This window comes from Scyliorhinus torazame, chromosome 24 (genome assembly GCF_047496885.1).
Source record: "Scyliorhinus torazame isolate Kashiwa2021f chromosome 24, sScyTor2.1, whole genome shotgun sequence".
Classification (NCBI taxonomy): Eukaryota; Metazoa; Chordata; class Chondrichthyes; order Carcharhiniformes; family Scyliorhinidae; genus Scyliorhinus; species Scyliorhinus torazame.
This window is the reverse complement of record NC_092730.1, coordinates 50016190-50088278: the sequence shown is the minus strand read 5'-3', so window position 1 is coordinate 50088278 and position 72089 is coordinate 50016190. Positions and strand designations below refer to the sequence as shown.

The 72089-nt window shown below is 47.4% G+C and overlaps 5 non-coding genes across 5 annotated transcripts; 2 read left to right on the top strand and 3 right to left on the bottom strand.

Moving 5' to 3' along the window:
• Positions 1-4795: 4795 nt before the first annotated feature.
• On the top strand, positions 4796-4877 carry trnas-uga (transfer RNA serine (anticodon UGA)). The gene has a single exon. It is a non-coding gene; the product is annotated as a tRNA-Ser (tRNA).
• Positions 4878-12995: 8118 nt separating this feature from the next.
• On the top strand, positions 12996-13087 carry trnar-ucu (transfer RNA arginine (anticodon UCU)). Its single transcript is given in 2 exon segments — positions 12996-13032; positions 13052-13087. It is a non-coding gene; the product is annotated as a tRNA-Arg (tRNA).
• Positions 13088-15450: 2363 nt separating this feature from the next.
• On the bottom strand, positions 15451-15532 carry trnas-cga (transfer RNA serine (anticodon CGA)). The gene has a single exon. It is a non-coding gene; the product is annotated as a tRNA-Ser (tRNA).
• An 18615-nt stretch (positions 15533-34147) lies between these two features.
• Positions 34148-34219, bottom strand: trnag-ucc (transfer RNA glycine (anticodon UCC)). Its single transcript has one exon. It is a non-coding gene; the product is annotated as a tRNA-Gly (tRNA).
• A 2700-nt stretch (positions 34220-36919) lies between these two features.
• Positions 36920-37011, bottom strand: trnar-ucu (transfer RNA arginine (anticodon UCU)). The gene is given in 2 exon segments: positions 36920-36955; positions 36975-37011. It is a non-coding gene; the product is annotated as a tRNA-Arg (tRNA).
• Between the last annotated feature and the right edge of the window lie 35078 nt (positions 37012-72089).

Here is a 72089-nt window from a genome sequence, read left to right as displayed (position 1 = left end):
CCGAAATCGACTGGCCTGCCCCTGCAAAGACAAGTGCTTTTAAAGGTTGACTTACCTCTCAGCAACCTCCTACCGCAATGCTCCCGCTGAAACTGACTCACCAGCTGTTCTCCCGCCGAAATCGACTGGCCTGCCACTGCAAAGACAAGTGCTTTTAAAGGTTGACTTACCTCCCAGCAACCTCCTTCCGCAATGCTCCCGCTGAAACTGACTCACCAGCTGTTCTCCCGCCGAAATCGACTGGCCTGCCCCTGCAAAGACAAGTGCTTTTAAAGGTTGACTTACCTCCCAGCAACCTCCTTCCGCAATGCTCCCGCTGAAACTGACTCACCAGCTGTTCTCCCGCCGAAATCGACTGGCCTGCCCCTGCAAAGACAAGTGCTTTTAAAGGTTGACTTACCTCCCAGCAACCTCCTTCCGCAATGCTCCCGCTGAAACTGACTCACCAGCTGTTCTCCCGCCGAAATCGACTGGCCTGCCCCTGCAAAGACAAGTGCTTTTAAAGGTTGACTTACCTCCCAGCAACCTCCTTCCGCAATGCTCCCGCTGAAACTGACTCACCAGCTGTTCTCCCGCCGAAATCGACTGGCCTGCCCCTGCAAAGACAAGTGCTTTTAAAGGTTGACTTACCTCCCAGCAGCCACTTCCGCAATGCTCCCGCTGAAACTGACTCACCAGCTGTTCTCACGCCGAAATGGACTGGCCTGCCCCTGCAAAGACAAGTGCTTTTAAAGGTTGACTTACCTCCCAGCAACCTCCTTCCGCAATGCTCCCGCTGAAACTGACTCACCAGCTGTTCTCCCGCCGAAATCGACTGGCCTGCCCCTGCAAAGACAAGTGCTTTTAAAGGTTGACTTACCTCCCAGCAACCTCCTTCCGCAATGCTCCCGCTGAAACTGACTCACCAGCTGTTCTCCCGCCGAAATCGACTGGCCTGCCCCTGCAAAGACAAGTGCTTTTAAAGGTTGACTTACCTCCCAGCAACCTCCTTCCGCAATGCTCCCGCTGAAACTGACTCACCAGCTCCACTCCCGCCGAAATCGACTGGCCTGCCCCTGCAAAGACAAGTGCTTTTAAAGGTTGACTTACCTCCCAGCAACCTCCTTCCGCAATGCTCCCGCTGAAACTGACTCACCAGCTGTTCTCCCGCCGAAATCGACTGGCCTGCCCCTGCAAAGACAAGTGCTTTTAAAGGTTGACTTACCTCCCAGCAACCTCCTTCCGCAATGCTCCCGCTGAAACTGACTCACCAGCTGTTCTCCCGCCGAAATCGACTGGCCTGCCCCTGCAAAGACAAGTGCTTTTAAAGGTTGACTTACCTCCCAGCAGCCACTTCCGCAATGCTCCCGCTGAAACTGACTCACCAGCTGTTCTCACGCCGAAATGGACTGGCCTGTCCCTGCAAAGACAAGTGCTTTTAAAGGTTGACTTACCTCCCAGCAACCTCCTTCCGCAATGCTCCCGCTGAAACTGACTCACCAGCTGTTCTCCCGCCGAAATCGACTGGCCTGCCCCTGCAAAGACAAGTGCTTTTAAAGGTTGACTTACCTCCCAGCAACCTCCTTCCGCAATGCTCCCGCTGAAACTGACTCAGCAGCTGTTCTCCCGCCGAAATCGACTGGCATGCCCCTGCAAAGACAAGTGCTTTTAAAGGTTGACTTACCTCCCAGCAACCTCCTTCCGCAATGCTCCCGCTGAAACTGACTCACCAGCTCCACTCCCGCCGAAATCGACTGGCCTGCCCCTGCAAAGACAAGTGCTTTTAAAGGTTGACTTACCTCCCAGCAACCTCCTTCCGCAATGCTCCCGCTGAAACTGACTCACCAGCTGTTCTCCCGCCGAAATCGACTGGCCTGCCCCTGCAAAGACAAGTGCTTTTAAAGGTTGACTTACCTCCCAGCAACCTCCTTCCGCAATGCTCCCGCTGAAACTGACTCACCAGCTGTTCTCCCGCCGAAATCAGATCACCTTTACCTTTACCACTTGAGTATTTCTCATGTCCCCAGTTTCTATCCCTCACCGGCTACAACTCGCTGAGAGGGAGAAATTTCCCCATCTACGTCCGAAAAGGGCGACATCCTTGTTTTTAACTGCCCAGTAGTTCTGCTCTTACCCACAAGCAGAGACATCCTTTCCAAGTCCACCTTGTCAAGACCATTCAAAATCTGATGTTCTTCAATCAAAACAACTGTCACTCTTCACCTCTCCTTTCCTCAATAGAAAACCCGCTCATTCCTGGGACCAATCGAGGAAATCTCCAAATTCACTTTCGGCTAGGTTTATCACCAAACCTGCCTCCTGAAGTCGATCGAAGAACTCCATACGATGCTTTAAATGTTCTTTCCATGTCTGGAAGTTGGAAGTAAAAGCAGATTGTACCACTTTCTCAATGCAATCCCTCAATGGTGGGATAGGATAAGAGTCCATTCTTGTAACTGCATTCACCTTTCTGTAGACCACACGCAACCATTGGGTACCGTCTGGTTTAGGTACCATCACTATGGGTGAGCTCCATTGGCTGCAATCCACTTCAATTATGCCATTCTTCAGTATACCCTCAATCTCTCTGTTAACCTGTGCCAATTTTAAAGGATTAAGTCTATATGGATGTTGTTTGATAGGGACAGCATTTCCCACATCTACATCATGTATAGCCATTTTCGTACTTCCCAATTTATCCCTACAAACGTGCCCATGTGATATCAATAGCTCTTTCAGGTCAGTTCGTTTTTCCTCTGGCAGGTAACTTCACAATTCATCCCAATTTTTAAGAACATCCTCATTTTCCAATTTAATTTGAGGTATGTCAAATTCACAGTCATCTGAATTTGGTTCATCACTTTGAGTTAGAATCATTAAAATCTCCTTTGTCTCTCCTTCCCTTTCAAAGTACCTTTTAAGCATATTCACATGACACACTCGCTGAGTCTTCCTCCTATTTGGTGTTTTGACCACATAATTCACCTCACTTAATTTCCTTTCAATCTGATACGGTCCACAAAACCAAGCTTTTAAAGGCTCCCCTACCACTGGTAACAACACTAAAACTTTATCCCCACTGGCAAAACTACGAACTTTGGTTTCTTGTCTACTACCCGTTTCATCGCATTTTGTGCAACTTTCAAATGTTGTCTAGCCAATTCACCTGCTCTATTTAATCGTTCCCTAAAATTTGACACGTAATCCAATAGTGTAATTTCCGATTTCTCACCCACCAATTTTTCGTTTTGCAATTTAAGTGGTCCTCTTACCTCATGACCAAAAATTAGTTCAAAAGGACTAAATTTGGTAGACTCATTAGGTGCATCCCTAATTGCAAATAATACGAGTGGGATTCAGGCACTAGCTCATATTCACTCAAGGTGGGTTTCTTCACCTCCTCATACGTTGCAGAAACCTCCTCCGGAAGTGATGCAAACACTTCACTAACTCTACCTACCAGCTTTGTTTGAATCAGTAACACGCACATGTCCTGCGGCCATTTCATTTGTTTAATTACCTTCTCAAATGAAATGAAAAAGGCTTCCACTTCCTTCTCGTGAACCCTTGGCAATGCTTGGACATATTTAAATAGATTCCCACCAAGCCTTCGACTATGACGCTCTTTCTCACTATCCTCATCGCTATCACCCAACTGTACGTTTCCCTTTACATCTGCCAATTTTAATTGATTGTCATGTTTCAAGGCCATTTTCTGAAGTTCAAACTCCCTCTCTTTATCTTTTTCACTGATCTGCATCTCCCTTTCTTTTTCATTTTATTCTGCTAGGGCTATTCTTGCTTTTCTCCTTTCTTCTCTCTCCTTTTCATTTTCCTCTCTCTCTCTTTCTCTTTCGACTCTCTCACTCTCGTATTCAAGCCGCTTTAATTCTTTCTCATGTTCCATTTGTTTAATTTGCAACTGAATTTTTGTCATTTGCAATGAGCCAAACTCTATCTCAGGCAACTTTTAATGCTTAACCACCGCCATAATTACCTCATCTTTTCGCATTTGTCAGGTAATGTTAACTGCAATGTTCTTGCAAAATCTAACAGTCTGCTTTTCGTTTCTGTCCGTAAAGTACTACGTGTGACATTCTCCACCCCCAAAAACTTCTGAGCCTCTGAAAGAGACATTGTTCGCAACACTCTCCCCACTTAAACTAAAATACCACACCGGAAAAGCAACAATCGTTCACTGTGTTTAAGTTCACAAAAGCCAATCCAATAGATAGACTATTATCGCGGACGGGCCCCCAATTGTTATGGGCGAGGCGTTTTCCGAACCCCAAAATGTATCATGGAGTTCAACCAATCTCTCCCTTTAATGGATTTGTTGCTTTTCCTAGCACATGGCTTTTTCCCGAGGTGTGGGATTACAATTATGGACACGTGGGTTTTTAAACACAAAACACCGTTTATTCCATGAACTCAACTTAACATCTTAAATAAACATTCGATCTCTTAACACCCCTTACTTAAAAGATAACTCAGAAAATATTGCAACAGTAACTAAATACTTAAAATGTTCCTTCAAACTTCCAAGCGACTTAATGCCTTTGAACAGAATCACATCAGGTTAAAGGGTTTACAATTATGAATTTAAATCACCCAAATGATCCAGAGATGGTATTTTATGTCAGAGATCCAGTTCCCGTCAAACACAGACACTCCCAAGCTCTTTTCAAACTTGCAGCTCTCTGGAAACACACACACACACACAAGCTTGAATGCAATAACTTCCTGGAGTGATTCCAGGCTGGTTTTAGAATATATTCTATCGACCAAGTTACTAATGAATGACGTAGTGAACACCGCTGCGATGGCCGAGTGCTCAAGGCGTTGGACTTGAAATCTAGTGGGGTTTCCCCGCGCAGATTCGAATCCTGCTCACAGCGATTGAGTTTCGAGACGTTTGTTCGACTCCCCGCACAAACTGCTGAATCGGAATGTTTGTAAATGAACGGTTTGAACCTATATCGAGTTCAGTCAGATATTTAACATTTTTTGGGGGAAACTGAGCGAAATAGAAAGAAACTCGCCCTGAAATCAACAAAGGGGTGTTAAGGGGCAGGACGGTAGCCTTGTGGATAGCACAATTGTTTCACAGCTCCAGGGTCCCAGGTTCGATTCCAGCTTGGGTCACTGTCTGTGCGGAGTCTGCACATCCTCCCCGTGTGTGCGTGGGTTTCCTCCGGGTGCTCCGGTTTCCTCCCACAGTCCAAAGATGTGCAGGTTAGGTGGATTGGCCATGATAAATTGCCCTTAGTGTCCAAATTTGCCCTTAGTGTTGGGTGGGGTTACTGGGTTATGGGGATAGGGTGGCGGTGTTGACTTTGGGTAGGGTGCTCTTTCCAAGAGCCGGTGCATACTCGATGGGCCGAATGGCCTCCTTCTGCACTGTAAATTCTATGATTCTATGAATCAATAAATAATAACGTTTCCTGCAACGTTTGGAAGGAGAAGCAGGAACGGCAGCGAATGGAAACGTGGTTTGCTTTCATTCAGGTGAACGGATTTCTGTGTAAAAAGACCGTGCCAGAAATGGAACATATTTGAAAAATATTTTCTTGTTCTCTTTCCTTTGTCTCTCTATCTGTTTCTTTGTTTCTTTTTCTCTCCTCACTCCTTTTTGTGTTCTTCTCCGGGGACTGATTGGATACACAGTGAAACTCAGCCCCATCTCACCCCAACTCTTTTGGACGAATTCGTCCTGGTGATGGACGGTCCTGAATCATTGGAAGAATCGACAAACTATTCCATTCTTGGCTCTGTGAGAAGTTCCATTCCTGGTTGTGAGGTGGCTCTGAGATAAAGGGATCGAGAGAGAATGAGGTGACTGCAGTCTGACTCTTACTCTGAAAACCAGTTAGTGCGCCCTTGTAGAAAGTGGATGTGTCTGAGAACAGGAGGAAAGCAGATCATGGGCCTGTGATTGATTTTATTGAGCCGGACCTTGAAAAGTGAAGCAAACTTCTAACCAGTCGGTGCCTGTGTGAGAACTGCTAAGGAATTACGGCTGATATTGAAACGGTTCATCTTTAATTCGTTTCAGCAAATCGATTCTTTCAGAGGTGTTGGTGTATTGTTTTCAGAGTCACTGTCATAGTTTCTTAAAATATGATTTGTGCTTGTTTTTGTTTTGTTCAGTAATTTGGGGAATCTATTTGGAGCGGGTGCAGTTGGTCAATATCTGTGCCCCTTGCTTGGCAGCTCCCCGCGAAGCAGCAGCTCCATTCCTATCGAGATCTGTGGGCACAAACAGGAGGCCCAAACTATGGAGCACTGCTGCCATCTCCTGGCTGAAAGCAAGTTGTGCAACAAGTTGACGATGTATTCGTGATACGTTTCAGTTGGAGCAAAATAACATTAACATGGTTAAATATTATCATTGTAGTAATCACATTTAAATCCCCAGATATCTGATTTCTGACTGAGCGACCCAGCTCATCCCGATCCATCGGAAAATGAAAGATTCCCATTACAGCCATATTGGTTACAAGAATATCCAAACTCTGATTTAATACATTCCCCCGCTTCATTGTTTGTGTATTCGTTCTATTAATACAGAGGGGGTGACATTGCCCGGGGACAGGTGGTGGTATAGTGGTGACTGTCCCAGCATTTGACCCAGCTTCAGTTCCTGGCCATCACAGTGGTGAATTATTTAATTAAATATCGTAGGTCAGGACAGAAAAGGAGGGGACACTCCTCAAATAAAATTCACCAATTGTTCTCATCACCCATGGGTTTCTTATCTAATAACCAGCATCAATTTGTTTTGCGTGGAAACATGGTTTAAATAAACAACAATCTTCAACATTAATAACTAAGTTCGCAGTCTGAAACAATAGTAAATAGGTGGGTTAAACGGGCCAGAAATACGAGCCACGCAAAGTTCCGTTTACAGAATGAGCTTAAAACACTCCTAGTGGCTGAATAAATTAATCACTAAGTAAGTTACATAATTAATACCAGTAAAATGTTATTACTGAAACAGGATGAAAAGGGCAGCATCAGGACACAAGGAAAAGGTAAGGTCTCAGATCAGAGTAAGAGTCCTATGTAATGACACACAGAACATCAGAAATAAATTGCATAAATGCATTTATTGTGGACTGGTGCAATCTCCTGGCTGATCGGGAGCCGTGTGAGACGGACACTTTCATTCAGGGGCGTTTGAAATTGGAGTGAAATGTACACAAACAACATGAATTTATTTCTGCTCACTGTGCCCAGTTATAGTGATCTGTCTTAAACAGCAGGAGCTGGACCCGCAGTCTTCACCTTGCTTGAAAAGAATTTAGAGTACCCAATTCATTTTTCCCAATTAAGGGGCAATTTAGCGTGGCCAATCCACCTAGCTTGCACATCTTTGGATTCTGGGGGCGAAACTCACGCAAACACGGGAGGAGGTGCATACTTCACACGGACAGTAACCCAGAGCCGGTATCGAATCTGGGGCCTCGGAGACGTGAGGCAGTAGTGTTAACCACTGTGCTGCCATGCCGCCCTCGCAGTCTTCACCTTCACGGTGAGTCTGAATTTCAGTTTGGGGGTTTCCGAGAGAGCGGATGATATTGTGGAAACTGAAGTCACTTTTCCTGTGAATGGTGCCGGTTAAAGAGCCCTGGCCGGCCTGAGAGTCCCCGAGGCAGGGGTCAGTGGGAGCCTGGAGACAAGGCAGAACCCAGAGAAAGGGAAATAGATTAGAGATAGAGGGCGGATAGGAAAAGCGAGGACTAGCGAGAGGGGGGAAAAGAGGTGAGTGACACAATGGGTGATATTGTGACAGGAACAGTTGGAGGGAGCTGGAGGTGGGGAGGCAGTTGGAGGCAGGATTCCCCTTTATTTATCCTGATCATTACCACTTCAAATAATTCGAACAGATTGTCATGCATAATGTGCCCTTCTTGAAGCCATGCTGAATCTGTTTCATTATGTTATATATTGCTAAATGTTCTGCTATTATATCCTTTAGAATGTACTCTAACAGTTTCCACATGACAAATATTATGCTAACTAGCATTTAGTTATCTGTTTCTGTCTCCCTCCCTTTTCGAATAAGGGTGTTATGTTGGCAGTTTTCCATAAAGAACAGTACAGCACAGGAACAGGCTCTCCGGCACTACCAGCCTGCGCTCATTATGATGCCTGTCTGAAGTAAACACGCTGCGATTTTCCAGAATTTAAGGATTCATGGAAGATTTTCACCAGTGCATCCTTTTCATCGATGAGAAGTTGGTAAGAAGGTTGTGAATCTGCAGCCTGGTTTGCAATATTGGACATACATCTTCCGGAAGCACACTCTTCACCACTGATACCACTCCAGTCAATCTCCACTGCACAATCTCCTCGGTCTTGGCGGTTTTCCGAAGGGTTTGTTTGAATGCTCGCAAGGATCTAACAATCCACAGGAATGCCATATGACTCCAATTCTTTGAATCCCATCTATCAGAGCAATTTTGATAAAAGGAGGTAATCACACCTTATAGACAACGACATGCTTCCTTCAATGTAAATCTCCTTAATGACATCAAATACAATTGGCCTGAAATCTCTATTGAATAAATAAACATCAAATTCTGCAGTCAGTCCATGAACAACCCGCGCCTTCATTCCACTTATTTTTACTTTCATTTCCCTAATCCCACTTCTTTATCACAAAGGTTTCTTTAAACTCCCTTCAATAAAAGTGCTCACTTTCCTCATCGACCATTCGTAATTGTTTTCTTTTGTATAAAACTTACGTCAAAGAGGAATGAGAAAGACTGGCTGTAGGTAACGGTGACATGTCATGTGGACCAGATGTGATGCAGCTGAGGATGCCGAGTGATGTAATAGTGGACATTGTGAAGTTACTGGCCAGAAACTTCCGAATTCAATTTGCGTTTTTAATGGACAGCTACAATCCACTTGTTTATTCCAGGACACAACAATGAATAAAGTGAATCAGTGCTGAACAGTTTCTATCATCCCAATCCTCCAGCTTGTTCTTATTGACAAACCGGTCCTGGATTGAAGTTTTTTGCTTTAGGAATGAGACCACCACCTCCTGGGAATACAGCAGCCATTCCTCGAGGACCTGAGCTGTAAACGTGAAATTCAGTGAAAGGATTTCACCCTCCGCACGGAATCTGATCACCACCTCAACCCCAACATTCAGCTTGGGTGGGCAGGCAAGACAATTTCCTTCGCCCAGCCCCCCACACAGACTGGGTAATATCCCAAACTCGTATCCTGCTCTTATCACAATGCTCCACAACATCGCTCTCTTCCCAAATCTCCAGGAATCTCACCCCAAATCCTCAAACATTTTATTCTGTATTCAACTAACATTTTGTCCCCTGACTAAGTTCTCCCTGGGAAGAGAGGTTTGGTATTCCGAGTTCCTCTGCAGATATCCGGTTTTTGATTAATGACCAAAAGAGGCCTAAAACCTGAAAGAAAGCCTCTCTCACAGCCCTGTGAGCATGTCTCAAAGAGACGGTGCAGTCAATACCTGCCGAGTAGATAACAATGGAGAGAACTGTGAGGAATTTCACAGAGCAGAGTCGCAGCTGGACTGGGTGGTGAAGAAGCCATTCAGCATGCTCGGTTTTATTGGTCAGGATATTGAATATCGGAGTCGGGACGTCTAATTGAAGTTGTACAATACATTGGTAAGAGCACACATGAAATACTATGTTCAGTTCTAGTCACCCTATTATGGGAAGTATATTGGTAAACTAGAAAGAGTGCCGAAGAGATTTACGAGGATGCTACCAGGACTTGGTCCTCTGGGTTATAAGGAGAGACTGGACAGGCTTGGATTTTTTCCCTGGAGCGTCGGAGGCTTCGAGGTGAACTGATAGAGGTCTATAAAATAATGAGGAGCATAGATCAGGCAGATAGTCAACATATGTTCCCAAAGGTAGAGGAGCCTAAAGGGCATAGGTTTAAGGTGAGAGGGGAGAGATGCAAAAGAGACCAGAGAGGATTTGCTTTCACGCGGAGGGTGGTGAGCATCCGAAATGGGCTGCCAGAGGCAGTGTAGAATCGGTACAATGTTTTCCTTTAAAATACAGTGAGATACTTACATAGAACATAGAACATACAGCACAGAACAGGCCCTTCGGCCCACGATGTTGTGCCGAACCTTTGTCCTAGATTAATCATAGATTATCATTGAATTTACAGTGCAGAAGGAGGCCATTCGGCACTTTGAGTCTGCACCGGCTCCTGGAAAGAGCACCATACCCAAACTCAACACCTCCACCCAACACCAAGGGCAATTTTGGACATTAAGGGCAATTTATCATTGGCCAATTCACCTAACCTGCACATCTTTGGACTGTGGGAGGAAACCGGAGCACCCGGAGGAAATCCACGCAGACACGGGGAGGACGTGCAGACTCCGCACAGACAGTGACCCAAGCCGGAATCGAACCTGGGACCCTGGAGCTGTGAAGCAATTGTGCTATCCACAATGCTACCATGCTGCCCTTAAGAACAAATAAATCTACACTATATAATTTTACCGTAATCCATGTACCTATCCAATAGCTGCTTGAAGGTCCCTAATGTTTATGACTCAACTACTTCCACAGGCAGTGATTCCATGCCCCCACTACTCTCTGGGTAAAGAACCTACCTCTGATATCCCTCCTATATCTTCCACCTTTCACCTTAAATTTATGTCCCCTTGTAATGGTTTGTTCCACCCGGGGAAAATGTCTCTGACTGTCTACTCTATGTGTTCCCCTGATGATCCTACAAACCTCTATCAAGTCGCCCCTCATCCTTCTCCGTTCTAATGAGAAAAGGCCTAGCACCCTCAACCTTTCCTCGTAAGACCTACTCTCCATTCCAGGCAACATCCTGGTAAATCTTCTTTGCACCTTTTCCAAAGCTTCCACATTCTTCCTAAAATGAGGCGACCAGAACTGTACACAGTACTCCAAATGTGGCCTTACCATGCTTTGTACAGCTGCATCATCACCTCACGGCTCTTAAATTCAATCCCTCTGTTAATGAACGCGAGCACACCATAGGCCTTCTTCACAGCTCTATCCACTTGAGTGGCAACTTTCAAAGATGTATAAACATAGACCCCAAGATCTCTCTGCTCCTCCACATTGCCAAGAACTCTACCGTTAACCCTGTATTCCACATTCATATTTGTCCTTCCAAAATGGACAACCTCACATTTTTCAGGGTTAAACTCCATCTGCCACTTCTCAGCCCAGCTCTGCATCCTATCTATGTCTCTTTGCAGCCGACAACAGCCCTCCTCACTATCCACAACTCCACCAATCTTCGTATCGTCTGCAAATTTACTGACCCGCCCTTCAACTCCCTCATCCAAGTCATTAATGAAAATCACAAACAGCAGAGGACCCAGCGGTACGCCACTGGTAACTGGGATCCAGGCTGAATATTTGCCATCCACCAGCACTCTCTGACTTCTATCAGTTAGCCAGTTCGTTATCTAACTGGCCAAATTTCCCACTACCCCATGCCTCCTTACTTTCTGCATAAGCCTACCATGGGGAACCTTATCAAATGCTAATTTGATCAAATCAAATTTACCTGGGCAGGGTGAATATAGAGGGACATGGATCAAATGTGGGCAAGTGGGACTAACTTGGTGATAGAAACTGGGCAACATGGACAAGCTGGGCCGAAGGACCTGTTTCCATGCTGTAAACATCTATGACTCTGTGACTTTATGGAGGAAGTTTTCAATCACACAGATCAGGTCAAACGCAGTGACACCCTGCTGAGATTGATCTAAGCTACAGAGTGTGAGGATGTTTAGCTGAACAAACCAGAATGCTTGAAATATTTTACGAATCTGTGGTATCACTGACAAGAGAAATAGTTAACATTTCAGATCCTGACCCTTCATTGGAACGACCTGATTCTCTCTCCACAGAAGCTGCCGGATCAGCTGAATATTTGCAGCATTCTCTGTCTTTGTCTCGGGTTTGCAGCATCCGCAGTATTTTGCTGCTGGGCCAAAGGACAATGAGTTGCCTTTCCTGCTCTGAGGGTTATTGCAGGTCTCTCTGGCTGTGGGTGTCGCTGATTATCCATCTCTGGGATCTGTATTATTCAATAAGACTGCCGTTTGTGGAGGGTTTCTGAAATCCAGTCAGGGAGCTGGAGTTAAAATACACGGAGCCCTTACTCAATCTAAATGTAGGGCAGAACAGTCTCGAGGTGCTCAACGACCAGCCCAGTTTGTTTTTTTCCTGTGAATACAACAGGATATAAACAGAGACAGCTGCAAACACATGTTGCATTTCATTCATAAAGTCATCGAATCAGACAGCAGAGAAATGGCCCTTCAGCGCATCGCATCTGTGCCGGTCAGAAACAACCACCGAACCATTCTCATCCCATTTCCCAGCACTTGGATCATCGCCTCGTGTACCCTGGGATCGCAAATGCCCATCTAAACACATCTTAGATATTATGAGGGGCTCTGCTCCACCGACCTTTCAGGCAGCGAGTTCCAAACTCCCGCCTCCCCCCAGGGAAAGAGGTTTTCCAATAAACGGTTTCACAAAAAAAGCCTCTGCAGTCAGGAGCTGAAAAGGGAGAGATGACCCCTCTGTCATCTTGTACTCTGTGCCGCTATTAATAAAGTCATGACACTGTTTGCTTTATAAACGTCTCTTAGAGCCTGCCGTGTCACCTTCAATGATTTGGACACATGTCCCGCTGTTCTGCACTCTTTTTTGTAAATAGACAGTTTATTTTATATTGTCTACTTCTGTTCTTCCTACAAAAATAAATCGCCTCATTCCTTGTCTGCTACATGTCCTCCCTTTGCACCAACCTGGCTGTGTCCTTTCGGAGTTTTACTAGAATTTCTGTAGCGCTTTTCACAACCACAGGGCGGCCCAAAACATTCCCAGACAATGAAGTAGTTTTGAAATGTCGTCACTGTGCGAATGACTGAACTTTTGAACTGCCTGTTGGACAACTACAGAAATCCTCATATGGGGATGGGAGAGCGCTGCAGGTGTGGCTCTGTGGCGCAACGGATAGCGCGTTGGACTTCTAGTCGCTGTCGTGATGAGACATTCAAAGGTTGTGGGTTCGAGTCCCACCAGAGTCGGTTTTTAGGCAAGGTTTGAATAAATCAGCAACAGGTTTATCAATGTCTCCAGGTAAGTGAAACTGCCGTCCCGAACTTACTTCTGAAAGGCGATTCCAGTCACTCTCCCCTTTCCCATCAGAGCAACGTCACAGAAGAAAACCCATTCTGGACTCAAATAAAATCTTTGAAAGCTGCTGACCAGAGTCAGTCTGTTCCCTCCTCATACAGATTGCAAACTGGGCAGATATATCAGCGGGCAGTTTGTTCCTCACAGGCAGCTCCAAACAAGGATGATGTGAATCGACACCACTGAATGCTAACACCAACACGTTTATCACAGCTGTGATGAACAGCTCATGTTGCAGCTTTAGATCAGACAGTGGAGGATTATCACAGGCGCTCTGTCAGACTGCATGGTCCTTCAGACAGGTTTCCGACTGGACACGTGGAATGAGCGGCCGTGTGAACATTAGTGGTTCGGGGGAGATTTCTCACTGGAGTTCCGGTTCCATTCCCAGACCTTTCTCTTTCCTTGTCCTCTTGTCATTTGCACTTTTCATTGTTCCATCAATGGCGGCCGCGTCTTCAGCTGTCTGAGCCTTGAGCTCTACAATTCATTCTAGAAAAATCTCCAGCTGTCTCTCCGCCGTCCAAGTGCAAAATGAATGAATGCAATTAGAAGCAACAAAAAAAAGGGACGGTGAATCGAAAGAAACCTGTTGGACTTAAACCTGGTGCTGTAAGACTTCTTACTGAGCCCACCCAAGTCCAACACCGGCATCCCCACATCATGGCTTACATTATGACGACTAATACAAAAACATGCAATTCGTGGCCATGAGGCGGTAGGTTCAAATCCCACCAGAGTCGGCTTTTGGGTGTCACCGTCGTTAACACTCAGGGACCCGGGGTCAATTCCAGCCTTGGGTTACAGTCTTGCACGTTCTTCCCGTGTCTGCGTGAGTTTCCTCCACTGTCCGAAGATGTCCAGTTTAGATGGATTGGCCATGTTAAATTGGCCCTTAGTGTCCAAACGTTTACGTGGGTATGGGCCGTAGGTTGGGTGCTCCTTGGGGTGATCAGTGCAGACTCGATGGGCCGAATGTCCTCTTTCTGCACAAGAAGTATTCTATGATTGCTTAAACAGGGTGAAGATGGCAGCCTCAGGACACAGAGACAAGGTAATCTCTCAGGCCAGAGTAAGAGCCCTATGTAATGATTCATAACATTGGAAATAAACTGCATAAATACATTTATTGTGGACTGGTGCCATCTCCTGGCTGAACGGGAGGCGTTCGGCAAAGACACTTTCATTCATGAGCATTTTAAATTTGGACACTCCTCAAATACAATACACAAAATAATCTTCATTCGTGCGCTTCTTTCTTAAAATCGAGCTTCATTCTTTTTCAGTACAAATGTTTTTAGAACACATGAGTTCTCAGTTAGAAACAATAGTAAACAGCTGGGTTATCCGGGCCAGAAAAATGAGACAAGTACATTTCAGTTTACAAACTGTGTTATGGACACTCCTGGTACCTGGTGAAATTAGCACCTAGGTTACTTACAAAATGATGACTAATTAATAAAAGTGATGATTTAAGCAGGTTACAAACGGCAGCATCGGGACACAAGAACGTGTTGAGGTCTCAGGCCGCAGTAAGAGTCCTATGTAATGGTTCCGTACGGCCTGCCGAAACAGGCGCCGGAAAGTGGCTTTTCACAGTAACTTCACTGAAGCCGACTTGAGACAATAAGCGATTGTTGTTACACACAGAACATCAGAAATAAATAGCATCAATAAATGTATTGTGGACTGGTGCCATCTCCTGGCTGAACGGGAGCCGTGTGACACGGACACTTTCGGAACATTCTTAAATTGGAGTGAAATAACATAAACATTGTAAGAATGATTAAAAACAGTTTCTCAAGCAAATGCAAAGTGAAGATAAACAATAGTTGGGCCATGGTGAGTCAGCAGTGACGGTATATGGGGAGCATTGCTCCCTTCCCGGCTGTTGACCAGCCTTCAATTTGTTGCGCTGCTTTATTTAGAACTTTCAGTTCGGCTGGTCAGTTTCACAATAAGAGACATTAAAAATTCTGACATATGATAAATTCTGGCAAAAGATGTGACAAAAATAAATTTCACATTGCTTTGTGAATTTTCACAATTCTGGTTCCTGATGAAGTTAATATGAACGTTACTGAAGTGGTGATATTGTCCTGACAAATCAGAAAATTCAGAGCGAAAGCAGAATGACAAACACAGCTTCAGGGCACAAGAAGATTCTTATGTAATGACATTTCAACAGAAAACATTGAATGATGAAAACAACACCGCATTTTTCGAACAAATGGCTCCAATATGGCCATTATTTCGCTGCGAGTAGGGTTCGAACCTACGCGGGGAAACCCCATTGGATTTCGAGTCCAACGCCTTAACCACTCGGCCATCGCAGCTTATATCTGTACTGCCAATTCGTTCTATAGAAAGCATTGTAAAACCAGACACGCGGGATTGCAGTAATGCGATGAACGGTGTCCCAGTATTTCGATGAGTAGGGATTGAATCTGCGTGGGAAAAAAAACATTAGATTTGGCGCCACGACTTCTCAGTATTGAGAATGTTGAGATGAACGAACTGTTTTGATACCAGGAACAGAAGGTTATGTCGCTGGACTGGGAATCCAGAGGCCTGAACTCACCTTTCGTGACAAGATTTAATAAATCTAGAATTGAAATTTAGAACATAGAACATAGAACAATACAGCGCAGTACAGGCCCTTCGGCCCACGATGTTGCACCGAAACAAAAGCCATCTAACTTACACTATACCATTATCATCCATATGTTTATCCAATAAACTTTTAAATGCCCTTAATGTTGGCGAGTTCACTACTGTAGCAGGTAGGGCATTCCACGGCCTCACTACTCTTTGCGTAAAGAACCTACCCCTGACCTCTGTCCTATATCTATTACCCCTCAGTTTAAGGCTATGTCCCCTCGTGCTAGCCATTTCCATCCGCGGGAGAAGGCTCTCACTGTCCACCCTATCTAACCCTCTGATCATTTTGTATGCCTCTATTAAGTCTCCTCTTAACCTTCTTCTCTCTAACGAAAACAACCTCAAGTCCATCAGCCTTTCCTCATAAGATTTTCCCTCCATACCAGGCAACATCCTGGTAAATCTCCTCTGCACCCGTTCCAAAGCCTCCACGTCCTTCCTATAATGCGGTGACCAGAACTGTACGCAATACTCCAAATGCGGCCGTACCAGAGTTCTGTACAGCTGCAACATGACCTCCTGACTCCGGAACTCAATCCCTCTACCAATAAAGGCCAACACTCCATAGGCCTTCTTCACCACCCTATCAACCTGGGTGGCAACGTTCAGGGATCTATGTACATGGACACCTAGATCCCTCTGCTCATCCACACTTTCAAGAACTTTTCCATTAGCCACATATTCCACATTCTTGTTTTTCCTTCCAAAGTGAATCACCTCACACTTCTCTACATTAAACTCCATTTGCCACCTCTCAGCCCAGCACTGCAGCTTATCTATATCCCTCTGTAACCTGCTACTTCCTTCCTCACTATCGACAACACCACCGACTTTAGTATCGTCTGCAAATTTACTCACCCACCCTTCTGCGCCTTCCTCTAGGTCATTGATAAAAATGACAAACAGCAACGGCCCCAGAACAGATCCTTGTGGTACTCCACTTGTGACAGAACTCCATTCTGAACATTTCCCATCAACCACCACCCTCTGTCTTCTTTCAGCTAGCCAATTTCTGATCCACATCTCTAAATCACCCTCAATCCCCAGCCTCCGTATTTTCTGCAATAGCCTACCGTGGGGAACCTTATCAAACGCAAGTTCAAACCTTTGATAAGGTTTAGTCTCAGTAATGGCGGAGAAAGGTTCTGCTTCAGACGGATCATATTTCCACAACTGGGAACACATTTACACAACAGGGAATGGTTTGACACAACCACAGTGAAGATCTGTCCCCGGCAGAGTCACGGTTCCAGGACGGAGAGAGAACAGTTAAAGAGCAGAGAGCACGGTTACACAGCAGGATGCACAGTTACACAGCAGAGAGCTCAGTTAGACAGCAGAGAGCACGGTTACACAGCAGAGAGCTCAGTTACACAGCAGAGAGCACAGTTACACAGCAGAGAGCTCAGTTACACAGCAGAGAGCTCAGTTACACAGCAGAGAGCTCAGTTACACAGCAGAGAGCAAGGTTACACAGCAGAGAGCACAGTTACACAGCAGAGAGCTCAGTTACACAGCAGAGAGCTCAGTTACACAGCCGGGAGCACAATTACACAGCAGAGAGCACAGTTACACAGCAGAGAGCACAGTTACACAGCAGAGAGCTCAGTTACACAGCAGAGAGCTCAGTTACACAGCAGAGAGCTAAGTTAAACAGCCGGGAGCACAATTACACAGCAGAGAGCACAGTTACACAGCAGAGAGCACAGTTACACAGCAGGATGCTCAGTTACACAGCAGAGAGCACGGTTACACAGCAGAGAGCTCAGTTACACAGCAGAGAGCTCAGTTACACAGCACAGAGCTCAGTTACACAGCCGGGAGCACAATTACACAGCAGAGAGCACAGTTACACAGCAGAGAGCACAGTTACACAGCAGAAAGCACAGTTACACAGCAGACAGCACGGTTACACAGCAGGATGCACAGTTACACAGCAGAGAGCACAGTTACACAGCAGAGAGCTCAGTTAGACAGCAGAGAGCTCAGTTAAACAGCCGGGAGCACAATTACACAGCAGAGAGCACAGTTACACAGCAGAGAGCACAGTTACACAGCAGAAAGCACAGTTACACAGCAGAGAGCACGGTTTCATAGCAGGGAGCACAGTTACACAGCAGGGAGCACGGTTTCACAGCAGGGAGCACAGTTACACAGCAGGGAGCACGGTTACACAGCAGGGAGCACAAAAACAGAAAACACATTTTACTAAATAGTTAGTTTTTCTATCTCAATATCTTGCTGGTTTGCTCGGCACCTATTCTGTGTGTCATTGTGTGTTTGTGTCATTGTGTGTTTATATATTAACGATCTAGATAACGGGACTGAGGAGAGAGCACGGTTACACATCAGAGGGCACAGTTACACAGCAGGGAGCACAGTTACACAGCAGAGAGCACAGTTACACAGCAGAGAGCACAGTTACACAGCAGAGTGTGCAGTTACACATCAGGGTGCACAGTTACACAGCAGAGGGCAGTTACACATCAGGTAGCTCAATTGCACAGCAGAAAGCACGGTTAAACAGCAGAGAGCGCAGTTACACAGCAGAGAGCACGGTTACACAGCAGAGAGCACAGTTACACAGCAGAGAGCACAGTTACACAGCAGAGAGCACAGTTACACAGCAGAGAGCACAGTTACACAGCAGAGTGTGCATTACACAGCAGAGAGCACAGTTACAAAGCAGAGAGCACAGTTACACAGCAGAGAGCACAGTTACACTGCATAGAGCGCAGTTACACAGCAGAGAGCACGGTTACACAGCAGAGAACACAGTTACACAGCAGAGAGCACAGTTACACAGCAGAGAGCACAGTTACAAAGCAGAGAGCACAGTTACACAGCAGAGTGTGCAGTTACACAGCAGAGAGCACAGTTACACAGCAGAGAGCACAGTTACACAGCAGAGTGTGCATTTACACATCAGGGTACACAGTTACACAGCAGAGAGTGCAGTTACACATCAGATAGCTCAATTGCACAGCAGAGAGCACAGTTACACAGCAGAGAGCACAGTTACACAGCAGAGAGTGCAGTTACACATCAGACAGCTCAATTGCACAGCAGAGAGCATAGTTACACAGCAGGGTGTGCAGTTCCACAGCAGAGTGTGCAGTTCCACAGCAGAGTGTGCAGTTACACAGCAGAGAGCACAGTTACACAGCAGAGAGCACAGTTACACAGCAGAGTGTGCAGTTACACAGCAAGGTGCATAGTTACAGAGCAGAGAGCACAGTTACACAGCTGAGAGCACAGTTACACAGCAGAGTGTGCAGTTACACAGCAGGGTGCTCAATTACACAGCAGAGAGCACAGTTACACAGCAGGGAGCACAGTTACACAGCAGGGAGCACAGTTACACAGCAGAGTGTGCAGTTACACAGCAGAGTGTGCAGTTACACAGCAGAGAGCACAGTTACACAGCAGAAAGCACAGTTACACAGCAGAGAGCACGGTTTCACAGCAAGGAGCACAGTTACACAGCAGAGAGCTCAGTTACACAGCAGAAAGCTCAGTTACACAGCTGAAAGCACAGTTACACAGCAGAGAGCTCAGTTACACAGCAGAAAGCACTGTTACACAGCAGAGAGCTCAGTTACACAGCAGAGTGTGCAGTTACGCAGCAGAGAGTGCAGTTACACATCAGACAGCTCAATTGCACAGCAGAGAGCACAGTTACACAGCAGGGTGTGCAGTTCCACAGCAGAGTGTGCAGTTACACAGCAGAGAGCACAGTTACACAGCAGAGTGTGCAGTTACACAGCAAGGTGCATAGTTACACAGCAGAGAGCACAGTTACACAGCTGAGAGCACAGTTACACAGCAGAGTGTGCAGTTACACAGCAGGGTGCTCAATTACACAGCAGAGAGCACAGTTACACAACAGGGAGCACAGTTACACAGCAGGGAGCACAGTTACACAGCAGAGTGTGCAGTTACACAGCAGAGTGTGAAGTTACACAGCAGAGATCACAGTTACACAGCAGGGAGCACAGTTACACAGCAGAGAGCACAGTTACACAGCAGAGTGTGCAGTTACACAGCAGAGAGCACGGTTACACAGCAGAGAGCACAGTTACACAGCCGGGAGCACAATTATACAGCAGAGAGCATAGTTACACAGCAGAGTGTGCACTTGCAGAGTGTGCACTTACACAGCAGGGATCACAGTAACACAGGAGAGAGCACGGTTACACATCAGAGGGCACAGTTACACAGCAGGGAGCACAGTTACACAGCAGAGAGCACAGTTACACAGCAGAGAGCACAGTTAAACAGCAGAGTGTGCAGTTACACATCAGGGTGCACAGTTACACAACAGAGAGTGCAGTTACACATCAGGTAGCTCAATTGCACAGCAGAAAGCACGGTTAAACAGCAGAGAGCGCAGTTACACAGCAGAGAACACGGTTACACAGCAGAGAGCACAGTTACACAGCAGAGAGCACAGTTACACAGCAGAGAGCACAGTTACACAGCAGAGAGCACAGTTACACAGCAGAGTGTGCAGTTACACAGCAGAGAGCACAGTTACACAGCAGAGAGCACAGTTACACAACAGAGAGCACAGTTACACTGCATAGAGCGCAGTTACACAGCAGAGAGCACGGTTACACAGCAGAGAGCACAGTTACACAGCAGAGAGCACAGTTACACAGCAGAGAGCACAGTTACAAAGCAGAGAGCACAGTTACACAGCAGAGTGTGCAGTTACACAGCAGAGAGCACAGTTACACAGCAGAGAGCACAGTTACACAGCAGAGTGTGCATTTACACATCAGGGTGCACAGTTACACAGCAGAGAGTGCAGTTACACATCAGATAGCTCAATTGCACAGCAGAGAGCACAGTTACACAGCAGAGAGCACAGTTACACAGCAGAGAGTGCAGTTACACATCAGACAGCTCAATTGCACAGCAGAGAGCACAGTTACACAGCAGGGTGTGCAGTTCCACAGCAGAGTGTGCAGTTCCACAGCAGAGTGTGCAGTTACACAGCAGAGAGCACAGTTACACAGCAGAGAGCACAGTTACACAGCAGAGTGTGCAGTTACACAGCAAGGTGCATAGTTACAGAGCAGAGAGCACAGTTACACAGCTGAGAGCACAGTTACACAGCAGAGTGTGCAGTTACACAGCAGGGTGCTCAATTACACAGCAGAGAGCACAGTTACACAGCAGGGAGCACAGTTACACAGCAGGGAGCACAGTTACACAGCAGAGTGTGCAGTTACACAGCAGAGTGTGCAGTTACACAGCAGAGAGCACAGTTACACAGCAGAAAGCACAGTTACACAGCAGAGAGCACGGTTTCACAGCAGGGAGCACAGTTACACAGCAGAGAGCTCAGTTACACAGCAGAAAGCTCAGTTACACAGCAGAAAGCACAGTTACACAGCAGAGAGCTCAGTTACACAGCAGAAAGCACAGTTCCACAGCAGAGAGCTCAGTTACACAGCAGAGTGTGCAGTTACGCAGCAGAGAGTTCAGTTACACATCAGACAGCTCAATTGCACAGCAGAGAGCACAGTTACACAGCAGGGTGTGCAGTTCCACAGCAGAGTGTGCAGTTACACAGCAGAGAGCACAGTTACACAGCAGAGTGTGCAGTTACACAGCAAGGTGCATAGTTACACAGCAGAGAGCACAGTTACACAGCTGAGAGCACAGTTACACAGCAGAGTGTGCAGTTACACAGCAGGGTGCTCAATTACACAGCAGAGAGCACAGTTACACAACAGGGAGCACAGTTACACAGCAGGGAGCACAGTTACACAGCAGAGTGTGCAGTTACACAGCAGAGTGTGAAGTTACACAGCAGAGATCACAGTTACTCAGCAGGGAGCACAGTTACACAGCAGAGAGCACAGTTACACAGCAGAGTGTGCAGTTACACAGCAGAGAGCACGGTTACACAGCAGAGAGCACAGTTACACAGCCGGGAGCACAATTATACAGCAGAGAGCATAGTTACACAGCAGAGTGTGCACTTGCAGAGTGTGCACTTACACAGCAGGGATCACAGTAACACAGGAGAGAGCACGGTTACACATCAGAGGGCACAGTTACACAGCAGGGAGCACAGTTACACAGCAGAGAGCACAGTTACACAGCAGAGAGCACAGTTACACAGCAGAGTGTGCAGTTACACATCAGGGTGCGCATATACACAGCAGAGAGTGCAGTTACACATCAGGTAGCTCAATTGCACAGCAGAAAGCACGGTTAAACAGCAAAGACCTCAGTTACACAGCAGAGAGCTCAGTTACACAGCAGAGAGCTCAGTTACACAGCAGAGAGCACAGTTACACAGCAGAGAGCACAGTTACACAGCATAAAGCACAGTTACACAGCAGAGAGCTCAGTTACACAGCAGAGAGCTCTGTTACACTGCGTAGAGCACAGTTACACAGCAGAGAGCACAGTTACACAGCAGAGAGCTCAGTTACACAGCAGAAAGCTCAGTTACACAGCAGAAAGCACAGTTACACAGCAGAGAGCTCAGTTACACAGCAGAAAGCACAGTTACACAGCAGAGAGCAGAGTTACACAGCAGAGTGTGCAGTTACACAGCAGAGAGCACAGTTAAACAGTAGAGAGCAGAGTTACACAGCCGGGAGCACTGTTACACATCAGAGTTTGCAGTTACACATCAGAGAGCACGGTTACACAACGGAGAGCACAATTGCACAGCAGGATATATATTTACAAACGGGGCCTATCATTGTAAAACAGAAAACACATTTTACTAAATAGTTAGTTGTTCTATCTCAATATCTTGCTGGTTTGCTCGGCACCTATTCTGTGTGTCATTGTGTGTTTGTCCTGATAGTCTCTTCCTGCTTTTCGGTGTGTCTTTCTCTGTCCTCTGTCTGTTACAGACGTGCTGATGTTCCGTGTTATTGTCCTGCCAGAGTGAGCTTCACAGCACGTGGGTTCTTGATTGAAGGAAAAAATGGAGGCAGTGAATAGTTATCTGGCTGGCACAGAACAGCAATTGTGGACACGGTGGAACTAAAGAGCAGAGTGGCGCAGCGGAAGCGTGCTGGGCCCATAACCCAGAAGTCGATGTGTCGAAACCATCCTCTGCTATTTTTATTCTCACTCACACCAAAAGTAAACAAGTCGCTCTTCCCCAGCACATCCGCATTTTCTTTTCAGTAAATTAGAATCAAAGTGTTGCTTCCAGTGTGATCCGGAAAATTGTCCCGGGAATGAAGCAGACAGCATTACATCACTGTGAATTTCAAAGTAACGAAATTGGAAGCTCTTCAATCGACTCTCTCGGCGGGAAACAGAGTCCTGTTGCTGTGGTGCGTGAGTTTTATTGGTGCCAACATCACATCTCCACTGATTGGAATGGGTTATGTTTTATTAACACAGTCATGGCATTTGGTAAAGATAGAACCAGGAGTGTTTCAATGTTTGAAAATCCTTTAACAGCGAGAAGAGGAAAAGTTTATATAATAACTTCCAAGAATATAACTTCAGTGTTGGGACCACAGCTGTTCTCTTTATATATTAACGATCTAGATAACGGGACTGAGGGCATTCTGGCTAAGTTTGCCGATGATACGAAGATAGGTGGAGGGGCAGGTAGTATGGAGGAGGTGGGGAGGCTGCAGAAAGTTCTAGACAGTTTAGCAGAGTGGTCCAAGAAATGGCTGATGAAATTCAACGTGGGCAAGTGCGAGGTCTTGCACTTTGGAAAAAAGAATAGAGGCGTGGACTGTTTTCTAAACGGTGACAAAATTCATAATTCTGAAGTGCCAAGGGACTTGGGAGTCCTAGTCCAGGATTCTCTAAAGGTAAACTTGCAAGTTGAGTCCGTAATTAAGAAAGCAAATGCAATGTTGTCATTCATCTCAAGAGGCTTGGAATATAAAAACAGGGATGTACTTCTGAAGCTTTATAAAGCATTAGTTAGGCCCCATTTAGAATACTGTGAGCAATATTGGGCCCCACACCTCAGGAAGGACATACTGGCACTGGAGCGGTTCCAGCGGAGATTCACACGGATGATCCCAGGAATGGTAGGCCTAACATACGATGAACGTCTGAGAATCCTGGGATTATATTCATTGGAGTTTAGGAGGTTGAGGGGAGATCTAACAGAAACTTACAAGATAATAAATGGCTTAGATAGGGTGGATGAAGGGAGTTGTTTCCATTAGCAGGGGAGACTAGGACCCGGGGGCACAGCCTCAGAATTAAAGGGAGTCACTATAGAACAGAGATGAGGAGAAATTTCTTCAGCCAGAGAGTGGTGGGTCTGTGGAATTCATTGCCACAGAGGGCGGTGGAGGCCGGGATGTTGAGTGTCTTTAAGACAGAAGTTGATAAATTCTTGATTTCTCGAGGAATTAAGTGCTATGGAGAGAGAGCGGGTAAATGGAGTTGAAATCAGCCATGATTGAATGGCGGAGTGGACTCGATGAGCCGAATGGCCTTACTTCCACTCCTATGTCTTATGGTCTTATGGTCTTATGGAATATCCCACAGAGGGGCAATAAGGATATTTAACAATATCCAATAATAAACCAGAATAAGAGCGGAGATCCCAGTTTCCACTCTCGGACGGATGTGAACAATCCATCCAGACTATTTACTACAAGAGAAGAGGAATTTTACCCGGAGTCCTCCCTCCAGCCTCTTCTTCCAGCTCTGTTTCCTCAGTGTGAAACCCACGAAATCACGCAAACGCTTCCGATCAAACCATTATTGCGATGGCCGGGAATCGAAACCGTGTTAATTGCTTGTTATTCGCTGCCCAGTAGTTCTGCTCTCACCCACAAGCAGTGACATCCTTTCCACGTCCACTTTGTCAAGACCATTCAAAATCTGTTGTACTTCAATCTGATCAACTGTCACACTTCACATCTCCACTGGAAACAAGTGCAGTCTGTCTCACCTTTCCTCAATAGCAAACCCGCTCAAAGACCAACAAAGAACAAAGAAAAGTACAGCACAGGAAGAGGCCCTTCGGCCCTCCAAGCGTGTGCCGACCATGCTGCCCGACTAAATTAAAATCTTCTACACTTCCTGGGTCCGTATCCCTCGATTCTCATCCTATTCATGTATTTGTCAAGATGCCCCTTAAATATCACTATCGTCCCTGCTTCCACCACCTCCTCCGGTAGCGAGTTCCAGGCACCCACTACCCTCTGTGTTAAAAATTTGCCTCGTACATCTACTCCAAACCTTGCCCCTCGCACCTTAAACCTATGCCCCCTAGTAATTGACCCCTCTACCCTGGGGAAAAGCCTCTGACTATCCACTCTGTCTATGCCCCTCATAGTTTTGTAGACCTCTATCAGGTCGCCCCTCAACGTCCGTCGTTCCAGTGAGAACAAACCGAGTTTATTCAAACGCTCCTCATAGCTAATGCCCTCCATAACAGGCAACATCCTGGTAAATCTCTTCTGCACCCTCTCGAAAGCCTCCACATCCTTCTGGTAGTGCGGCGACCAGAATTGAACACGATATGCCAAGTGTGGCCTAACTAAGGTTCTACACAGCTGCAACATGACTTGCCAATTCTTGTACTAAATGCCCCGGTCAATGAAGGCAAGCATGCCGTATGCCGTTCTGACTACCTTCTCCACCTGTGTTGCCCATTTCAGTGACCTCTGGACCTGTAGACATACATCGCTCTGACTTTCAATACTGTATATTCCCTACCTGCATTAGACCTTCCAAAATGCATTACCTCACATTTGTCCGTATTAAACTCCATCTGCCATCTCTCCGCCCAAGTCGGCAAACGGGCTAAATCCTACTGTATCCTCTGACAGACCTCGTCGCTATCTGCAATTCCCCCAACCTTTGTGGCATCTGCAAACTTGCTAATCAGACCAGTTACATTTCCCTCCAAATCATTTATACACACTACAAACAGCAAAGGTCCCAGCACTGATCCCTGCAGAACAACACTAGTCCCAGCCCTCCAATTAGAAAAGCACCCTTCCATTGCTACTCTCTGCCTTCTATGACCTAGCCAGTTCTGTATCCACCTTGCCAGCTCACCCCTGATCCGGTGGGACTTCACCTTTTATACTACTCTACCATAAGGGACCTTGTCAAAGGCCTTACTGAAGTCCATATAGACAACATCCACTGCCCTACCTGCATCAATCATCTTTGTGACCTCTTCGAAAAACTCTATCAAGTTAGTGAGACACAAAACCATGCTGCCTCTCACTAATACGTCCATTTGCTTCCATATGGGAGTATATCCTGTCTCGAAGGATTCTCTCCACCAATCGAGGAAACCTTCCGGAACCGTTTCCAACGTATTTACATCTTTCCCGAAATAAGGAAACCAAAACTGCACAGAATTCGCGAAATGTGTAGCTCCTGGAATAAAAGGGACAGTAGCAATATGGATATAAATGTGGTTGAATAATCAGAAACAGAATATAATGGTCAATAGAGACTTTTCGGACTGGAAGAAGGTTTGTAGTGTTTCACATGGCTCCCTACTGGAACATTTGCTTTCCCTGATATAGAACAATGTGCTAGATCATGGTGTACAGGGAACAGTTTCAAATTTGGGGATGGTACAGACTTGGAAATTTTGAAAACTGAGACGCGGACAGTCTAGAACTTCAAACAACAAAAGATGATTTTCAATCTGGAGACGTGTGAGGTGATGCATTTCGGTACGGAAGTATAGAATCACACAATTTACAGTGCAGAAGGTGGCCATTCGGACGATAGAATCTGCACCGGTTTTTCAAAGAGCACCCCCATGAAGCCCACACCTCCACCCTATCCCCACATCCCAGCAACCCCATCTAACCTTTTGTCTTTCCAGAACCGGCCGCCCAGCCGTGAAATCAAGTTCATCAGAAGATCTCATTACACTGTAAGACGGAGGAGCAGAAGTGGCCCAATAGGCCAATCGTGTCTGCTCCACCATTCAAAGAGGTTATGTCTGAACTGATATAATCCTCAAACCCAGTATCCCGCCTTATCCCCATAATCCTTGCTTTCCTTTACTGATTAAAAATCTGTCTCAAGGGCAGCACGGTGGTTCAGTAGTTTATACAGCTGCCTCACGGCACCGAAGGGCCATGTTCGATCCCAGCTCTGGGTCACTATCTGCGTCGAGTTTGCATATTCTCCCTGTGTTTGGGTGCGTTTCGCTCCCACAACCAAAAGATGTGCAGGGTCGGTGGATTGGTTGCAAAATTGCCCCTTAGTTGGAAAAAATGTTTGGGTACTCTAAATTTAAAAAAAATCTGTCTGTGGCAGCCTTCAACAAATTAACTGACCCACTGCTTAACCACTTCCTTACCTTGCAGGTCAGCTGTTCGGGAGAGAGAGGGAGCCGGGACCTTGGAAACAGCGCGGGAGTTTCAAAAAGCGCGGGAGCTGCGAGGCAGAGGGGATAGTTTAAAAGGGCGTGCCGTGGGTGAGGTAAGTACTGCTTAACCACTTCCTTATCTTGCAGGTCAGCTGTTCGGGAGGGAGAGGGAGCCGGGACCTTGGAAACAGCGCGGGAGTTTCAAAAAGCGCGGGAGCTGCGAGGCAGAGGGGACAGTTTAAAAGAGCGCGCCGTGGGTGAGGTAAGTACTGCTTAACCACTTCCTTACCTTGCAGGTCAGCTGTTCGGGAGAGAGAGGGAGCCGGGACCTTGGAAACAGCGCGGGAGTTTCAAAAAGCGCGGGAGCTGCGAGGCAGAGGGGACAGTTTAAAAGGGCGCGCCGTGGGTGAGGTAAGTACTGCTTAACCACTTCCTTACCTTGCAGGTCAGCTGTTCGGGAGAGCGAGGGAGCCGGGACCTTGGAAACAGCGCGGGAGTTTCAAAAAGCGCGGGAGCTGCGAGGCAGAGGGGACAGTTTAAAAGGGCGCGCCGTGGGTGAGGTAAGTACTGCTTAACCACTTCCTTACCTTGCAGGTCAGCTGTTCGGGAGAGAGAGGGAGCCGGGACCTTGGAAACAGCGCGGGAGTTTCAAAAAGCGCGGGAGCTGCGAGGCAGAGGGGACAGTTTAAAAGGGCGCGCCGTGGGTGAGGTAAGTACTGATTAACCACTTCCTTACCTTGCAGGTCAGCTGTTCGGGAGAGAGATCAGTTTTGGGAGCAGGCCTATTGGCTGACTGTAAATCAGGAAGGATACAAAGGGTGTGGCTGAAGTGCCTATAGAAACGGAGTGCTGAAGGCAAACAGAGTGTATCTGAGTTTGGGTAAGGCTGAGTTCGGGTAAGAGGGGAGTGACAAAAAAAAAACAAAAAAAAATTAATTAAGTAAATTAATTAACTAGTTAAGGGAATTTGGTGCTCACCTGAAGGAGGTGCAGAGAAGCAGAGCTGTGAGGGAGTCTCTGGAGCAATTACATCACAGCCAGCAGGTAAGTGATTGGCTTGTAACTGGTAAGTGATTTCTCTCTCTTTGACTTTCTCTTAGCTGTGGAGTGTAGTTGAAATTTAACTTCAGGTTTAAGTCATGGCAGGAGAGCTCAGACCCGTGTCATGCTCCTCTTGTGAGATGTGGCAAGTCAGGGACCCTTCTGGTGTCCCTGACTCCTTCATCTGCAAGAAGTGTGTCCAACTGCAGCTCCTGTTTGACCGCTTGACGGCTCTGGAGCTGCGGATGGACTCACTTTGGAGCATCGCGATGCTGAGGAAGTTGTGGAAAGCACATTCAGTGAGTTGGTCACACCGCAGATTAAAATTACTGAGGCAGATAGGGAAAGGGTGACCTACAGACAGAGGGAGAGTAGGAAGGCAGTGCAGGGATGCCCTGCGGTCATCTCCCTCCAAAACAGATTTACCGTTTTGGAAACTGTTGGGGGAGATGGCTCACCAGGGGAAGGTGGCAGCAGCCAGGTTCATGGCACCGTGGCTGGCTCTGCTGCACAGAAGGGCGGGAAAAAGAGTGGCAGAGCTATAGTGATAGGGGATTCAATTGTAAGGGGAATAGGCAGGCGTTTCTGCGGACGCAAACGAGAATCCAGGTTGGTATGTTGCCTCCCTGGTGCAAAGGTCAAGGATGTCTCGGAGCGGCTGCAGGGCATTCTGGAGGGGGAGGGTGAACAGCCAGCTGTCGTGGTGCATATAGGCACCAACGATATAGGTAAAAAACGGGATGAGGTCCTACAAGCTGAATTTAGGGAGTTAGGAGTTAAACTAAAACGTAGGACCTCAAAGGTAGTAATCTCAGGATTGCTACCAGTGCCACGTGATAGTCAGAGTAGGAATGACAGGATAGCTAGGATGAATACGTGGCTTGAGAGATGGTGCAAGAGGGAGGGTTTCAAATTCCTGGGACATTGGGACCGATTCTGGGGGAGGTGGGACCTGTACAAATCGGACGGTCTGCATCTGGGTGGGACTGGAACCAATGTTTTCGGGGGGGTGTTTGCTAGTGCAGTTGGGGAGGGTTTAAACTAATGTGCCAGGGGGATGGGAACCGATGTAAGAAGTCAGTGGGGACAGAAACAAAAGGCAGGAAGGGAGAGTGTGTAAAGCATGACCAGAGAAAGCAGGGCAGAGAGCAAGGAAGGTCTACATTAAACTGCATTTATTTCAATGCAAGGGGCCTGACGGGCAAAGCGGATGAACTCAGGGCATGGACGGGCACATGGGACTGGGATATTATAGCTATGACTGAAACATGGCTAAGGGAGGGGCAGGACTGGCAGCTCAATGTTCCGGGGTACAGATGCTATAGAAAGGATAGAACAGGAGGTAAGAGAGGAGGGGGAGTGACGTTTTTGATTAGGGAGAACATCACGGCAGTACTTAGAGGGGATATATCCGAGGGTTCGCCCACTGAGTCTATATGGGTGGAACTGAAAAATAAGAAGGGAGAGATCACCTTGGTAGGACTGTACTACAGGCCCCCAAATAGTCAGCGGGAAATTGAGGAGCAAATATGTAAGGAGATTACAGATAGCTGCAAGAATAATAGGGTGGTAGTAGTAGGGGACTTTAACTTTCCCAACATTGACTGGGACAGCCATAGCATTAGGGGCTTGGATGGAGGGAAATTTGTTGAGTGTATTCAGGAGGAATTTCTCATTCAGTATGTGGATGGACCGACTAGAGAGGGGGCAAAACTTGACCTCGTCTTGGGAAATAAGGAAGGGCAAGTGACAGAAGTGCTAGTGAGGGATCACTTTGGGACAAGTGACCATAATTCCATTAGTTTTAAGATAGCTATGGAGAATGATAGGTCTGGCCCAAGAGTTAAAATTCTTAATTGGGGCAAGGCCAATTTTGATGGTATCAGACAGGAACTTGCAGACGTAGATTGGGGGAGACTATTGGCAGACAAAGGGACGGCTGGTAAATGGGAGGCTTTTAAAAATGTGTTAACCAGGGTGCAGGGTAAGCACATTCCCTTTAGAGTGAAGGGCAAGGCTGGTAGAAGTAGGGAACCCTGGATGACTCGAGATATTGAGACTCTGGTCAAAAAGAAGAAGGAGGCATATGACGTACATAAGCAACTGGGATCAAGTAGATCCCTTGAAGAGTATAGAGATTGTCGAAATAGAGTTAAGAGGGAAATCAGGAGGGCAAAAAGGGGACATGAAATTGCTTTGGCAAATAATGCAAGGGAGAATCCAAAGAGATTCTACAGATACATAAAGGGGAAAAGAGTAACTCGGGACAGAGTCGGGCCTCTTAAGGATCAACAAGGACATCTATGTGCAGAGCCACAAGAGTTGGGTGAGATCCTGAATGAATATTTCTCATCGGTATTCACGGTGGAGAAAGGCATGGATGTTAGGAAACTAAGGGAAATAAATAGTGATGTCTTGAGAAGTGTGCATATTACTGAGAAGGAGGTGCTGGAAGTCTTAAAGCGCATCAAGGTAGATAAATCCCCGGGACCTGATGAAATGTATCCCAGGATGTTTTGGGAGGCTAGGGAGGAAATTGCGGGTCCCCTAACCGAGATATTTGAATCATCGGCAGCCACAGGTGAGGTGCCTGAAGATTGGAGAGTGGCGAATGTTGTGCCCTTGATTAAGAAGGGCAGCAGGGAAAAGCCTGGGAACTACAGACCGGTGAGCCTAACATCTGTAGTAGGTAAGTTGCTAGAAGGTATTCTGAGAGACAGGATCTACAAGCATTTAGAGAGGCAAGGACTGATTCGTGGCAGTCAGCATGGCTTTGTGCGTGGAAAATCATGTCTCACAAATTTGATTGAGTTTTTTGAGGGGGTGACCAAGAAGGTAGATGAGGGCAGTGCAGTAGACGTTGTCTCCATGGACTTTAGCAAAGCCTTTGACAAGGTACCGCATGGTAGGTTGTTGCAGAAGGTTAAAGCTCACGGGATCCAGGGTGAGGTTGCCAATTGGATTCAAAATTGGCTGGACGACAGAAGGCAGAGGGTTGTAGAGGGTTGTTTTTCAAACTGGAGGCCTGTGACCAGTGGTGTGCCTCAGGGATCGGTGCTGGGTCCACTGTTATTTGTGATTTATATTAATGATTTGGATGAGAATTTAGGAGGCATGGTTAGTAAGTTTGCAGATGACAGCAAGATTGGTGGCACAGTGGATAGTGAAGAAGGTTATCTAGGATTGCAACGGGATTTTGATCAATTAGGCCAGTGGGCCGACGAATGGCAGATGGAGTTTAATTTAGATAAATGTGAGGTGATGCATTTTGGCAGATCGAATCAGGCCAGGGCCTACTCAGTTAATGGTATGGCGTTGGGGAGAGTTATAGAACAAAGAGATCTAGGAGTACAGGTTCATAGCTCCTTGAAGGTGGAGTCGCAGGTGGACAGGGTGGTGAAGAAGGCATTCGGCATGCTTGGTTTCATTGGTCAGAACATTGAATATAGGAGTTGGGACGTCTTGTTGAAGATGTACAAGACATTGGTACGGCCACACTTGGAATACTGTGTGCAGTTCTGGTCACCCTATTATAGAAAGGATATTATTAAACTAGAAAGAGTGCAGAAAAGATTTACTAGGATGTTGCCGGGACTTGATGGTTTGAGTTATAAGGAGAGGCTGGATAGACTGGGACTTTTTTCCCTGGAGCGTAGGAGGCTTAGGGGTGATCTTATAGAGGTCTATAAAATAATGAGGGGCATAGATAAGGTAGATAGTCAACATCTTTTCCCAAAGGTAGGGGAGTCTAAAACTAGAGGGCATAGGTTTAAGGTGAGAGGGGAGAGATTCAGAAGGGCCCAGAGGGGCAATTTCTTCACTCAGAGGGTAGTGAGTGTCTGGAATGGGCTGCCAGAGGTAGTAGTAGAGGCGGGTACAATTGTGTCTTTCAAAAAGCATTTAGATAGTTACATGGGTAAGATGGGTATAGAGGGTTATGGGCCAAGTGCGGGCAACTGGGACTAGCTTAATGGTAAAAACTGGGCGGCATGGACTGGTTGGGCCGAAGGGCCTGTTTCCATGCTGTAAACGTCTATGATTCTATGATTCACTCTCTACAGCCATATTCGGTTCATACAAACATTTCTACAGATGCTCTATACTCCTAGAGAAGAAACTACTCCTCATTTCTGGTTGAAATGGGCGGCCAGTTACTCTGAGATTATTCCTTCTGGTCCTAGACCCTCCCACATGGTGAACCAGCTTCTCAGCATTTATCCTGTCAAGACCCTCCCCCCCGGGTGGATATAGAGGGATGTGGGCTAAATGCGGGCAAGTGGGACTAGCTTCGTGATAGAAACTGGGCGGCATGGTCAAGCTGGGCCGAAGGGCCAGTGTGCATGCTGAAACATCTATGGCTGTAACCATCTTCCTGAGGACATTAGAATTCCCTCCACAGAATTGTATTGAACCGATTGATACATAATATTTTATTCAATTCTTTATCCAAATCAATCAGATATTGTAGATTCATTCGGGGGTAAACGAAAGACTAAGATGAGAGAGGAGGGAAAACTGGATTGTCAGCACAAGTTCCACCGGATTTCTGTATAAAACGACCGCGGAAGGACTCGAACCTGCAATCGTCTGATATCATCAATAGATGATAGTATGTTTCTGGAACAAACCTCTTCATTCACCTGAGGAAGGAGCAGCGCTCCGAAAGCTAGTGACATCGAAACAAACCTGTTCGACTTTAACCTGGTGTTGTAAGACTTCTTACTGTGCTCACCCCAGTCCAACGCCGGCATCTCCACATCATCAATAGAACCACCGAAGTCAGACGCCTTATCCATTAGGCCACGCGGCCACCGGCTGTAACATCTGAGCTGATGTTTAGCCCACGTGAAAAAATACTGCGATTATTTGTGTTTCATTTCTGTCTTTTGATGATCCGCTCTTTCCCAGATCCCAGAAAATACAAGGGAAAGCTCCAGCTGCCGGACATGGTCATTTTCAAAGTGGAAAAGCCCTTCACCCTGTGAGGTGTGAAGATTCATGGCGGCTCGGGGACTCTCAGGTCGGCCAGGGCTCTTTATCCGCCTCCATTCACAGGAAAAGTGACTTCAGTTTCCGGAATGACATCCACTCTCTCTGAAACCCCCAAACGGAAATTCAGACTCACCGTGAAGGTGAAGACTGCGGACTGCGGTTCCCGCTCCTGCTGTTTAATACAGATCACTATAACTGTGTAGTGAGCAGAAAGAAATTGCTGTTGTTTGTAAACATTTCTTACTGAACTCACTGTCATTCTGCTTCAACAGGACGACTTTGAATCTCCTGATATTTGAGAAATTTGCTCAAGCGGGTAAATATGAAATATATTACCTGCATCGTGCTTTTGAATGGAGTCATTTCGAGAACATTCCCACACAGAGAGAAATTCCTGGAACCGGCTGCAGAAAAGCTCCGTGCGCCTGATGTGATTTCAACGCAACCTTCTGATCTGGAGTCAGGCGCGCTCCCGTTGCGCCACAAGCGCAAATTAACTCAGAGATTATTTTTATTTATTTACACTTTGACTGTGTTCTGTACATCAGCAACTGTGCGAAACAAACTCAAGGAAGTTAGATTGAGGGTTATTAAAGGGCCCTGAAGTAAAGCAGCTGTACCACGTGGTTAAGGTGATGCACAATAATCCATTGTGCTCTGTACACGTGGCTTCAAATCCCATCCTCGTCTGTAACGTGTCTGTTGTGTCTCTGTTTGGTCCACTTCATGAGGGTGAAGTGAAAAAGCTGCGGCTTTTAGCTGTTGTTTGACGGCTTGTGGGTGAATAGTGGAACACTGTCCATATTGAAACCATATTAAAAATGATGAGAAAGTTACTTATTTCACTCCCCACCCTAATTGCGCCCAAATTCTGAGTTAGAAACTGTTTCTCTTTCTCGGTTTGAAACACACGAAGTCGCGCAAAAGTTCGCTTCCAAATTACTACTGCAATGGCCGGGAATCGAGCCCGGGTCAACTGCTTGGAAGGCAGCTATGCTCACCACTATACCACCAACGCTCACTGACGAAATCTCTGCGAAGCTTATTTCCCTCCAATTTAAAATGCTCCTGAATGAATGTATCCGTGTCGCACTGCTACCGTTCAGCCGCCAGATGGCACGAGTCCACCATAAATGTATTTCTCCAATTTAATTCTGATGTTCTGTGTGTCATCACATAGGACACTTACTCTGGCCTGAGACCTTACCTTGTCCTTGTGTCCGGATGCTGCCGCTTTCACCATGTTTAAGTTATCACATAGCCCCTCCAGTGCAAGAGGAGGCTCATCGAGTCGGCTTGGCCCAATCCCCACTTCACCGGTTGATCACATCAGTGTGTCAGCGTGGCCGGAAGAGAAAATGCTGGAAAATCTCAGTAGGTCCGGCAGCATCTGTAGGGAGAGAAAAGACCTAACCTTTCGAGTCCAATGACCCTTTGTCAAAGCCGAGTCATTGGTCTCGAAACGTTAACTCTTTTCTCTCCCTGCAGATGCTGCTCGACTTGCTGAGATTTTCCAGCACTTTCTCTTTCGTTTCAGATTCCAGCATCCGCAGGAATTTGCTGTTAACCATGTTTTTCCCAGTGTGGCCGAGTGTTCAGGTCGCAGACTTTTCTGAAGGCGTGTGTTCGAATCCCACCCCTAATATTGACTTTTCCTCCGTGAGGCTCCATCCAAACCCGCGGGACCTCTCACCTGGAAACACAAGGGGAGCAGATACAGAGAAACAGCGACCACCTGCAAGTTCCACTCCGAGACACATACCATCCTGGGAAATATATCACCCTTTCTGTGGCTGGTTCACAATCCCGGAACTCCCTCCCTAACAGCACTGTGTGTGTACATACACCACATGGACTTGCAGTGGCGCAAGATTCACGTCACCGCCAAATTCTTAAGGGTAATTAATTTTGGACAATAAATGTTGACGGATTCAGCGACACCCACATCCCGTCAAATAACTTTTAAAATATTTTGGAAACCGAGTCCCCTGAACTCAGCTCAGAATGTTCACAAATCACAAAGCAAATTACTTCAAATGCTGAAAATCATAAATAATAAACACAGGAAATGCTGGAAATGCTCAGAATTAAACATCATCTGTGGGGAGAAAACTGGAAGCAGCGTTCCAGCTCTGTGATTGGATCATTTCCTTCTCTCTCAATGTGAAATCCTGGACTCAGCTGATAAACAGCAAGATGCCAATCACCAGTCACCAGTATCAGAAACAATGAACCTTTAGGATAGCGAGGCCGAGCGGTCTGAGGAGATGGGTTTAGGTTTCAGTCTCTTCGAGGATGCGGGTGGAAATCCAACCGCTGCCAACATTTTTAGGAAAAGCGGCTAAGGTGGGAAATGGAAATAAAAGTGAACGATATTGCAAAACTCTTGCTCTTATCCCAAAAGATCTTTCCGTTACTGACATTGTTGTGTCCTGTGTAAGTCGAGCTGAACTGATTTGGTGCCGCTTGTTCTCACCTTGCAGCCCGTCAGTCTCTGTATCCCAGGGACCATTTATGACATCATCAAAAACACCCTCCCCTGCTCTCCCCATTCACCAGACTGAAGGGACAATCCCCTCCGCACCGCTGCTCCACCGCCAATATCCGCTCACTTTCTATCTGCAACTTTCTTTGCAAGTGCAGGAGATGCAACTCCTGCCTTTTTACCTCCTGCCTCCTCATTATCCAAGGGCCCAAAACACTCATCCCAAGTGAACCAGTGAGACACTTGTGCTTTTCAGTTTAAGCTCCTGTATTTGCTGCCACAATTTGGTCTCATCGACTTCAACAGGTCAAATAACAGTCTGTGACCGCTTTGAGAAATCTCTGTCAATCCACAATCCTGACTCTGAGTTTCCTGCCACTTGTCATTTCAATTCTCCACCTGCCCACTCTCACCTTTCTGTCCTTGGTCATCCGTGTTCCAATATAGATTAACGGAAACTCGAGTAAAACCACCTCAACATTTAAGTAGCCTCCCACAGAATTCCGTCCTCAACATCGAGCTCAGTAATTTTAGATTATAAAATCTCTCTCCATTTTGTTTGGAGTGTGTCTTGCCCGTCCGTTTGTTTGTCTTTTGCTTCTAATTGCATTCATTCATTTTGCACTTGGACGGCGGAGAGACAGCTGGAGATTTTTCTAGAATGAATTGTAGAGCTCAAGGCTCAGACAGCTGAAGACGCGGCCACCATTGATGGAACAACGAAAAGTGCAAATGAGCAAGAGGACAAGGAAAGAGAAAGGTCTGGGAATGGAATCGAAACTCCAGTCTGGTAAGTGAGAAATCTCCCCCTGAACCACTAATGTTCACACGGCCGCTCATTCCATGTGTCCAGTCGGAAACCTGTCTGAAGGAACATGCAGTCTGACAGAGCGCCTGTGATAATCCTCCACTGTTGATCTAAAGCTGCAACATGAGCTGTTCATTACAGCTGAGATAAACGTGTTGGTGTGAGCATTCAGTGGTGTCGATTCACATTATCCTTGTTTGGAGCTGCCTCTGAGGAACAAACTGCCCGCTGATATATCTGCCCAGTTTGCAATCTGTCTGAGGAGGGAACAGAGTGACTCTGGTCAGCAGCTTACAAATATTTTTTGCTCAGATGGGAAAGCGGAGAGTGACTGGAGTCACTTTTCAGAAGGAAGTTCGGGACGGCAGTTACACTTATCTCGGAACATTGATAAACCTGTTACTGATTTCTTCAAACAGAAAATCCGACTCTGATGGGATTCGAACCCACAACCTTTGAATGTCTCATCACGTCAGCGACTAGAAGTCCAACGCGCTATCCGTTGCGCCACAGAGCCACACCTGCAGCGCTTTCCCCTCCACATATGAGGATTTCTGTAGTTGTCCAACAGGCAGTTCGAAAGTTCAGTAATTCGCACAGTGACGACATTTCAAAACTACTTCATTGCCTGGAAATGTTTTGGGCCGCCCTATGGTTGTAAAAAAGCGCTACAGAAATTCTACTAAAACTCCGGAAGGACACAGCCAGGTTGGTGCAATGGGAGGACATGTAGCAGACAAGGAATGAAGTGATTTATTTTTGTAGGAAGAACAGAAGAGAACAATATAAAATAAAGTGTCTATTTACAAGAAAGAGTGCAGGAACAGCGGGACATGTGTACAAATCATTGAAGGTGACAGGGCAGGCTGTAAGAGTCGTTTATAAATCAAACAGTGTCATGACTTTATTAATAGCGGCACAGAGTACAAGATGACAGAGGGGTCATCTCTCCCTTTTCAGCTCCTGAGTGCAGAGGCTTTTCTTGTGAAACCGTTTATTGGAAAACTTCTTTCCCTGGAGGGAGGCGGGAGTTTGGAACTCGCTGCCTGAAAGGCTCGTGGAGCAGAGACCCTCATAATATCTAAGAAGTGTTTAGATGGGCAATTGCGATCCCAGGGTACACGAGGCGATGTTCCAAGTGCTGGGGAATGGGATGAGAATGGTTCGGTGGTTGTTTTTGACCGGCACAGATGCGATGGGCTGAAGGGCCATTTCTCTGCTGTCTGATTCGATGACTTTATGAATGAAATGCAACATGTGTTTGCAGCTGTCTATGTTTATATCCTGTTGTATTCACAGGAACAAACAAACTGGGCTGGTCGTTGAGCACCTCGAGACTGTTCTGCCCTACATTTAGATTGAGTAAGGGCTCCGTGTATTTTAACTCCAGCTCCCTGACAGGATTTCAGAAACCCTCCACAAACGGCAGTCTTATTGATTAATAAAGGTCCCAGAGATGGATAATCAGTGATAATCACAGCCAGAGAGACCTGCAATAACCCTCAGTGCAGGAAAGGCAACTCATTGTCCTTTGACCCTAACGCAAAATACTGTGGATGCTGCAAATCTGGAACAAAGACAGAAAATGCTGCAAATATTCAGCTGATCCGGCAGCTTCTGTGGACGGTGGAATAGGTCGTTCCAATGAAAGGTCAGGATCTGAAATGTTAACTATTTCTCTTGTCAGTGATACCACGGAACCGTAAAATATTTCAAGCATTCCGGTTTGATCAGCTAAACATCCTCACACTCTGTAGCTTAGATCAATCCCAGCAGAGTGTCACTGCGTTTGACCTGATCTGTGTGATTGAACACTTCCTCCATAAAGTCACAGAGTCATAGATGTTTACAGCATGGAAACAGGTCCTTCGGCCCAGCTTGTCCATGGTGCCCAGTTTCTATCACCATGTTAGTCCCACTTGCCCATATTTGATCCATGTCCCTCTATATCCACCCTGCCCAGGTAAATATCTCATTGTATTTTACAGGAAAACATTGTACCGATTCTACACTGCCTCTGGCAGCCCATTTCGGATGCTCACCACCATCCGCGTGAAAGCACATCCTCTCTGGTCTCTTTGGCATCTCTCCCCTCTCACCTTAAACCTATGCCCTTTAGGCTCCTCTACCTTTGGGAAAATATGTTGACTATCTGCCTGATCTATGCTCCTCATTGTTTTATAGACCTCTATCAGTTCACCTCGAAGCCTCCGACGCTCCAGGGGAAAAATCCAAGCCTGTCCAGTCTCTCCTTATAACCCAGGGGACCAAGTCCTGGTAGCATCCTCGTAAATCTCTTCGGGACTCTTTCTAGTTTACCAATATACTTCCCATAATAGGGTGACTAGAACTGAACATAGTACTTCGTGCGTGCCCTTACCAATGTCTTATAAAGCGTCAATATTCAATATCCTGACCAATAAAACCGAGCATGCTGAATGGCTTCTTCACCACCCTGTCCACCTGCGACTTTACCTACAAGGCGCTCCGAACTTGTACCCCGAGATCTCGTTGTTCTGTAATTCTCCACAAAGAATACAACAGCGCAAAATCTGTCTTTCTTCCAGAATTGCCGGTTTAAATTGTCCTTCACTTTCCAGTGGATAATTTACAGACATTTTAACACAAGGACTGAATTCAGTCCAATGGTAAATGCTTTCGACTAGAAATCAGCTGGATTTTTCCCTTTGACTTCAGTCCTGCTCCCAGAGAATCTGTTCAGTAGTTAAAATAATGTTTTCTTTTGAATCCTTTATTTCCACCGAATGTTGACACTGAAATTCCTCACAGTTCTCTCCATTGTTATCTACTCTGCGGGTATTGGCTGCACCGTCTATTTGAGACATGCTCACAGGGCTATGATAGAGGCTTTCTTTCAGGTTTTAGGCCTCTTTTGGTCATTAATCAAAAACCGGATATCTGCAGAGGAACTCGGAATACCAAACCTCTCTTCCCAGGATGAACTTAGTCAGGGGACAAAATGTTGTTTGAATACAGAATAATAGGTTTGTGGATTTGGGGTGAGATTCCTGGAGTTTTGGGAAGAGAGCGATGTTGTGGAGCAATGTGATAATAGCAGGATACGAGTTTGGGATATTACCCAGTCTGTGTGGGTGGCTGGGGGAAGGAAATTGTCTTGCCTGCCCACTCAAGCTGAATGTTGGGGTTGAGGTGGTGATCAGATTCCGTACGGAGGATGAAATCCTTTCACTGAATTTCACATTTACAGCTCAGGTCCTCGAGGGATCGCTGCTGTATTCCCAGGAGGCGGTGGTCTCATTCTTTAAGCAAAAAACTTCAATCCAGGACCGGTTTGTCAATAAGAACACGCTGGAGGATTGGGATGTTAGAAACTGTTCAGCACTGATTCACTTTATTCATTGTTGTGTCCTGGAATAAACAAGTGGATTGTAGCTGTCCATTAAAAACACAAATAGAATTCGGACGTTTCTGGCCAGTAACTTCACAATGTCCACTATTACATCACTCAGCATCCTCAGCTGCATCAGATCTCGTCCACATGACATGTGAACATTACCTACAGCCAGTCGTTCTCGTTCCTCTTTGACATAAGTTTGAGACAAAAGAAAACAATTACGAATGGTCGATGAGGACAGTGAGCACTTTTATTGAAGGGAGTTTAAAGAAACCTTTGTGATAAAGAAGTAGGATTAGGGAAATGAAAGTAACAATATGTGGAATGAAGGCGCGGGTTGTTCCTGGACTGACTGCAGAATTTGCTGATTATTTATTCAATAGAGATTTCAGGCCAATTGTATTTGATGTCATTAAGGAGATTAACATTGAAGGAAGCATGTCGTTGTCTATAATGTGTCATTACCTCCTTTTATCAAAATTGCTTTGATAGATGGGATTCAAAGAATTGGAGTCATATGGCATTCCTGTGGATTGTTAGATCCTTGCGAGGGTTCAAACAAATCCTTTGGAAAACCGCCAAGACCGAGGAGATTGTGCAGTGGAGATTGACTGGAGTGGTATCAGTGGTGAAGAGTGTCCTTCCGGAAGATGTATTTCCAATATTGCAAACCAGGCTGCACATTCAGAACCTTCTTACCAACTTCTCATCGATGAAAAGGATGCACTGGTGAAAATCTTCCATGAATCCTTAAATTCTGGAAAATCGCAGCGTGTTTACTTCAGACAGGCATCATAATGAGCGAAGGCTTGGAGTGCCGGAGAGCCTGTTCCTGTGCTGTACTGTTCTTTTTGGAAACTGCCAACATAACACCCTTATTCGAAAAGGGAGGGAGACAGAAACAGATAACTAAATGCTAGTTAGCATAATATCTGTCATGTGGAAACTGTTAGAGTACATTATTTTTGCAGAATAAAGGGATTAAGGGTTATGGTGTTCGGGCCGGAAAGTGGAGCTGAGTCCACAAAAGATCAGCCATGATCTCATTGAATGGTGGAGCAGGCTCGAGGGGCCAGATGGCCTACTCCTGCGCCTAGTTCTTATGTTCTTATTATAAAGGATATAATAGCAGAACATTTAGCAATATATAACATAATGAAACAGATTCAGCATGGCTTCAAGAAGGGCACATCATGCATGACAATCTTTTCGAATTATTTGAAGTGGTAATGATCAGGATAAATAAAGGGGAATCCTGCCTCCAGCTGCCTCCCTACCTCCAGTTCCCTCCATCTGTTCCTCTCACAATATCACCCAATGTGTCACTCACCTCCTTTCCCCCCTCTCACTCTTCCTCGCTTTTCCTATCCGCCCTCTATCTCTAATCTATTTCCCTTTCTCTGGGACCTGCCTTGTCTCCAGGATCCCACTGACCCAGGGTTCGGGGACTCTCAGGCCGGCCACGGCTCTCTAACCGGCTCCATTCACAGGAAAAGTGACTTCAGTTTGCACAATATCATCCGCTCTCTCTGAAACCCCCAAACTGAAATTCAGACTCACCGGGAAGGTGAAGACTGTGAGGGCAGCACGGTGGTACAGTGGTTAGCACTACTGCCTCGCGGCGACGAGGTCCCAGATTCGATCCCAGCTCTGGGTCACTGTCCGTGAGGAGTTTGCACATTCTCCCGTGTTTGCGTGGGTTCCGTCCGCAGAATCCAAAGATGTGCAAACCAGGTGGATTGGCCACGCTAAATTGCCACTTAATTGGGAAAAATGATTTGGTTACTCTAAATTCTTTTAAAAGAAGGTGAAGACTGCGGGTCCCGCTCCTGCTGTTTAATACAGATCACTATAACTGGACACAGTGAGCAGAAAGAAATTCATGTTGTTTGCGTGCATTTCACTCCAATTTAAAACGCCCCTGAATGAAAGTGTCTGTGTCACACGGCTCCCGTTCAGTCAGGAGATGGCACCAGTCCGCAATAAATGTATTTATGCAATTTATTTCTGATGTTCTGTGTGTCATTACATAGGACTCTTACTCTGATCTGAGACCTTACCTTGTCCTTGTGTCCTGGTGCTGCTCTTTTCATCCTGTTTCAGTAATAACTATTTACTGGTATTAATTATGTAAATTACTTAGTGATTTATTTATTCAGCCACTAGGAGCGTTTTAAGCTCATTCTGTAAACGGAACTTTGCGTGGCTCGTATTTCTGGCCCGTTTAACCCATCTATTTACTATTGTTTCAGAACGAGAACTTAGTTATTAATGTTGAAGATTGTTGTTTATTTAAACCATGTTTCCACGCAAAACAAATTGATGCTGGTTATTAGATAAGAAACCCATGGGTGATGAGAACAGTTGGTGAATTTTATATGAGGAGTGTCCCCTCCTTTTCCGTCCTGACCTGCGATATTTAATTAAATAATTCACCACTGTGATGGCCAGGAACTGAAGCTGGGTCAAATGCTGGGACAGTCCCCACTATACCACCACCAGTCCCCGGGTAATGTCACCCCCTCTGTATTTACAGAACGAATACACAAACAATGAAGCGGGGGAATGTTTGAAATCAGAGATTGGATATTCTTGTAACCAATAGGGCTGTAATGGGAATCTTTCATTTTCCGATAGATCGGGATGAGCTGGGTCGCTCAGTCAGAAATCAGATATCTGGGGATTTAAATGTGATACTACAATGATAATATTTAACCATGTTAATGTTATTTTGCTCCAATTGAAACGTGTCACGAATACATCGTTACCTTGTTGCACAACTTGCTTTCAGCCAGGAGATGGCAGCAGTGCGCAATAGTTTGGGTCTCCTGATTGTGTCCACAGATCTCGATAGGAATGGAGCTGCTGCTTCCCGGGAGCTGCCAAGCAAGAGGCACAGATATTGACCAACTGCACCCGCTCCAAATAGATTCCCCTAATTACTGAACAAAACAAAAACAAGCAGAAGTCATATTTTCAGAAACTATGACAGTGTCTCTAAAAACAACACACCAACACCTCTGAAAGAATCGATTTGCTGAAACTAATTCAAGATGAACCGTTTCAATGTCAGCCGTAATTCCTTACCAGTTCTCAGACAGGCACCGACTGGTTAGAAGTCTGCTTCACTTTTCAAGGCCCGGCTCAATAAAATCAATCACAGGCCCATGATCTGCTTTCCTCCTGTTCTCAGACACATCCACTTTGTACAAGGGCGCACTAACTGGTTTTACAGAGTAAGAGTCAGACTGCAGTCACCTCGTTCTCTCTCGATCCCTTTATCCCAGAACCACCTCACAACCAGGAATGGAACTTCTCACAGAGCCAAGAATGGAATAGTTTGTCGATTCTTCCACTGATTCAGGACCGTCCATCACCAGGACGTATTCGTCCAAAAGAGTTGGGATGAGATGGGGCTGAGTTTCACTGTGTATCCAATCAGTCCCCGGAGAAGCACAAAAACAGTGAGTGAGGGAGAGAGAAAGAAATAAAGAAACAGATAGAGAGATAAAATATGTTCCATTTCTACCACGATCTTTTTACCCAGAAATACATTCACCTGAATGAAACCGAACCACGTTTCCATTCGCTGCCGTTGCTGCTTCTCCTTCCAAACGTTGCAGGAAACGTTATTATTTATTGATTGTTGTTTTGAGTGCGAGATTCTTTATATTTCGTTCAGTTTCCCAAAAAATATTAAATATCTGACTAAACTCGATAGAGGTTCAAACCGTTCATTTACAAACAATCCGATTCATTCCCGACTCAACGGCTGGCGCGGGGAATTCAACAAACATCTCGAATCACAGTCGCTGCGAGCAGAGCTCGAATCTGCGCGGGGAAACCCAAATGGATTTCAATCCCAACGCCTTAACCACTCGGCCATCGCAGCTGGGTCCAGTGAGTCATTCATTAATAATTTGGTCGATGGAATTCATTCTAAAACCAGCCTGGAATCACTCCAGGAAGTTGTTGTATTCAAACGATCAACGGGGCCCCGTGGTTTACGTGAGGAGGGGTTGAATCTTCGTGGAAAATGGCCATTGGATTTGGAGAGAAGCCTTGAGAGAATCGAAAACCTCAGCTCCCTAAACGCACAATTCCACTGATTGGAAATCTATTAGAAATTCAAATGGAACAGGACCACACTTTCCATTCTGGAATTGTGCAGGCCGAATGGTCACATGATGACCTGATGACGCATCTAACATGATCACGTGTCGGGATTCCGGCAGTTCCCCGGATCGCGGTCAGAGCACAAGCCAGGAGGACCTGCTCAATTATTAAATCAGTTATTTTTTATTACAGCTCCTTGGTCGCCAGTCATTGAGAGACCAGCATTTCTACATGGTGTCAGGAGTGGGCAGTATGGCAGAAGGACACCACCGCATCAACCTCCTTGTATCATAGAATCGTAGAATATCCAGCTCAGAAGTAGGCCATTCGGCCCAACCAGTCAGCACTGACACTCCGAATGAGCACCGCAGCAACTCTCTTCCAGAAGAGGTTTAAGAGATAGTGCAGCACCAGCCCGGCTAGCTCAGTCGGTGGAGCATGGGATCCTTAATCCTAGGGTCGTGGGCGCTTCCATGAAAATATTGACGCTGAATGAATTGTATTCATAACAGGAACACAAGGTTATGTCGCTGGACTGGGAATCCAGAGGCCTGAACTCACCTTTCGTGACAACATTTAATAACTCTGGAAATGAAATTTCGTCTCAGTAATGGCCGAGAAAGGTTCTGCTTCAGACGGATCATATTTCCACAACTGGGAACACATTTACACAACAGGTAATGATTTGTCACAACCACAGTGAAGATCTGTCACCGGCAGAGTCACGGTTCCACGACAGAGAGAGCAGTTACACAGCAGGGAGCTCCGTTACACAGCAGAGAGCACAGTTACACATCAGAAAGCTCAGTTACACAGCAGAGAGCACAGTTACACATCAGAAAGCTCAGTTACACAGCAGAGAGCACAGTTACACAGCAGAGAGCACGGTTACACATCAGAAAGCTCAGTTACACATCAGAAAGCTCAGTTACACAGCAGAGAGCACAGTTACACATCAGAAAGCTCAGTTACACAGCAGAAAGCACGGTTACACAGCAGAGAGCTCAATTACACAGCAGAGAGTTCAGTTACACAGCAGAGAGCTCAGTTACACAGCAGAGAGTTCAGTTACACAGCAGAGAGTTCAGTTACACAGCAGAGAGCTCAGTTACACAGCAGAGAGCTCAGTTACATAGCAGAGAGAACAGTTACACAGCAGAGAGCACAGTTACACAGCAGAGAGCTCAGTTACATAGCAGAGAGCACAGTTACACAGCAGAGAGCACGGTTACACAGCAGAGTGCACAGTTACACAGCAGAGAGCACAGTTACACAGCAGAGAGCTCAGTTACATAGCAGAGGCACAGTGACACAGCAGACAGCACAGTTACACAGCATAGAGCACAGTTACACAGCAGAGAGCACAGTAACACAGCAGAGAGCTCAGTTACATAGCAGAGAGCACAGTTACACAGCAGAGAGCACGGTTACACAGCAGAGAGCACAGTTACACAGCAGAGATCACGGTTACACATCAGAAAGTTCAGTTACACACCAGAGAGCACAGTTACACAGCAGAAAGCAGGGTTACACAGCAGAGAGCTCAGTTACACAGTAGAGAGTTCAGTTACACAACAGAGAGCTCAGTTCCACAGCAGAGAGAACAGTTACACAGCAGAGAGCACAGTTACACAGCAGAGAGCTCAGTTACATAGCAGGGAGCACAGTTACACAGCAGAGAGCACGGTTACACAGCAGAGTGCACAGTTACACAGCAGAGAGCACAGTTACACAGCAGAGAGCTCAGTTACATAGCAGAGAGCACAGTGACACAGCAGACAGCACAGTTACACAGCAGAGAGCACAGTTACACAGCAGAGAGCACAGTAACACAGCAGAGAGCTCAGTTACATAGCAGAGAGCACAGTTACACAGCAGAGAGCACGGTTGCACAGCAGAGAGCACAGTTACACTGCAGAGAGCACGGTTACAGAGCAGAGAGCTCGGTTACACAGCAGAGAGCACAGTTACACAGCAGAGAGCACGGTTAAACACCAAAGACCTCAGTTACACAGAAGAGAGCTCAGTTACACAGCAGAGAGCACAGTTACAAATCAGAAAGCTCAGTTACACAGCAGAGAGCACAGTTACACAGCAGACAGGACGGTTATACAGCAGACAGCTCAGTTACACAGCAGAGAGCTCAGTTGCACAGCAGAGAGCACAGTTACACAGCAGAGAGCACAGTTACACAGTAGAGAGTACGGATACACAGCAGGGAGCACGGTTAAACAGCAAAGACCTTAGTTACACAGCAGAGAGCTCTGTTACAAAGCAGAGAGCACAGTTACACATCAGAAAGCTCAGTTACACAGCAGAGAGCAGAGTTACACAGCAGACAGCACGGTTACACAGCAGAGAGCACAGTTACACAGCAGAGAGCACAGTTACACAGCAGGGTACACAGTTACACAGCAGAGAGCACAGTTACACAGCAGCCAGCACGGTTACACAGCAGAGAGCACAGTTCCACAGCAGAGAGCACAGTTACACAGCAGAGAGCACAGTTACACAGCAGAGAGCACAGTTACACAGCAGAGAGCACAGTTACACAGCAGAGAACACAGTTACACAGCATAAAGCTCAGTTACACAGCAGAGAGAACAGTTACACAGCAGAGAGAACAGTTACACAGCAGAGAGCACAGTTACACAGCAGAGAACAAGGTTACACAGCAGAGAGCACATTTACACAGCAGCCAGCACGGTTACACAGCAGAGAGAACAGTTACACAGCAGAGAGCACAGTTACACAGCAGAGAACAAGGTTACACAGCAGAGAGCACATTTACACAGCAGACAGCACGGTTAAACAGCAGAGAGAACAGTTACACAGCAGAGAGCACAGTTACACAGCAGAGATCAAGGTTACACAGCAGAGAGCACAGTTACACAGCAGAGAGCACAGTTACACAGCAGAGAGCACAGTTACACAGCAGAGAGCACAGTTACACAGCAGTGAGCACAATTACACAGCAGAAAGCTCAGTTACACAGCAGAGAGCACAGTTACACAGCAGAGAGCACAGTTACACAGCAGACAGCAAGGTTACACAGCAGAGAGCACAGTTACACAACAGAGAGCTCAGTTACACAGCAGAGAGCACAGTTACACAGCAGAGAGCTCAGTTACACAGCACAGAGCACAGTTACATAGCAGAGAGCACGGTTACACAGCAGAGAGCTCAGTTACATAGCAGAGAGCTCAGTTACACAGCAGAGAGCACAGTTACATAGCAGAGAGCACGGTTACACAGCAGAGAGCACGGTTACACAGCAGAGAACACAGTTACACAGCAGAGAGCAAAGTTACACAGCAGAGAGCACAGTTACACAGCAGCGAGCACGGTTACACAGCAGAGAGCTCAGTTACACAGCAGAGAGCTCAGTTACACAGCAGAGATCACGGTTACAAAGCAGAGAGCTCAGTTACACAGCTGAGAGCTCAGTTACACAGCAGAGAGCTCAGTTACACAGCAGAGAGCCCGGTTACACAGCAGAGAGCACAGTTACACAGCAGAGAGCACAGTTCAACAGCAGAGAGCACAGTTACACAGCAGAGAGCTCAGTTACACAGCAGAGTGTGCAGTTGCATAGCAGAGAGCAAGGTTACACAGCAGAGAGCACAGTTACACAGCAGAGAGCAAGGTTACACAGGAGAGAGCACAGTTACACAGCAGCGAGCACGGTCACACAGCAGAGAGCACAGTTGCACAGCAGAGAGCTCAGTTACACAGCCGAGATCACGGTTACAAAGCAGAGAGCTCAGTTACACAGCTGAGAGCTCAGTTACATAGCAGAGAGCTCAGTTACACAGCAGAGAGCCCGGTTACACAGTAGAGAGCACAGTTCCACAGCAGAGAGCACAGTTCAAAAGCAGAGAGCACAGTTACACAGCAGATAGCTCAGTTACACAGCAGAGTGTGCAGTTACATAGCAGAGAGCAAGGTTACACAGCAGAGAGCACATTTATACAGCAGCGAGCACAGTTACACAGCATAGAGCTCAGTTACACACCAGAGAGCACAGTTACACAGCAGAAAGCAGGGTTACACAGCAGAGAGCTCAGTTACACAGTAGAGAGATCAGTTACACAACAGAGAGCTCAGTTCCACAGCAGAGAGCTCAGTTACACAGCAGAGAGCTCAGTTACACAGCAGAGAGCTCAGTTACATAGCAGAGAGAACAGTTACACAGCAGAGAGCACAGTTACACAGCAGAGAGCTCAGTTACATAGCAGGGAGCACAGTTACACAGCAGAGAGCACGGTTACACAGCAGAGTGCACAGTTACACAGCAGAGAGCACAGTTACACAGCAGAGAGCTCAGTTACATAGCAGAGAGCACAGTGACACAGCAGACAGCACAGTTACACAGCAGAGAGCACAGTTACACAGCAGAGAGCACAGTAACACAGCAGAGAGCTCAGTTACATAGCAGAGAGCACAGTTACACAGCAGAGAGCACGGTTGCACAGCAGAGAGCACAGTTACACTGCAGAGAGCACGGTTACAGAGCAGAGAGCACGGTTAAACACCAAAGACCTCAGTTACACAGATGAGAGCTCAGTTACACAGCAGAGAGCACAGTTACAAATCAGAAAGCTCAGTTACACAGCAGAGAGCACAGTTACACAGCAGACAGGACGGTTATACAGCAGACAGCTCAGTTACACAGCAGAGAGCTCAGTTGCACAGCAGAGAGCACAGTTACACAGCAGAGAGCACAGTTACACAGTAGAGAGTACGGATACACAGCAGGGAGCACGGTTAAACAGCAAAGACCTTAGTTACACAGCAGAGAGCTCTGTTACAAAGCAGAGAGCACAGTTACACATCAGAAAGCTCAGTTACACAGCAGAGAGCAGAGTTACACAGCAGACAGCACGGTTACACAGCAGAGAGCACAGTTACACAGCAGAGAGCACAGTTACACAGCAGGGTACACAGTTACACAGCAGAGAGCACAGTTACACAGCAGCCAGCACGGTTACACAGCAGAGAGCACAGTTCCACAGCAGAGAGCACAGTTACACAGCAGAGAGCACAGTTACACAGCAGAGAGCACAGTTACACAGCAGAGAGCACAGTTACACAGCAGAGAACACAGTTACACAGCAGAAAGCTCAGTTACACAGCAGAGAGAACTGTTACACAGCAGAGAGAACAGTTACACAGCAGAGAGCACAGTTACACAGCAGAGAACAAGGTTACACAGCAGAGAGCACATTTACACAGCAGCCAGCACGGTTACACAGCAGAGAGAACAGTTACACAGCAGAGAGCACAGTTACACAGCAGAGAACAAGGTTACACAGCAGAGAGCACATTTACACAGCAGACAGCACGGTTAAACTGCAGAGAGAACATTTACACAGCAGAGAGCACAGTTACACAGCAGAGATCAAGGTTACACAGCAGAGAGCACAGTTACACAGCAGAGAGCACAGTTACACAGCAGAGAGCACAGTTACACAGCAGAGAGCACAGTTACACAGCAGTGAGCACAATTACACAGCAGAAAGCTCAGTTACACAGCAGAGAGCACAGTTACACAGCAGAGAGCACAGTTACACAGCAGACAGCAAGGTTACACAGCAGAGAGCACAGTTACACAACAGAGAGCTCAGTTACACAGCAGAGAGCACAGTTACACAGCAGAGAGCTCAGTTACACAGCACAGAGCACAGTTACATAGCAGAGAGCACGGTTACACAGCAGAGAGCTCAGTTACATAGCAGAGAGCTCAGTTACACAGCAGAGAGCACAGTTACATAGCAGAGAGCACGGTTACACAGCAGAGAGCACGGTTACACAGCAGAGAACACAGTTACACAGCAGAGAGCAAAGTTACACAGCAGAGAGCACAGTTACACAGCAGCGAGCACGGTTACACAGCAGAGAGCTCAGTTACACAGCAGAGAGCTCAGTTACACAGCAGAGATCACGGTTACAAAGCAGAGAGCTCAGTTACACAGCTGAGAGCTCAGTTACACAGCAGAGAGCTCAGTTACACAGCAGAGAGCCCGGTTACACAGCAGAGAGCACAGTTACACAGCAGAGAGCACAGTTCAACAGCAGAGAGCACAGTTACACAGCAGAGAGCTCAGTTACACAGCAGAGTGTGCAGTTGCATAGCAGAGAGCAAGGTTACACAGCAGAGAGCACAGTTACACAGCAGAGAGCAAGGTGACACAGGAGAGAGCACAGTTACACAGCAGCGAGCACGGTCACACAGCAGAGAGCACAGTTGCACAGCAGAGAGCTCAGTTACACAGCAGAGATTACGGTTACAAAGCAGAGAGCTCAGTTACACAGCTGAGAGCTCAGTTACATAGCAGAGAGCTCAGTTACACAGCAGAGAGCCCGGTTACACAGTAGAGAGCACAGTTCCACAGCAGAGAGCACAGTTCAAAAGCAGAGAGCACAGTTACACAGCAGATAGCTCAGTTACACAGCAGAGTGTGCAGTTACATAGCAGAGAGCAAGGTTACACAGCAGAGAGCACATTTATACAGCAGCGAGCACAGTTACACAGCATAGAGCTCAGTTACACAGCAGAGAGCACAGTTACACAGCAGAGAGCACAGTTACACAGCAGAGAACAAAGTTACACAGCAGAGAGCACATTTACACAGCAGCCAGCACGGTTACACAACAGAGAGCACAGTTACACAGCAGAGAGCACAGTTACACAGCAGAGATCAAGGTTACACATCAGAGACCACATTTACTCAGCAGAGAGCACAGTTACACAGCAGAGAGCACAGTTACACAGCACAGGGCACAGTTACATAGCAGAGAGCACGGTTACACAGCAGAGAGCACGGTTACACAGCAGAGAGCACAGTTACACAGCAGAGAGCAAGGTTACACAGCAGAGAGCACAGTTACACAGCAGAGAGCACAGTTACACAGCAGCGAGCACGGTTACACAGCAGAGAGCTCAGTTACACAGCAGAGAGCTCAGTTACACAGCAGAGATCTCAGTTACACAGCAGAGAGCACAGTTTCACAGCAGAGAGCTCAGTTACATAGCAGAGAGCTCAGTTACACAGCAGAGAGCACGGTTACACAGCAGAGAGCACAGTTACACAGCAGAGAGCAAGGTTGCACATCAGAGAGCACAGTTACACAGCAGCGAGCACGGTTACACAGCAGAGAGCTCAGTTACATAGCAGAGAGCACGGTTACACAGCAGCGAGCACGGTTACACAGCAGATAGCACAGTTACACAGCAGAGAGCAAGGTTACACAGCAGAGAGCACAGTTACACAGCAGCGAGCACGGTTACACAGCAGAGAGCTCAGTTACACAGCAGAGAGCACAGTTACACAGCAGAGATCTCAGTTACACAACAGATAACTCAGTTACACAGCAGAGAGCACAGTTACACAGCAGAGAGCACAGTTACACAGCAGAGAACAAGGTTACACAGCAGAGAGCACATTTACACAGCAGCCAGCACGGTTACACAACAGAGAGCACAGTTACACAGCAGAGAGCACAGTTACACAGCAGAGATCAAGTTTACACAACAGTGAGCACATTTACACAGCAGAGGGCACAGTTACACATCAGAGAGCACAGTTACACAGCAGAGAGCACAGTTACACAGCAGTGAGCACAATTACACAGCAGAAAGCTCAGTTACACAGCAGAGAGCACAGTTACACAGCAGAGAGCACAGTTACACTGCAGACAACACGGTTACACAGCAGAGAGCACAGTTACACAGCAGAGAGCACAGTTACACAGCACAGAGCACAGTTACACAGCAGAGAGCTCAGTTACACAGGAGAGAGCTCAGTTACACAGCAGAGAGCTCAGTTACACAGCAGAGAGCACAGTTACACAGCAGCGAGCTCAGTTACATAGCAGAGAGCTCAGTTACACAGCAGAGAGCACAGTTACATAGCAGAGAGCACGGTTAGACAGCAGAGAGCACGGTTACACAGCAGAGAGCACAGTTACACAGCAGAGAGCAAAGTTACACAGCAGAGAGCACAGTTATACAGCAGCGAGCACGGTTACACAGCAGAGAGCTCAGTTACACAGCAGAGAGCTCAGTTACACAGCAGAGATCACGGTTACAAAGCAGAGAGCTCAGTTACACAGCTGAGAGCTCAGTTACACAGCAGAGAGCTCAGTTACACAGCAGAGAGCCCGGTTACACAGCAGAGAGCACAGTTACACAGCAGAGAGCACAGTTCAACAGCAGAGAGCACAGTTACACAGCAGAGAGCTCAGTTACACAGCAGAGTGTGCAGGTACATAGCAGAGAGCAAGGTTACACAGCAGAGAGCACAGTTACACAGCAGAGAGCAAGGTTACACAGCAGAGAGCACAGTTACACAGCAGCGAGCGCGGTTACACAGCAGAGAGCTCAGTTACACAGCAGAGAGCTCAGTTACACAGCAGAGAGCACGGTTACAAAGCAGAGAGCTCAGTTACACAGCTGAGAGCTCAGTTACACAGCAGAGAGTTCAGTTACACAGCAGAGAGCCCGGTTACACAGTAGAGAGCACAGTTCCACAGCAGAGAGCACAGTTCAACAGCAGAGAGCACAGTTACACAGCAGATAGCTCAGTTACACAGCAGAGTGTGCAGTTACATAGCAGAGAGCAAGGTTACACAGCAGAGAGCACATTTACACAGCAGAGAGCACAGTTATACAGCAGAGAGCTAAGTTACACAGCAGAGAGCACAATTACACAACAGAGAGCACAATTACACAGCAGAGAGATCAGTTACACAGCAGAGATCAAGGTTACACATCAGAGACCACATTTACTCAGCAGAGAGCACAGTTACACAGCAGACAGCACAGTTACACAGCACAGGGCACAGTTACATAGCAGAGAGCACGGTTACACATTAGAGAGCACGGTTACACAGCAGAGAGCACAGTTACACAGCAGAGAGCAAGGTTACACAGCAGAGAGCACAGTTACACAGCAGAGAGCACCGTTACAAATTAGAGAGCACAGTTACACAGCAGCAAGCACGGTGACACAGCAGAGAGCTCAGTTACACAGCAGAGAGCAAGGTTACACAGCAGAGAGCACAGTTACACAGCAGCGAGCACGGTTACACAGCAGAGAGCTCAGTTACACAGCAGAGAGCACAGGTACACAGCAGAGAGCAAGGTTACACAGGAGAGAGCACAGTTACACAGCAGCGAGCACGGTCACACAGCAGAGAGCACAGTTGCACAGCAGAGAGCTCAGTTACACAGCAGAGATCACGGTTACAAAGCAGAGAGCTCAGTTACACAGCTGAGAGCTCAGTTACATAGCAGAGAGCTCAGTTACACAGCAGAGAGCCCGGTTACACAATAGAGAGCACAGTTCCACAGCAGAGAGCACAGTTCAAAAGCAGAGAGCACAGTTACACAGCAGATAGCTCAGTTACACAGCAGAGTGTGCAGTTACATAGCAGAGAGCAAGGTTACACAGCAGAGAGCACATTTATACAGCAGCGAGCACAGTTACACAGCATAGAGCTCAGTTACACAGCAGGGAGCACAGTTACACAGCAGAGAGCACAGTTACACAGCAGAGAACAAAGTTACACAGCAGAGAGCACATTTACACAGCAGCCAGCACGGTTACACAACAGAGAGCACAGTTACACAGCAGAGAGCACAGTTACACAGCAGAGATCAAGGTTACACATCAGAGACCACATTTACTCAGCAGAGAGCACAGTTACACAGCAGAGAGCACAGTTACACAGCACAGGGCACAGTTACATAGCAGAGAGCACGGTTACACAGCAGAGAGCACGGTTACACAGCAGAGAGCACAGTTACACAGCAGAGAGCAAGGTTACACAGCAGAGAGCACAGTTACACAGCAGCGAGCACGGTTACACAGCAGAGAGCTCAGTTACACAGCAGAGAGCTCAGTTACACAGCAGAGATCTCAGTTACACAGCAGAGAGCACAGTTTCACAGCAGAGAGCTCAGTTACATAGCAGAGAGCTCAGTTACACAGCAGAGAGCACGGTTACACAGCAGAGAGCACAGTTACACAGCAGAGAGCAAGGTTGCACATCAGAGAGCACAGTTACACAGCAGCGAGCACGGTTACACAGCAGAGAGCTCAGTTACATAGCAGAGAGCACGGTTACACAGCAGCGAGCACGGTTACACAGCAGAGAGCACAGTTACACAGCAGAGAGCAAGGTTACACAGCAGAGAGCACAGTTACACAGCAGCGAGCACGGTTACACAGCAGAGAGCTCAGTTACACAGCAGAGAGCACAGTTACACAGCAGAGATCTCAGTTACACAACAGATAACTCAGTTACACAGCAGAGAGCACAGTTACACAGCAGAGAGCACAGTTACACAGCAGAGAACAAGGTTACACAGCAGAGAGCACATTTACACAGCAGCCAGCACGGTTACACAACAGAGAGCACAGTTACACAGCAGAGAGCACAGTTACACAGCAGAGATCAAGTTTACACAACAGTGAGCACATTTACACAGCAGAGGGCACAGTTACACATCAGAGAGCACAGTTACACAGCAGAGAGCACAGTTACACAGCAGTGAGCACAATTACACAGCAGAAAGCTCAGTTACACAGCAGAGAGCACAGTTACACAGCAGAGAGCACAGTTACACTGCAGACAACACGGTTACACAGCAGAGAGCACAGTTACACAGCAGAGAGCACAGTTACACAGCACAGAGCACAGTTACACAGCAGAGAGCTCAGTTACACAGGAGAGAGCTCAGTTACACAGCAGAGAGCTCAGTTACACAGCAGAGAGCACAGTTACACAGCAGCGAGCTCAGTTACATAGCAGAGAGCTCAGTTACACAGCAGAGAGCACAGTTACATAGCAGAGAGCACGGTTAGACAGCAGAGAGCACGGTTACACAGCAGAGAGCACAGTTACACAGCAGAGAGCAAAGTTACACAGCAGAGAGCACAGTTATACAGCAGCGAGCACGGTTACACAGCAGAGAGCACAGTTACACAGCAGTGAGCACAATTACACAGCAGAAAGCTCAGTTACACAGCAGAGAGCACAGTTACCCAGCAGAGAGCACAGTTACACTGCAGACAACACGGTTACACAGCAGAGAGCACAGTTACACAGCAGAGAGCACAGTTACACAGCACAGAGCACAGTTACACAGCAGAGAGCTCAGTTACACAGGAGAGAGCTCAGTTACACAGCAGAGAGCTCAGTTACACAGCAGAGAGCACAGTTACACAGCAGCGAGCTCAGTTACATAGCAGAGAGCTCAGTTACACAGCAGAGAGCACAGTTACATAGCAGAGAGCACGGTTAGACAGCAGAGAGCACGGTTACACAGCAGAGAGCACAGTTACACAGCAGAGAGCAAAGTTACACAGCAGAGAGCACAGTTATACAGCAGCGAGCACGGTTACACAGCAGAGAGCTCAGTTACACAGCAGAGAGCTCAGTTACACAGCAGAGATCACGGTTACAAAGCAGAGAGCTCAGTTACACAGCTGAGAGCTCAGTTACACAGCAGAGAGCTCAGTTACACAGCAGAGAGCCCGGTTACACAGCAGAGAGCACAGTTACACAGCAGAGAGCACAGTTCAACAGCAGAGAGCACAGTTACACATCAGAGAGCTCAGTTACACAGCAGAGTGTGCAGGTACATAGCAGAGAGCAAGGTTACACAGCAGAGAGCACAGTTACACAGCAGAGAGCAAGGTTACACAGCAGAGAGCACAGTTACACAGCAGCGAGCGCGGTTACACAGCAGAGAGCTCAGTTACACAGCAGAGAGCTCAGTTACACAGCAGAGAGCACGGTTACAAAGCAGAGAGCTCAGTTACACAGCTGAGAGCTCAGTTACACAGCAGAGAGTTCAGTTACACAGCAGAGAGCCCGGTTACACAGTAGAGAGCACAGTTCCACAGCAGAGAGCACAGTTCAACAGCAGAGAGCACAGTTACACAGCAGATAGCTCAGTTACACAGCAGAGTATGCAGTTACATAGCAGAGAGCAAGGTTACACAGCAGAGAGCACATTTACACAGCAGAGAGCACAGTTATACAGCAGAGAGCACAATTACACAGCAGAGAGATCAGTTACACAGCAGAGATCAAGGTTACACATCAGAGACCACATTTACTCAGCAGAGAGCACAGTTACACAGCAGACAGCACAGTTACACAGCACAGGGCACAGTTACATAGCAGAGAGCACGGTTACACATTAGAGAGCACGGTTACACAGCAGAGAGCACAGTTACACAGCAGAGAGCAAGGTTACACAGCAGAGAGCACAGTTACACAGCAGAGAGCACCGTTACAAATTAGAGAGCACAGTTACACAGCAGCAAGCACGGTGACACAGCAGAGAGCTCAGTTACACAGCAGAGAGCAAGGTTACACAGCAGAGAGCACAGTTACACAGCAGCGAGCACGGTTACACAGCAGAGAGCTCAGTTACACAGCAGAGAGCACAGGTACACAGCAGAGAGCAAGGTTACACAGGAGAGAGCACAGTTACACAGCAGCGAGCACGGTCACACAGCAGAGAGCACAGTTGCACAGCAGAGAGCTCATTTACACAGCAGAGATCACGGTTACAAAGCAGAGAGCTCAGTTACACAGCTGAGTGCTCAGTTACATAGCAGAGAGCTCAGTTACACAGCAGAGAGCCCGGTTACACAGTAGAGAGCACAGTTCCACAGCAGAGAGCACAGTTCAAAAGCAGAGAGCACAGTTACACAGCAGATAGCTCAGTTACACAGCAGAGTGTGCAGTTACATAGCAGAGAGCAAGGTTACACAGCAGAGAGCACATTTATACAGCAGCGAGCACAGTTACACAGCATAGAGCTCAGTTACACAGCAGGGAGCACAGTTACACAGCAGAGAGCACAGTTACACAGCAGAGAACAAAGTTACACAGCAGAGAGCACATTTACACAGCAGCCAGCACGGTTACACAACAGAGAGCACAGTTACACAGCAGAGAGCACAGTTACACAGCAGAGATCAAGGTTACACATCAGAGACCACATTTACTCAGCAGAGAGCACAGTTACACAGCAGAGAGCACAGTTACACAGCACAGGGCACAGTTACATAGCAGAGAGCACGGTTACACAGCAGAGAGCACGGTTACACAGCAGAGAGCACAGTTACACAGCAGAGAGCAAGGTTACACAGCAGAGAGCACAGTTACACAGCAGCGAGCACGGTTACACAGCAGAGAGCTCAGTTACACAGCAGAGAGCTCAGTTACACAGCAGAGATCTCAGTTACACAGCAGAGAGCACAGTTTCACAGCAGAGAGCTCAGTTACATAGCAGAGAGCTCAGTTACACAGCAGAGAGCACGGTTACACAGCAGAGAGCACAGTTACACAGCAGAGAGCAAGGTTGCACATCAGAGAGCACAGTTACACAGCAGCGAGCACGGTTACACAGCAGAGAGCTCAGTTACATAGCAGAGAGCACGGTTACACAGCAGCGAGCACGGTTACACAGCAGAGAGCACAGTTACACAGCAGAGAGCAAGGTTACACAGCAGAGAGCACAGTTACACAGCAGCGAGCACGGTTACACAGCAGAGAGCTCAGTTACACAGCAGAGAGCACAGTTACACAGCAGAGATCTCAGTTACACAACAGATAACTCAGTTACACAGCAGAGAGCACAGTTACACAGCAGAGAGCACAGTTACACAGCAGAGAACAAGGTTACACAGCAGAGAGCACATTTACACAGCAGCCAGCACGGTTACACAACAGAGAGCACAGTTACACAGCAGAGAGCACAGTTACACAGCAGAGATCAAGTTTACACAACAGTGAGCACATTTACACAGCAGAGGGCACAGTTACACATCAGAGAGCACAGTTACACAGCAGAGAGCACAGTTACACAGCAGTGAGCACAATTACACAGCAGAAAGCTCAGTTACACAGCAGAGAGCACAGTTACACAGCAGAGAGCACAGTTACACTGCAGACAACACGGTTACACAGCAGAGAGCACAGTTACACAGCAGAGAGCACAGTTACACAGCACAGAGCACAGTTACACAGCAGAGAGCTCAGTTACACAGGAGAGAGCTCAGTTACACAGCAGAGAGCTCAGTTACACAGCAGAGAGCACAGTTACACAGCAGCGAGCTCAGTTACATAGCAGAGAGCTCAGTTACACAGCAGAGAGCACAGTTACATAGCAGAGAGCACGGTTAGACAGCAGAGAGCACGGTTACACAGCAGAGAGCACAGTTACACAGCAGAGAGCAAAGTTACACAGCAGAGAGCACAGTTATACAGCAGCGAACACGGTTACACAGCAGAGAGCACAGTTACACAGCAGTGAGCACAATTACACAGCAGAAAGCTCAGTTACACAGCAGAGAGCACAGTTACACAGCAGAGAGCACAGTTACACTGCAGACAACACGGTTACACAGCAGAGAGCACAGTTACACAGCAGAGAGCACAGTTACACAGCACAGAGCACAGTTACACAGCAGAGAGCTCAGTTACACAGGAGAGAGCTCAGTTACACAGCAGAGAGCTCAGTTACACAGCAGAGAGCACAGTTACACAGCAGCGAGCTCAGTTACATAGCAGAGAGCTCAGTTACACAGCAGAGAGCACAGTTACATAGCAGAGAGCACGGTTAGACAGCAGAGAGCACGGTTACACAGCAGAGAGCACAGTTACACAGCAGAGAGCAAAGTTACACAGCAGAGAGCACAGTTATACAGCAGCGAGCACGGTTACACAGCAGAGAGCTCAGTTACACAGCAGAGAGCTCAGTTACACAGCAGAGATCACGGTTACAAAGCAGAGAGCTCAGTTACACAGCTGAGAGCTCAGTTACACAGCAGAGAGCTCAGTTACACAGCAGAGAGCCCGGTTACACAGCAGAGAGCACAGTTACACAGCAGAGAGCACAGTTCAACAGCAGAGAGCACAGTTACACATCAGAGAGCTCAGTTACACAGCAGAGTGTGCAGGTACATAGCAGAGAGCAAGGTTACACAGCAGAGAGCACAGTTACACAGCAGAGAGCAAGGTTACACAGCAGAGAGCACAGTTACACAGCAGCGAGCGCGGTTACACAGCAGAGAGCTCAGTTACACAGCAGAGAGCTCAGTTACACAGCAGAGAGCACGGTTACAAAGCAGAGAGCTCAGTTACACAGCTGAGAGCTCAGTTACACAGCAGAGAGTTCAGTTACACAGCAGAGAGCCCGGTTACACAGTAGAGAGCACAGTTCCACAGCAGAGAGCACAGTTCAACAGCAGAGAGCACAGTTACACAGCAGATAGCTCAGTTACACAGCAGAGTATGCAGTTACATAGCAGAGAGCAAGGTTACACAGCAGAGAGCACATTTACACAGCAGAGAGCACAGTTATACAGCAGAGAGCTAAGTTACACAGCAGAGAGCACAATTACACAACAGAGAGCACAGTTACACAGCAGAGAGATCAGTTACACAGCAGAGATCAAGGTTACACATCAGAGACCACATTTACTCAGCAGAGAGCACAGTTACACAGCAGACAGCACAGTTACACAGCACAGGGCACAGTTACATAGCAGAGAGCACGGTTACACATTAGAGAGCACGGTTACACAGCAGAGAGCACAGTTACACAGCAGAGAGCAAGGTTACACAGCAGAGAGCACAGTTACACAGCAGAGAGCACCGTTACAAATTAGAGAGCACAGTTACACAGCAGCAAGCACGGTGACACAGCAGAGAGCTCAGTTACACAGCAGAGAGCAAGGTTACACAGCAGAGAGCACAGTTACACAGCAGCGAGCACGGTTACACAGCAGAGAGCTCAGTTACACAGCAGAGAGCACAGTTACACAGCAGAGATCTCAGTTACACAACAGAGAACTCAGTTACACAGCAGAGAGCACAGTTACACAGCAGAGAGCACAGTTACACAGCAGAGAACAAGGTTACACAGCAGAGAGCACATTTACACAGCAGCCAGCACGGTTACACAACAGAGAGCACAGTTACACAGCAGAGAGCACAGTTACACAGCAGAGAGCACAGTTACACAGCAGAGAGCACAGTTACACAGCAGAGAGCACAGTTACACAGCAGAGAACACAGTTACACAGCAGAAAGCTCAGTTACACAGCAGAGAGAACAGTTACACAGCAGAGAGAACAGTTACACAGCAGAGAGCACAGTTACACAGCAGAGAACAAGGTTACACAGCAGAGAGCACATTTACACAGCAGCCAGCACGGTTACACAGCAGAGAGAACAGTTACACAGCAGAGAGCACAGTTACACAGCAGAGAACAAGGTTACACAGCAGAGAGCACATTTACACAGCAGACAGCACGGTTAAACAGCAGAGAGAACAGTTACACAGCAGAGAGCACAGTTACACAGCAGATATCAAGGTTACACAGCAGAGAGCACAGTTACACAGCAGAGAGCACAGTTACACAGCAGAGAGCACAGTTACACAGCAGAGAGCACAGTTACACAGCAGTGAGCACAATTACACAGCAGAAAGCTCAGTTACACAGCAGAGAGCACAGTTACACAGCAGAGAGCACAGTCACACAGCAGACAGCAAGGTTACACAGCAGAGAGCACAGTTACACAGCAGAGAGCTCAGTTACACAGCAGAGAGCACAGTTACACAGCAGAGAGCTCAGTTACACAGCACAGTTACATAGCAGAGAGCACGGTTACACAGCAGAGAGCTCAGTTACATAGCAGAGAGCTCAGTTACACAGCAGAGAGCACAGTTACATAGCAGAGAGCACGGTTACACAGCAGAGAGCACGGTTACACAGCAGAGAACACAGTTACACAGCAGAGAGCACAGTTCAACAGCAGAGAGCACAGTTACACAGCGGAGAGCTCAGTTACACAGCAGAGTGTGCAGTTGCATAGCAGAGAGCAAGGTTACACAGCAGAGAGCACAGTTACACAGCAGAGAGCAAGGTTACACAGGAGAGAGCACAGTTACACAGCAGCGAGCACGGTCACACAGCAGAGAGCACAGTTGCACAGCAGAGAGCTCAGTTACACAGCAGAGATCACGGTTACAAAGCAGAGAGCTCAGTTACACAGCTGAGAGCTCAGTTACATAGCAGAGAGCTCAGTTACACAGCAGAGAGCCCGGTTACACAGTAGAGAGCACAGTTCCACAGCAGAGAGCACAGTTCAAAAGCAGAGAGCACAGTTACACAGCAGATAGCTCAGTTACACAGCAGAGTGTGCAGTTACATAGCAGAGAGCAAGGTTACACAGCAGAGAGCACATTAATACAGCAGCGAGCACAGTTACACAGCATAGAGCTCAGTTACACAGCAGAGAGCACAGTTACACAGCAGAGAGCACAGTTACACAGCAGAGAACAAAGTTACACAGCAGAGAGCACATTTACACAGCAGCCAGCACGGTTACACAACAGAGAGCACAGTTACACAGCAGAGAGCACAGTTACACAGCAGAGATCAAGGTTACACATCAGAGACCACATTTACTCAGCAGAGAGCACAGTTACACAGCAGAGAGCACAGTTACACAGCACAGGGCACAGTTACATAGCAGAGAGCACGGTTACACAGCAGAGAGCACAGTTCAACAGCAGAGAGCACAGTTACACAGCGGAGAGCTCAGTTACACAGCAGAGTGTGCAGTTGCATAGCAGAGAGCAAGGTTACACAGCAGAGAGCACAGTTACACAGCAGAGAGCAAGGTTACACAGGAGAGAGCACAGTTACACAGCAGCGAGCACGGTCACACAGCAGAGAGCACAGTTGCACAGCAGAGAGCTCAGTTACACAGCAGAGATCACGGTTACAAAGCAGAGAGCTCAGTTACACAGCTGAGAGCTCAGTTACATAGCAGAGAGCTCAGTTACACAGCAGAGAGCCCGGTTACACAGTAGAGAGCACAGTTCCACAGCAGAGAGCACAGTTCAAAAGCAGAGAGCACAGTTACACAGCAGATAGCTCAGTTACACAGCAGAGTGTGCAGTTACATAGCAGAGAGCAAGGTTACACAGCAGAGAGCACATTAATACAGCAGCGAGCACAGTTACACAGCATAGAGCTCAGTTACACAGCAGAGAGCACAGTTACACAGCAGAGAGCACAGTTACACAGCAGAGAACAAAGTTACACAGCAGAGAGCACATTTACACAGCAGCCAGCACGGTTACACAACAGAGAGCACAGTTACACAGCAGAGAGCACAGTTACACAGCAGAGATCAAGGTTACACATCAGAGACCACATTTACTCAGCAGAGAGCACAGTTACACAGCAGAGAGCACAGTTACACAGCACAGGGCACAGTTACATAGCAGAGAGCACGGTTACACAGCAGAGAGCACGGTTACACAGCAGAGAGCACAGTTACACAGCAGAGAGCAAGGTTACACAGCAGAGAGCACAGTTACACAGCAGCGAGCACGGTTACACAGCAGAGAGCTCAGTTACACAGCAGAGAGCTCAGTTACACAGCAGAGATCTCAGTTACACAGCAGAGAGCACAGTTTCACAGCAGAGAGCTCAGTTACATAGCAGAGATCTCAGTTACACAGCAGAGAGCACGGTTACACAGCAGAGAGCACAGTTACACAGCAGAGAGCAAGGTTGCACATCAGAGAGCACAGTTACACAGCAGCGAGCACGGTTACACAGCAGAGAGCTCAGTTACATAGCAGAGAGCACGGTTACACAGCAGCGAGCACGGTTACACAGCAGAGAGCACAGTTACACAGCAGAGAGCAAGGTTACACAGCAGAGAGCACAGTTACACAGCAGCGAGCACGGTTACACAGCAGAGAGCTCAGTTACACAGCAGAGAGCACAGTTACACAGCAGAGAGCTCAGTTACACAGCAGAGAGCACAGTTACACAGCAGAGAGCTCAGTTACACAGCACAGAGCACAGTTACATAGCAGAGAGCACGGTTACACAGCAGAGAGCTCAGTTACATAGCAGAGAGCTCAGTTACACAGCAGAGAGCACAGTTACATAGCAGAGAGCACGGTTACACAGCAGTGAGCACGGTTACACAGCAGAGAACACAGTTACACAGCAGAGAGCAAAGTTACACAGCAGAGAGCACAGTTACACAGCAGCGAGCACGGTTACACAGCAGAGAGCTCAGTTACACAGCAGAGAGCTCAGTTACACAGCAGAGATCACGGTTACAAAGCAGAGAGCTCAGTTACACAGCTGAGAGCTCAGTTACACAGCAGAGAGCTCAGTTACACAGCAGAGAGCCCGGTTACACAGCAGAGAGCACAGTTACACAGCAGAGAGCACAGTTCAACAGCAGAGAGCACAGTTCCACAGCAGAGAGCTCAGTTACACAGCAGAGTGTGCAGTTGCATAGCAGAGAGCAAGGTTACACAGCAGAGAGCACAGTTACACAGCAGAGAGCAAGGTTACACAGGAGAGAGCACAGTTACACAGCAGCGAGCACGGTCACACAGCAGAGAGCACAGTTGCACAGCAGAGAGCTCAGTTACACAGCAGAGATCACGGTTACAAAGCAGAGAGCTCAGTTACACAGCTGAGAGCTCAGTTACATAGCAGAGAGCTCAGTTACACAGCAGAGAGCCCGGTTACACAGTAGAGAGCACAGTTCCACAGCAGAGAGCACAGTTCAAAAGCAGAGAGCACAGTTACACAGCAGATAGCTCAGTTACACAGCAGAGTGTGCAGTTACATAGCAGAGAGCAAGGTTACACAGCAGAGAGCACATTAATACAGCAGCGAGCACAGTTACACAGCATAGAGCTCAGTTACACAGCAGAGAGCACAGTTACACAGCAGAGAGCACAGTTACACAGCAGAGAACAAAGTTACACAGCAGAGAGCACATTTACACAGCAGCCAGCACGGTTACACAACAGAGAGCACAGTTACACAGCAGAGAGCACAGTTACACAGCAGAGATCAAGGTTACACATCAGAGACCACATTTACTCAGCAGAGAGCACAGTTACACAGCAGAGAGCACAGTTACACAGCACAGGGCACAGTCACATAGCAGAGAGCACGGTTACACAGCAGAGAGCACGGTTACACTGCAGACAATACGGTTACACAGCAGAGAGCACAGTTACACAGCAGAGAGCTCAGTTACACAGCACAGAGCACAGTTACACAGCAGAGAGCTCAGTTACACAGGAGAGAGCTCAGATACACAGCAGAGAGCTCAGTTACACAGCAGAGAGCACAGTTACACAGCAGAGAGCTCAGTTACATAGCAGAGAGCTCAATTACACAGCAGAGAGCACACTTACATAGCAGAGAGCACGGTTACACAGCAGAGAGCACGGTTACACAGCAGAGAGCACAGTTACACAGCAGAGAGCAAAGTTACACAGCAGAGAGCACAGTTACACAGCAGCGAGCACGGTTACACAGCAGAGAGCTCAGTTACACAGCAGAGAGCTCAGTTACACAGCAGAGATCACGGTTACAAAGCAGAGAGCTCAGTTACACAGCTGAGAGCTCAGTTACGCAGCAGAGAGCTCAGTTACACAGCAGAGAGCCCGGTTACACAGCAGAGAGCACAGTTACACAGCAGAGAGCACAGTTCAACAGCAGAGAGAACAGTTACACAGCAGAGAGCTCAGTTACACAGCAGAGTGTGCAGGTACATAGCAGAGAGCAAGGTTACACAGCAGAGAGCACAGTTACACAGCAGAGAGTAAGGTTACACAGCAGAGAGAACAGTTACACAGCAGCGAGCGCGGTTACACAGCAGAGAGCTCAGTTACACAGCAGAGAGCTCAGTTACACAGCAGAGACCACGGTTACAAAGCAGAGAGCTCAGTTACACAGCTGAGAGCTCAGTTACACAGCAGAGAGCTCAGTTACACAGCAGAGAGCCCGGTTACACAGTAGAGAGCACAGTTCCACAGCAGAGAGCACAGTTCAACAGCAGAGAGCACAGTTACACAGCAGATTGCTCAGTTACACAGCAGAGTGTGCAGTTACATAGCAGAGAGCAAGGTTACACAGCAGAGAGCACATTTACACAGCAGAGAGCACAGTTACACAGCAGAGAGCTCAGTTACACAGCAGAGAGCACAGTTACACAGCAGAGAGCACAGTTACACAGCAGAGAACAACGTTACACAGCAGAGAGCACATTTACACAGCAGCCAGCACGGTTACACAGCAGAGAGCACAGTTACACTGCAGAGATCTCAGTTACACAACAGAGAACTCAGTTACACAGCAGAGAGCACAGTTACACAGCAGAGAGCACAGTTACACAGCAGAGAACAAGGTTACACAGCAGAGAGCACATTTACACAGCAGCCAGCACGGTTACACAACAGAGAGCACAGTTACACAGCAGAGAGCACAGTTACACAGCAGAGATCAAGTTTACACAACAGTGAGCACATTTACACAGCAGAGGGCACAGTTACACATCAGAGAGCACAGTTACACAGCAGAGAGCACAGCTACACAGCAGTGAGCACAATTACACAGCAGAAAGCTCAGTTACACAGCAGAGAGCACAGGTACACAGCAGAGAGCACAGTTACACTGCAGACAATACGGTTACACAGCAGAGAGCACAGTTACACAGCAGAGAGCTCAGTTACACAGCACAGAGCACAGTTACACAGCAGAGAGCTCAGTTACACAGGAGAGAGCTCAGTTACACAGCAGAGAGCTCAGTTACTCAGCAGAGAGCACAGTTACACAGCAGAGAGCTCAGTTACATAGCAGAAAGCTCAGTTACACAGCAGAGAGCACAGTTACATCGCAGAGAGCACGGTTACACAGCAGAGAGCACGGTTACACAGCAGAGAGCACAGTTACACAGCAGAGAGCAAGGTTACACAGCAGAGAGCACAGTTACACAGCAGCGAGCACGGTTACACAGCTGAGAGCTCAGTTACACAGCAGAGAGCTCAGTTACACAGCAGAGAGCCCGGTTACACAGCAGAGAGCACAGTTACACAGCAGAGAGCACAGTTCAACAGCAGAGAGCACAGTTACACAGCAGAGAGCTCAGTTACACAGCAGAGTGTGCAGGTACATAGCAGAGAGCAAGGTTACACAGCAGAGAGCACAGTTACACAGCAGAGAGTAAGGTTACACAGCAGAGAGCACAGTTACACAGCAGCGAGCGCGGTTACACAGCAGAGAGCCCACTTACACAGCAGAGAGCTCAGTTACACAGCAGAGACCACGGTTACAAAGCACAGAGCTCAGTTACACAGCTGAGAGCTCAGTTACACAGCAGAGAGCTCAGTTACACAGCAGAGAGCCCGGTTACACAGTAGAGAGCACAGTTCCACAGCAGAGAGCACAGTTCAACAGCAGAGAGCACAGATACACAGCAGATTGCTCAGTTACACAGCAGAGTGTGCAGTTACATAGCAGAGAGCAAGGTTACACAGCAGAGAGCACATTTACACAGCAGAGAGCACAGTTACACAGCAGAGAGCTCAGTTACACAGCAGAGAGCACAGTTACACAGCAGAGAGCACAGTTACACAGCAGAGAACAACGTTAAACAGCAGAGAGCACATTTACACAGCAGCCAGCACGGTTACACAACAGAGAGCACAGTTACAAAGCAGAGAGCACAGTTACACAGCAGAGATCAAGGTTACACAGCAGAGAGAACATTTACTCAGCAGAGAGCACAGTTACACAGCAGAGAGCACGGTGACACAGCAGAGAGCACAGTTACACAGCAGAGAGCAAGGTTACACAGCCGAGAGCACAGTTACACAGCAGCGAGCACGGTTACACAGCAGAGAGCTCAGTTACACAGCAGAGAGATCAGTTACACAGCAGAGAGCTCAGTTACACAGCAGAGAGCACAGTTACACAGCAGAGAGCTCAGTTACATAGCACAGAGCTCAGTTACACAGCAGAGAGCACGGTTACACAGCAGAGAGCACAGTTACACAGCAGAGAGCAAGGTTACACATCAGAGAGCACAGTTACACAGCAGCGAGCACGGTTACACAGCAGAGAGCTCAGTTACATAACAGAGAGCACGGTTACACAGCAGCGAGCACGGTTACGCAGCAGAGAGCACAGTTACACAGCAGAGAGCAAGGTTACACAGCAGAGAGCACAGTTACACAGCAGCGAGCACGGTTACACAGCAGAGAGCTCAGTTACACAGCAGAGAGCGCAGTTACACAGCAGAGAGCTCAGTTACATAGCAGAGATCAAGGTTTCACAGCATAGAGCACATTTACACAGCAGAGTGCACAGTTACACAGCAGAGAGCACAGTTACACAGCAGAGAGCACAGTTACACAGCAGCGAGCATGGTTACACAGCAGAGATCTCAGTTACACAGCAGAGAGATCAGTTACACAGCAGAGAGCTCGGTTACACAGCAGAGAGCACAGTTGCACAGCAGAGAGCTCAGTTACATAGCACAGAGCTCAGTTACACAGCAGAGAGCACGGTTACACAGCAGAGAGCACAGTTACACAGCAGAGAGCAAGGATACACATCAGAGAGCACAGTTACACAGCAGCGAGCACGGTTACACAGCAGAGAGCTCAGTTACATAACAGAGAGCACGGTTACACAGCAGAGATCAAGGTTACACAGCAGAGAGTACATTTACTCAGCAGAGAGCACAGTTACACAGCAGAGAGCACGGTGACACAGCAGAGAGCACAGTTACACAGCAGAGAGCAAGGTTACACAGCCGAGAGCACAGTTACACAGCAGCGAGCACGGTTACACAGCAGAGAGCTCAGTTACACAGCAGAGAGATCAGTTACACAGCAGAGAGCTCAGTTACACAGCAGAGAGCACAGTTACACAACAGAGAGCACAGTTACAAAGCAGAGAGCACAGTTACACAGCAGAGATCAAGGTGACACAGCAGAGAGAACATTTACTCAGCAGAGAGCACAGTTACACAGCAGAGAGCACGGTGACACAGCAGAGAGCACAGTTACACAGCAGAGAGCAAGGTTACACAGCCGAGAGCACAGTTACACCGCAGCGAGCACGGTTACACAGCAGAGAGCTCAGTTACACAGCAGAGAGATCAGTTACACAGCAGAGAGCTCAGTTACACAGCAGAGAGCACAGTTACACAGCAGAGAGCTCAGTTACATAGCACAGAGCTCAGTTACACAGCAGAGAGCACGGTTACACAGCAGAGAGCACAGTTACACAGCAGAGAGCAAGGTTACACATCAGAGAGCACAGTTACACAGCAGCGAGCACGGTTACACAGCAGAGAGCTCAGTTACATAACAGAGAGCACGGTTACACAGCAGCGAGCACGGTTACACAGCAGAGAGCACAGTTACACAGCAGAGAGCAAGGTTACACAGCAGAGAGCACAGTTACACAGCAGCGAGCACGGTTACACAGCAGAGAGCTCAGTTACACAGCAGAGAGCGCAGTTACACAGCAGAGAGCGCAGTTACATAGCAGAGGTCAAGGTTTCACAGCATAGAGCACATTTACACAGCAGAGTGCACAGTTACACAGCAGAGAGCACAGTTACACAGCAGAGAGCACAGTTACACAGCAGCGAGCACGGTTACACAGCAGAGAGCTCAGTTACACAGCAGAGAGATCAGTTACACAGCAGAGAGCTCGGTTACACAGCAGAGAGCTCAGTTACACAGCAGAGAGCTCAGTTACATAGCACAGAGCTCAGTTACACAGCAGAGAGCACGGTTACACAGCAGAGAGCACAGTTACACAGCAGAGAGCAAGGTTACACATCAGACAGCACAGTTACACAGCAGCGAGCACGGTTACACAGCAGAGAGCTCAGTTACATAACAGAGAGCACGGTTACACAGCAGCGAGCACGGTTACACAGCAGAGAGCACAGTTACACAGCAGAGAGCAAGGTTACACAGCAGAGTGCACAGTTACACAGCAGCGAGCACGGTTACATAGCAGAGAGCACGGTTACACAGCAGAGAGCACCGTTACACAGCAGAGAGCACAGTTACACAGCAGTGAGCACAATTACACAGCAGAAAGCTCAGTTACACAGCAGAGAGCACAGTTACACAGCAGAGAGCACAGTTACACAGCAGACAGCACGGTTACACAGCAGAGAGCACAGTTACACAGCAGAGAGCTCAGTTGCACAGCAGAGAGCACAATTACACAGCAAAGAGCTCAGTTACACAGCAGAGAGCACAGTTACATAGCAGAGAGCACGGTTACACAGCAGAGAGCACGGTAACACAGCAGAGAGCACAGTTACACAGCAGAGGGCTCAGTTACACAGCAGAGAGGTCAGTTACACAGCAGAGAGCACAATTACACAGCAGAGAGCTCCGTTACACCGCAGAGAGCACAGTTACAAAGCATAGCAGAGAGCACGGTTACACAGCAGAGAGCACGGAAACACAGCAGAGAGCACAGTTACACAGCAGAGAGCACAGTTCAACAGCAGAGAGCACAGTTACACAGCAGAGAGCACAGTTACACAGCAGAGAACACAGTTACTCAGCAGAAAGCTCAGTTACACAGCAGAGAGCACAGTTACACAGCAGAGTGTGCAGTTACATAGCAGAGAGCAAGGTTACACAGCAGAGAGCACATTTACACAGCAGAGAGCACAGTTACACAACAGAGAGCTCAGTTACACAGCAGAGAGCACAGTTACACAGCAGAGAACACAGTTACACAGCAGAGAACAAGGTTACACAGCAGAGAGCACATTTACACAGCAGCCAGCACGGTTACACAACAGAGAGCACAGTTACACAGCAGGGAGCACAGTTACACAGCAGAGATCAAGTTTACACAACAGTGAGCACATTTACACAGCAGAGAGCACAGTTACACAGCAGAGAGCACAGTTACACAGCAGAGAGCACAGTTACACTGCAGACAGCACGGTTACACAGCAGAGAGCACAGTTACTCAGCAGAGAGCTCAGTTACACAGCACAGAGCACAGTTACACAGCAGAGAGCTCAGTTACACAGCACAGAGCACAGTTACATAGCAGAGAGCACGGTTACACAGCAGAGAGCACGGTTATACAGCAGAGAGCACAGTTACACAACAGAGAGCACAGTTACACAGCAGTGAGCAAGGTTACACTGCAGAGAGCACAGTTACACAGCAGCGAGCACGGTTACACAGCAGAGAGCACAGTTACACAGCAGAGAGCAAGGTTACACAGCAGAGAGCACAGTTACACAGCGGCGAGCACGGTTACACAGCAGAGAGCTCAGTTACATAGCAGAGATCAAGGTTTCACAGCATAGAGCACATTTACACAGCAGAGTGCACAGTTACACAGCAGAGAGCACAGTTACACAGCAGAGAGCTCAGTTACACAGCAGAGATCACGGTTACAAAGCAGAGAGCTCAGTTACACAGCTGAGAGCTCAGTTACACAGCAGAGAGCTCAGTTACACAGCAGAGAGCTCAGTTAAACAGCAGAGAGCACAGTTACACAGCAGAGAGCTCAGTTACACAGCAGCGAGCACAATTCGACAGCAGAGAGCTCAGTTACACAGCAGAGAGCACAGTTACATAGCAGAGAGCACGGTTACACAGCAGAGAGCACGGTTACACAGCAGAGAGCACCGTTACACAGCAGAGAGCACAGTTACACAGCGGAGAGCACAATTACACAGCAGAGAGCTGAGTTACACAGCAGAGAGCACATTTACATAGCAGAGAGCACGGTTACACAGCAGAGAGCACGGTAACACAGCAGAGAGCACAGTTGCACAGCAGAGAGCTCAGTAACACAGCAGAGAGTTCAGTTACACAGCAGAGAGCACAATTACACAGCAGAAAGCTCAGTTACACAGCAGAGAGCACAGTTACACAGCAGAGAGCGCAGCAACAAAGCATAGCAGAGAGCACGGTTACACAGCAGAGAGCACGGTTACACAGCAGAGAGCACAGTTACACAGCAGAGAGCACAGTTCAACAGCAGAGAGCACAGTTACACAGCAGAGAGCACAGTTACACAGCAGTGAACACAGTTACACAGCAGAAAGCTCAGTTACACAGCAGAGAGCACAGTTACACAGCAGAGTGTGCAGTTACATAGCAGAGAGCAAGGTTACACAGCAGAGAGCACATTTACACAGCAGAGAGCACAGTTACACAGCAGAGAGCACAGTTACACAGCAGAGAACAAGGTTACACAGCAGAGAGCACATTTACACAGCAGCCAGCACGGTTACACAACAGAGAGCACAGTTACACAGCAGAGAGCACAGTTACACAGCAGAGATCAAGTTTACACAACAGTGAGCACATTTACACAGCAGAGAGCACAGTTACACAGCAGAGAGCACAGTTACACAGCAGAGAGCACAGTTGCACAGCAGAGAGCACAGTTACACTGCAGACAGCACGGTTACACAGCAGAGAGCACAGTTACACAGCACAGAGCACAGTTACACAGCAGAGAGCTCAGTTACACAGCACAGAGCACAGTTACATAGCAGAGAGCACGGTTACACAGCAGAGAGCACGGTTATACAGCAGAGAGCACGGTTACACAACAGAGAGCACAGTTACACAGCAGTGAGCAAGGTTACACAGCAGAGAGCACAGATACACAGCAGAGAGCTCAGTAACACAGCAGAGAGTTCAGTTACACAGCAGAGAGCACAATTACACAGCAGAGAGCTCAGTTACACAGCAGAGAGCACAGTTACAAAGCATAGCAGAGAGCACGGTTACACAGCAGAGAGCACGGTTACACAGCAGAGAGCACAGTTACACAGCAGAGAGCACAGTTCAACAGCAGAGAGCACAGTTACACAGCAGAGAGCACAGTTACACAGCAGAGAACACAGTTACACAGCAGAAAGCTCAGTTACACAACAGAGAGCACAGTTACACAGCAGAGTGTGCAGTTACATAGCAGAGAGCAAGGTTACACAGCAGAGAGCACATTTACACAGCAGAGAGCACAGTTACACAGCAGAGAGCACAGTTACACAGCAGAGAACAAGGTTACACAGCAGAGAGCACATTTACACAGCAGCCAGCACGGTTACACAAAAGAGAGCACAGTTACACAGCAGAGAGCACAGTTACACAGCAGAGATCAAGTTTACACAACAGTGAGCACATTTACACAGCAGAGAGCACAGTTACACAT